Source organism: Rana temporaria, chromosome 6 (genome assembly GCF_905171775.1).
Source record: "Rana temporaria chromosome 6, aRanTem1.1, whole genome shotgun sequence".
NCBI lineage: Eukaryota > Metazoa > Chordata > Amphibia > Anura > Ranidae > Rana > Rana temporaria.
This window is the reverse complement of record NC_053494.1, coordinates 100,060,877-100,132,965: the sequence shown is the minus strand read 5'-3', so window position 1 is coordinate 100,132,965 and position 72,089 is coordinate 100,060,877. Positions and strand designations below refer to the sequence as shown.

General features: G+C 42.4%; 1 protein-coding gene across 2 annotated transcripts; it reads left to right on the top strand.

The window, feature by feature from the left end:
* Positions 1 to 13,650: 13,650 nt before the first annotated feature.
* CAVIN2 (caveolae associated protein 2) lies at positions 13,651 to 60,467 on the top strand. Of its 2 annotated transcripts, XM_040357080.1 has the most exons (3): positions 13,651 to 14,325; positions 15,102 to 15,116; positions 59,389 to 60,467. In XM_040357080.1, exons 1-3 carry the CDS (start codon positions 13,843 to 13,845, stop codon positions 60,169 to 60,171), a joined length of 1,281 nt encoding a protein of 426 aa, XP_040213014.1. In that variant the 5' UTR covers positions 13,651 to 13,842; the 3' UTR covers positions 60,172 to 60,467. The 2 variants fall into 2 exon arrangements, with proteins under 2 accessions (XP_040213014.1, XP_040213013.1); XM_040357079.1 differs by lacking the exon at positions 15,102 to 15,116 and having other exon boundaries at positions 13,652 to 14,340.
* The last annotated feature ends 11,622 nt before the right edge of the window (positions 60,468 to 72,089 follow it).

The following is a 72,089-nucleotide window of genomic DNA, read 5'->3' as shown; positions in this document are numbered from 1 at the left end:
TGATATAGGGGGATGCCGGGAATCACGATAGACGCAATTTTTTTGTTCCACCAGCGATGTGTGGGGAAGAGTTGCAATGCCTATACAGAGATGGAATGGCCCAGAGGGGACAAACTAGAGAACCTCTAATAATTTTCTTTAAAGAGGAGTTCCACTTATTCTTGTGTTTATTAATGTCAGCAGCTACATAGCAGATGCACGTGCGGCTGTACTTCAGGGGTCTGGGAGCCGTTCTGGATCTTGTGCCCACAAACGGGCGGTCGCAGGCATGAGAGCCAGAACAGGGACTGGGTAAAGAAGGAGAGCGGGATTGTGTGTTCCTACTAGCTATGAACAACGATCTGTTCTACTGTAGTCAGTTCCTTCCCCGTACAGTTAGAACACACACTGAGGGAGCACAGTTAACCCCTTGAGTTAACCCCTTTCCTGCCTGTGACATTTACACAGTATTCAGGGAATTTTTAGAGCACTGATCGCTGTATAATTGTCAATGGTCCAAAAATGTGTCAAAGTGTTTGATCTGTCCACCATAATGTCGCAGTCCCGATAAAAATCGCTGATCACTGCCATTACTAGTAAAAAAAATAATAATAATAAAAATGCCATAAATCTTGCCAGCGCAGCTGAACTGACACAGAAACCAGCAATTAACATAATGGGCCGGATTCAAGAAGCAATTGCGCCTGTGTAACCATAGGTTACACAGCGCAATTGCTTACTTGCCCCGGCGTAACGAGTGCTTCTGATTCAGGAACCTCGTTACGCCGACTGCAGCCTAAGATTTGCGCGGCATAAGGCTCTTATGCCCGCATATCTTAGGCTGCATTCTTGCGGTGGACGCTAGGTGGCGTTCACGTCGTGCTCAGTGTATAGTATGCAAATTGCATACTAACACCGATTCACAATGTTGCGCAAGCCCTGCGTACGCAATTTACGTCGTTTACGTACGGCGGTTTTCGCGCAAGGCTGCCTCTGCTATTAGCAGGGGCAGCCCATGTTACGTATACCCGTCATTCCCGCGTCGCGAAATTCGGATTTTACGTACTTTGCGTAAGTGAATCGTGAATGGCGCTGGACGCCATTCACGTTCACTCTGAAGCAAATGACGTCCTTGCGACGTCATTTGCCGCAATGCACGTCGGGAAAGTTTCCCGATGGAGCATGCGCGCTACGATCGGCGCGGGAACGCGCCTAATTTAAATAATTCCCGCCCCCTACGGGATCATTTAAATTGCGTGCTCTAGCGCCGGGCATTTTGCCGGCGTGCCTGCACAATTCACGGAGCTTCTGCTCCGTGAATCAAGGGCAGCAGAGCAAATTTGCGGGGGCGCAGGGCAAAAACGTTGCCCTGCGCCTCTGTAAATAATGGGCAATTCTACCTGAATCCGGCCCAATCATTCTGAGCTAACTATAGCTCAGATAACACTAAATTTAAATATAGCGCCTACTCAATAGGAGCAGGGCGCTACATAAGTGTGGGCACCCGGCTGTGACAGCTTGCGGCTTCACAGCTGGGTGCGCACTGCGCATGCGTGAGTCGAGCATCGCCTCCCCATTGATTGGGCAATCTTCTGGGACCTGTGACGTGTCCCAAAAGATTGCAAGAAGGGAGGGGGAGAGGTGAACTTCCTGTCAAAACTAGGCACCTGGTTCCATTCCCCCCCCCCCCCCCTCAAATAAATGGTGCCAAATGTGCCATATTTTGGGGGGAGCTCCACTTTAACTTGATGGCCTGATTCCTATAGTGGATACCATAGAATTGCACATTAACTTGTAAGTACCCCCTTTTCTACTCTTTAATACATAAATAATAAGTCCCTGAATAATTATCTTTAAGAGTTAAAGTGGAGTTCCACCCATAAATATAACATTACATCAAAATGTCATTAGTCCTTTACGAATTTTTTTTTTTTTTTTTTTTAGATGCCTTCAAAGTGTTGTTGCTAGGCAGAATAGTTATTCTTCCCACTTCCTGCACCTAGGTGCTTAATGCTTCCTAACCTACACTGCACAGACTCCTGGGAATGTAGTGGGTGTAACTTTCCAGGAGTCTGTGCACTCCCCAGTCTCAAAGAATCATGTGACTTGGACAGCACAGGTGCTGAAACCTGATCTGACACTGCTTGTGCAGCACTGAGCATGTGCGAGATCTGCAAAGCTGAAATCCAGGAAGTCATACAGTCTGGCTTCATGATGCCCACACTTAAGATGGCCCCAGTCAATTTCTATTTTATAAAGTGTCTAAATGCTGTAACAACCTAACAAAACGGACCTTCGTTTACAGACTAACTTTACTAGAATACATTAAGCTTGTGTATTACAGGTATTTATATATAAAAAGTGAAATTGTGGCCGGAACTCCGCTTTAAATATCGTTTAAAATGCTATGGTGTCAGATTTATGGACATGATCCAGCAGTCCTTGTGCATCACTCTAACTAAAGATAACACATGACTACTGTATAACATATGTCCATTCAGTATATCGTTGCCCCTACTACCCCATTACCATAACCTGAGTAATTTAGACCATACCAAGGGTGTGGAGTAAACATGGCCGTAGCAGCCTCCTTTATTAAAATATATTTTCTTTAACGATAAAACTCAAAAACAGTTATCAAAACCATAAGTCAAAAGGTGTCAATCATTTTGCAGGGAAAACCTTTATTACAAACTTCCATTAAATTCTTACACTGCGGTCCTCCCCATCCGCTGTTAGGCCTCAAGCCGACATGCTGGCTCAGAAACAATCCTGACCACAGTGCCCCATTCCCAATGCTTCCAGCTAAGCCTCCGCTTGCTGAAAGCCAAAACATCAGGACCTATACCACCGACAAGTCCTGACCCATCTTTCACCAGGTACTTCCTTCTCCTGCAACGACCAGACACCCGCCACTGCCACGACATTGGCAATCGTCATAATCTGCACATTAAGGGGAACAAAAAGGAAAAACACACACAGCCAAAAACACAAATCCCTATAAGCCCTATATTAGGGGAGGGTGGGTGGGAACTTTCCCTGTGGATGTGTTACAGTGATGGGAGGGATTAGCTCATTTAACTGCCCTGTCCTCCCCTCCCACCACACTCCTGCCAATCCACATCCCTCTTACTTCCATTCCCCTGTTTACCTAGTCATGCCAGCCCTCCGCCTATGGCATTTCTTCTCTTAGCTCCGGGCTTTTCTTGACTACTGTATAAGATATGTCCCTTCAGTATATCCTTGCCCCTACTACCACATTACCATAACCTGAGTAATTTAGACCATACCAAGGGTGTGGAGTAAACATGGCCGTAGCAGCCTTCTTTATTAAAATATATTTTCTTTAACAATAAAACTCAAAAACAGTTGTTTTGTTTCATGATAAAAAACATTGTTTTATTTCATCACAAAAAACGACCATGTGTATGCGGCATAAGAGCTCTCTGGATACCATCCTGAATTCCTAAAGCCCACATATCACTTCCGATCTCATTTAAATGTACCCTGTCTCCCAGGACCTGACAAGACGCCATGATGTACGAGCCACCATATCTGACCAGACTATCACCATGTCCGGGAATGCCAATGCGAAGGCGAAGGATATCAAAGTTAATATCCTTCGTTAAATCCAACATAGACCTAAGGCCCAAATCATTCCCGCCCACGTGCAGAATAAGAACGTCAGGCGGGCGGTCCAGGCGCCATTTAAACCATTTAAACAGAAACGCCAGCCCAGCCACTTACTTACTCAATGCGGAGATAGACACCCCTTCCTCCATGCACCTCGAGATAAAGTATAACACCAGCAGCCTTACCTCCGGACCCGTGATATCCACCCCTAACTCGTGACGTAAATCAGCCCATTCCTGCCGAATTCTGCTGTAAGCGGCCCACGTCGTCTCACTCACCGACCTCCAAATCCATCCGTGAGCTACTCCAAGGCAATCTTCCACAGCCAACTGGAAACGAGATAAAGCGTCAGCGATGACGTTCTCTACCCAAGGAAGATGCACTGCGTATATAAAAATGTTCAACTGCATGCAACGCAATACTAACCGCTGCAGCATGCGCACCACCGGAGGCGAAGACGCAGAGGCCTTGTTAATAACCTGCACCACCCCCAGGTTGTCACCGTGAAAGCAAACCTTCCGATCCCGAAGGGCCTCGCCCCACAGCTCTACAGCCAGCACCACTGGAAATAACTCCAGCAGCACCAGGTTCTTTGTGAACCCTGCCGCCACCCAACATTGCGGCCAAGGACCGGCACTCCATTTGCCTTGGAAAAAAGCTCCAAAACCAGTGGAACCCGCCGCGTCTGTGAACAATTCCATATCAAAGTTACTGACAGGCCCAGACATCCACAGAGCCCTACCATTAAAGGATTCCAAGAATGTGTGCCACACCTGCAGATCCGTCCTGTGCTCCTTTACCAATCGAACAAAGTGGTGTGGCGACCTAACCCCCGCCGTGCTTGCCGACAGCCGTCGGCAAAACGATCTACCCATCGGGACAATCCGACAAGCAAAATTGAGCTTGCCCAACAATGATTGCAATGCTCGCAACTGAACTTTGTGCAACACCAACATACCCCTTATTTCCTCCATTAATGCATCCACCTTGCCCTCGGGCAATCGACACTCCATGGCAAGTCTATCGTGATCCCTAAAAACGTAATGACTGTCCTAGGCCCTTCCGTCTTGTCCGCTGCCAATGGGACACCAAAACGTTCCGCCACGTGTTCTAACGTACCCAATAGGATAGCACAGGTCCTGGAATCAGCCGGGCCCATGCAGAGGAAATCATCCAAATAATGGATGACCGAATTCACCCCTGCCACGTCCCTGACCACCCATTCCAAAAATTAGCTGAACTTTTCAAACAGCGCACACGACACAGAGCACCCCATTGGCAGGCACCGATCAACAAAAATGTCCTCATCCCACGTACACCACAACAGCCGAAAGCTGTCAGGATGAACCGGCAGGAGTCGGAATGCCGCTTCCACATCCGATTTTGCCATCAGTGCCCCACGACCGTAAAAACGAACCCAGGACACTGCGGCATCGAAAGATGTGTAACTCGCTGCCCACGTGTCCGGGTCTATGGCATCGTTCACCAAACCCCCTTTAGGGAAAGAAAGATGGTGAATCAATCTAAATTTTTTGGCTCCTTTTTTGGCACCACCCCAAAGGGGACACCACCAAATCAGGCAACGGAGCCTCTGAAAAGGGGCCTGCCATGCGACCCAAAGCCACTTCCTTCAGTAGTTTCTCCAAAACCACCTCAGGGTGGCGCAATGCAGACCGTAAATTGCGAGGAACCGGCGGTACTACCTGCAACGAGCAAGGAATCCTAAAACCTTCCGCAAAACCGTCCTCCAATAAAAGAGCAGCCTGCCTATCCGGATACTTACTTAGAAATGGACGCATCCTTCCCACCATCACTGGAGTCCTCCCTTTTGTTACCAGACTCACCTGAACGACCTTTCCCTTGTTTGAAACATCTGGACGAGGTGTGGGATCCCCCGCAGCCTGAACACTCGTGTTTAAATCGGCACGTGGCCCCAAACTTGCAGCTCCCGGCGTTGTATTGCCAACAAACCCCCTTTGTCTTACCGGCGGGCTGTCCGGAGGAAGACGATCCACCGCCCCCCCCCCCCTGAAAAAACTGGTTCGGGGCCCTAGAAGAAGTCATTAGTCGCACCCACAAATTTATGTCCTTGTGGTCCCATCTCAAATCCGGTCGCACCGCCATACGCTGTCTAAACTGCTCGTCATACCTAAGCCAAGCAGTACCACCGTAAACCCTGTAGGCCCCCCAATGGAATCCTGATAGCCAAAGAGAGCCACACCGCATTCCGGCTTCTTAGTGCTAATCACACTTGCTAGAATACCAAAAGCCTGCAGCCAATTTGTGAATGTACGCGGGATCAGCCGATACCTACGCTTTTCTTCATCATCTTTTTTGGAGTCATCCGGCTTGACCCTGTACAAATTGAACTTTTCCAGCGGCAGTAGCGAAAAAAATTCGACATACTCATTCTTACCGATTTTTTCGCGGACCTCCGCCTTTAGGTGCATCCCTAGCGGACCCTCAAAGCAGATATATACTTCGCACTTCGCTGCATCTGCCAACCTCACTAAATCTTGGGCTGGGGATTCCTTCCGGTGTCCTCCGCCGCGACGGCATTCCTCCGCTTCGCGGGAGGACCCGAAGGGGCCCGAGAAGCGGGATTCCCTGAGTGACGTCTGGCTCTGGGGGAGAGGTCAGGGGAGAAGCGCTCAGGCGGCTTAGACTGCCTAGCTCGTGCTGACTCCCTCCCCCTTGTCTGTGAACCCTCCGCTGGCTTTTCCATGATCGGCCCCAAGTGTTCTTGAACCCAATCAGGCCCCCTAGCAGAGGCCTCAGCCCGCAATTCAGCTAAAAGCTGCTCAACCCGGGACATGCTGCTGCTGCTCCTGGAACTTTCCCTGGGGATGTGTTACAGTGATGGGAGGGGTTAGCTCATTTAACTGCCCTGTCCTCCCCTCCCACCACACTCCTGCAAATCCACATCCCTCTTACTTCCAGTCCCCTGTTTACCTAGTCATGCCAGCCCTCCGCCTATGGCATTTCTTCTCTTAGCTCCGGGCTTTTCTCTATGTAAGTGGTATTGAATGTATTAAATAGGCTCAATAGAGGTAAGCATGATGTATTGATTTGAAAACAAAGTTGTTCTATGTTACAGAGTGGTAAAAATCCCTGAAGAAGAAATTATTTGTTTTTTTATTTTGAATGGGCGGAAAGAAGGTTAGTGCCATTATCGTACACCACCATTCATGGCTCAAGTAGCTGTGGCGTGAACCAGAGCTGAAATAATCTCTGCTCTAGTGTGGCTCTTGTCCCCACACATTCCAGATGAAGCACTGCATGGCATCTTTTAGCCTGACTCATTAAATAGCCCTTTGAATGTTTAGTGGGTACTGGTGGTTCATAGGACAATTCAGCAGAGAAAGGCATGGAGGATGACAAGGAGGAGGGGGTGGAGCTGACAGATCTTGCATTATGACCATCAGCTGTATGGAGACTGAGCCCTGTCTTGCATCCTTCCTATTTGCAAGCAGAGTTACCCAGTGTGCTGTGAATGAAATTGTTACGTACCTTAGGTGTGAGCCTGACGCGCAGAGGGAGACCTCCCGTACGACCCCGACTCGGAGGCCACTGGAGTGGAGACAGTGGTGGTAAGACCACGGTAAGGTAAGGGTGCCTGTTAAGTCCTCACTGCTTGGAGTAGTGAAGCCAAGAGGAAGCTGGAACCGTTGGAACAGGGAGCAGGGGATGCAGGTCAGCAGGTGCAGTTTTGCAGAGCAGCAGATGCAGGTCAGCAGAGCAGCGGATGCAGGTCAGCAGATGCAGGTTTGCAGAGCAGCGGATGCAGGTCAGCAGAGTAGCAGATGCAGATCAGCAGATGCAGGTTTGCAGAGCAGCGGATGCCGGTCAGCAGAGACGCGGATGCAGGTCAGCAGATGCAGGTTTTCAGAGCAGCAGATGCAGGTCAGCAGATGCAGGTTATCAGAGCAGCAGAGTCAGACAAGCCAGGTCATACACATCAGGGTAAACAGTATAAACGACAGGCAGAGAATAGTCAGAGTCCAGGCTGGGTCTTGGCAACAGGCAATCAGGCAGGAAGCTGAGCAGGGTCAAACAAGCCAAAGTCAGGACTGGAGACAGAAGCAAGGTCAGGAAGCCGGGTCATACACAGGAACAGGATACATGCACAGAATCAGGAACACAGGGAACAGAAGCAGATCAAGCTGCAAGGTGCAACATCCCTAGAGCGCCTTTTATAGGCCGCTGGGCGCCAAAACGTGCGAGCATGCGCAAAGTCCGTGATTCGCGGCATGCGCATAGGCGCACACCTTCTGAAGCGGGCAGTTTGTCCCTGACAGAAATATATCGTCCCTGACCATGCTTACTGGACCATGTGCCAGCAGTAATGTGGACCTTGCTGCTGACTGCCTTTCCCAATGATGCCAAAACATTGCCTGATGGTACAGAGCTGGAATGGCCTTATGTGAAAAGAAATATCAACTGGGAGACTGCCATTGTGATACAGCACATTCTGCAAATTCACGGAAGGGGGCATAATCTAATAGATGGAAAGGCAGGAGTTGTAATGCTAGCGTTTTGGACAAGCCAAAATTTACATGCTGGGCATGTGGGTGGCAGGTAGTGTATTTTTTGTCGCTGCAGCAGCTTTGCCAGAGAAATATGCCTGCTATACTCTACAACTGGTGGTGTTCTGCTGGGAGATGTGTTGAAAAGACCTGTTACACCCTTTACTATGCCATCATCCCTTTCAGTGGAGGCTACTGAGAGGTCATGAGATATAGCGGGGGTAGACATGAAAGGTGAGGAGTGAGGAGGAGAAGAATTGTGTCCCTTATGTTTGGCTTTCAGGTGCTCGTGCCAACAGGCTGAGTGTTGGGAGATAAAAAATGCCTGGTCAAGCATGTGGTACCCCAATGGCTGGTGTTTTTGCCATGCTTGATCTGCTTGCGGCAGAGATTGCAAATTGCAACAGTGCGATTAGTGCTAAAAAAGGGCCCACTATACTAACACTACACTCACACTACATTATACTGATACACTATACTCACATTATACTCACACTACACTCAGAGTCACAATAAGTGAACACTCTAGCTCGCTAGTAGCAGAGGCATTGCTAGGCGGGTGCGGGAGGTGTGGGCCGCACCCGGGTGACACCCGCAGGTAGCAGCACGCACCTCTAACAGCGCCCGCTGCCCCTGATTAGCTGTGCCTCGGCTTGCACCGTGGTGTACCTCAGCTGCACAGACCGAAGCCGCCTCCTCCTCTGTTTACATCCACAGAGGAGGAGGAGCCTGCACTTGAGGGACAGACATACAGTGTCTATACTGCTGGGGGGGTCTGTACTACTGAGGGGGGAGGGTTCTGTACTGAGGGGGGGTCTGTAATGCTGGAGGGTCTGCACTAGGGGGGTGTCTGTACTGAGGGGGGTCTGTAATGCTGGGGGGTCTGCACTAGGGGGGTGTCTGTACTGAGGGGGGTCTGCACTGAGGGGAGGTGTCTGTACTGAGAGGGGTTTGCACTGAGGGGAGGTGTCTGCACTGAGGGGGGTCTGCACTGAGGGGGGTGTCTGTACTGCTGGGGGGTGTTCACTGAGGTGGGGGTGTCTGCACTTGGATGGGAGTGTCTGCACTGAGGTGGGGGTGTCTGTACTGAGGGGGGTCTGCACTGCTGGGGGGTGTCTGTACTGACGACGGGCCTGCACTGGGGTATCTGTACTGAGGGGGGTCTGCACTGAGGAGAGGTGTCTGTACTGAGGGGGGTCTGCACTGAGGGGGGGTGTCTGTACTGCTGGGGGGTCTGCACTGAGGTGGGGGTGTCTGTACTGATAGGGGGGTCCACTAGTTGTTTTCGCACCGGGTGACACCAACCCTAGTGACGCCACTGGCTAGTAGCAAACTCCAACTCCACTCTAACAACACACTGCAAAAGCTTCCTGTGGGGTGGGACTATGAGCACTGAGCCATGATTGGACAAAGTCATCATCACTTTGTCCAATCAGGGCTCTGACAGTGCTCTGTGCCGTATTTGGCAAAGCCTTGCACCTAACCAGCAGTTGCTTCATCCAATCAGGGCCCTGGAATGCACTGTGAAGCGTGAAGTCACGCTGAGCGCCCCGCAAATTCAGGTGTTCGCTAAACGGGCAAATAGGCAGTGTTCGGGCTGAACTTTTGCTTGTCATCCACCATTTGTCCAACTCTAATTACCTGTGTAAAACCTATAATACATTGCAATGACAATTTGTGATATGTGATGCCAGATTGCATTTAGGCTGAGAACTCATGAAGGCACAAAAGCTTTCATATAAATATATAGGTTGTACTTTATTACACACAAAGAATTTTAATTCACCCAATGCATGCACTCAATGCCTTTGAAAACCCAGGTATTATCTTGTAAAAGTATTGGTAACATCACAATTTTTGCTGCACCTAGCCTATGGAAAGAGCCCAGCAAACCCACCCACTCTAGGTTGCCTGCAGAGAAATACAGGAGGGGTGGATACAAGACCAGTCATCCTGCACAAGGAGAGAGGGCAGCAGTGACTAGTCAGTGTTACAGGAAGCTCCTCTACAGAAGCAAAGTCTCACACTACATTGCTGCATAAACCTGGAGAAAATACACAAAGACCACCAATATTCAAGAAGGAACACATATTTTTCTTGTAATTAGACAGTATTTTTTTTTCCGGAGATCTACTTTAAAAGTAGGACTGAGACAGGGTGCCGTAGTGTGTTCAGGAGGATATGGGTGTGAGAGAGAGGGGGATGGGGGACAGAGAGAGAGAGAGAGCAGGGAGAGATGGGGTGAGAGAGATGGGGTAAGAGCAAGAGTGGGGTGAGTAAGAGAGAGGGGGTGAGAGGGGAGGGGGTGAGTGCAGCAGCAGTGGTAATGAGCAGCTTCCTGTGTTATGAAAACTGTGCCTTCCCGGAAAACCTGCCCTCTTCCTAACACATGCTTCGCCCCGCAACCCATGACTTGTCCCACTCCCCATGTACACAGATTACACTGTAAGCTGAAGTACGGGACTTCCATTGTCAGGGTGACTCTGCTGCTGCAGTGTGTCAGGGAAAAGCCATGTCTGGATCACAGGGTCTGTGACAGGGACAGGTGGGGATGTACAGCTGCTTCAGTACAGTCTGCGCCCCTCCAAATGTTGAGCCCGGCTACCCGCCCTAGCCCTTTTCCTTTTGAAAAAAACCCTGCCATTTTCCTGTCAGAAAAACTGATCGTGTGTAAGAGGCATAAGACAGCAGAGAGAGCCAGTGTCAATCACAGCCAGTGAGCCAATGAGAAGAGGGGGGGAGAGGCGGCTCAGTGTGTAAATGGACATGCAGATCTGTGGCTTGGGAGTGAGCCTGCTTGGGTGCCCCCATAGCAAGCTGCTTGCTCTGGGGGAACTCGTCAGGAAGGAGGGGCCAGGAGCATTGGCGGGGGACCAGAGAAGAGGAGGATCAGGGCAGCTCTGTGTAAAACTCACTGCACAGAGCAGGTAAGTATAACACGTTTTTTTTTTTTAATTGCCTTTAATATCATTTTAAAGTGGGCGTTCATGCCAGCAAATTTTTGCCCATGCACACAGATGCTCTGGGTTGCCTTGTTCATGATACCAGAAACTAGCAACATTCGTGCCCGTACACGAGAATCCCCAGTGCCTTCACAGCATAGCCCCCAACTGTCCCTGATTTCGAGGGACTGTTCCTGATTTGGAGCAATGTCCCTCTGTCCCTCTTTCCTCCTCATTTGTCCCTCATTTTGGTCTGATTTATATAGTTGTATATAAAATGCACTTTTTATCTATCAAAAAGTGTTTTCCAGCACTAAACCTTTCATCTGATTTCTAAATTGCTGCATTTGTAAATTCCAAAAGCCAATATAAAGGAATAGTAGTGGTTAAAAAAAAAAGCACTTGTGGGTTTAACCAATCTTGTTTTTTTGTACATTTCTCCTTTAAGGGGGCGTGGCGAGGGGTGTGTCCTATGCCCACATACTTTGATAGGTGTCCCTAATTCCCATCTCTGCCAGGTCTCAAATACAGACATCAGAGATCTGCACACGCACTTATTTTAAAAGATAGTGACAAAGTGGGGATAGTATAGTCACAGGGTGAATCTCTGCTTTAACCTCCCTGGCGGTATGATTCTGTCTGGAATTACGTACCAAAAGCGGTACAATTATTTGCAAGGAAATTTGGCTTTTTATACTGTAGGCCTGTAATTCTTAGGAATAACTCATTTAAATCTGACCAAACAAGAATCTAATAGGCATCCCGGGTATGACATTTTTTTAAAAACAAAATTATAAATTATAATATAATAAATAATAATAAATAATTATAACAAATAATAATATAATTCTAATAAAAACTATTCAATAATGTAATCAAATCAAAATCACTGAAATTTTCTCAGTTGCAAAATTGTCGCTGTCATTTTTTTTTTAATTTCCCCACAAATCGCTATCGCACAATTCTGCAAGTGATTATAATTTATTATCGCTGTTTTCTAGCTGCTCTAAAACCATTTTTGACATAAAGGGACACTTTTGGTTGCTATGGACAATCTACAGTTTGCAGGGAGAAAGAACCGTTTTTATTATATAAAAGTACATGTAGGGCACTGGGCAGACCACTAGGGACAAGGGGGGGGGGGGGGGGGTGTATTTTTTACATACAGTACTGTAATCTATAAGATTACAGTATACTGTATGTAATGTGTTTGTTTACCTTTTTGAATTTGTCGCCGTTCTTCGCTCCCGTGCGTCGTAACGTCGCAGGGAACGGAGATCGGCGGCACAGGAGGACGCTGTGTGAATCGAGTGAGGTCCTGCTCGCTCACACAGCGCGGTGGCATCGCTGGATCCAGGACAAGGTAAGCCAGCGCACGCTGCAGGCTCTGCATATCTACCCCGAGCGTGACTCGGGGTTACCGATTTCAGCATAAAAAACCCACCCCGAGTCACGCTCGGGAATACCGCCAGGCAGGTTAAAGGGGTTGTAAAGGATTTTTTTTTTTTCATAATAAGCATCCTTTACCTACAGACATTCCTTTTTTCACTTCCTCATTGTTCGTTTTTGCTCAGAAGTTGCCCTATTTCTTCTCTGTTCTGTTCACTTCCTGCTTGTCTGATTTTACTGACCACCGTGATGGGAGGCTTTACTGCGGTGGTGAGTAACGTGCTCACCCCTTCCTGGGAACTACATCTGTGCGGAAGGACGCTCTCTACGTGTTAGAGACTACAAGGAGGTGTGAATTACTGGGCGTGCCGCAATGCATACTGGGAAATGTAGTTCTTACATGAACGAGCGCCGCAAACCAGGAAGTGAATGAGAGAACAGAAACTAGAATGCCGGAGGTGATATAGATGGAGGAATTTAATAGGTATTTACTTGTTTTTTAAAAGAATCATTACACTATTCTGTCTGTCTACCTTGCAGACATTAATTTTAGGCAAAAAAATGTTTTCCTTTACAACTCCTTTAAGTGGACAGAGCCCTCCCTATGATTACTACCATGGGTCGTTTCTCATCTTTATTTGGAAACGTGGAGAAATTGCTGAAAGGCAAGAAATGAGATGCATAGTAATGCAAATAAAAAATAAAAAGTCAGCCCGGAGTTTAGCTTTAAGGAAACATAGTAGTAGTCTAATGCTTGAGAAAACGAAAACAACAAAGAAAAAGAAACTTTAAAGTGTAACAGTACTCTCCAGTGAAAGAGCTGTGGGAAAGTGAGCCTTCTAACCCGCACTTGTAGTGTGAAAAGAAATGGAGATGTGAAAACATATCATAATGAGTTATTATTCCCCTGGCAAATGCAAACAATGCTTCTCTCTGAAAATAACTTCATCCAGGAAAAAAACATGCTTAGTGTTCCAGTGGATCACAGCAGCCAGCCAAAAGTTTTCCCCTGCAGCTAAGGGAAGAGGAGCTGGCAGCTGCCCAGGAGAGGGAGTTTTCTGCCTGCATGAAGTCATTACTGATATTCCACAAGTTAAAGAAAAAATGTAAACCCTGACTTGTGGCTGAGATGGAGGGTATGCGTGCGACACACCCCTGAATCTGAGAGTTAGCCTTTTGTAGTTTGGATAATTCATCTATCACCTCCCCCTGGGTGGAGCAGAGGCTTACAAGAGAAGCTGGAATGTAGTTGTTAGGAGTGTTTTGCTGCAGCCTGGTACATCGCCTACTATTCTGTACAAGCAGACGGTCTGCGGCTTGCCTTCTAATACAACTCAGAAAAGTTAGGCATCTGACTAAATCACAGCAGAATCATGGAAGAGAATTCAATTCAATTAGAGCATGCCATAAGCGAAGAGTTTCACAAGGCTGGTGAGCATGAAAGTCAGGAGCTGGTGGTGCCCAGCCACAGCCCTGCAGAATCACCAAGCTCCAGCCCCACACCTCAACAACATGGAGTGGATTCCATCAAAGACACCAACCAGGTCAACGCCATCACGGTTCTCACCCTGCTAGATAAACTGGTCAACATGCTGGACTCAGTACAAGAGAACCAGCAAAAAATGGAAAAGAGGCAAATCGACATAGAAAACTCCATCAAGGGGATTCAGAATGACGTCACAAAGTTGTCCAAGAGTCACACTTCTACGAGCAACACTGTCAGCAAACTTCTGGAAAAGTCTCGCAAAGTCAGCGCTAACATGAGGGAAGTAAAGGATCGCATGGACAAGCAGACAACGCAAGTGAAGAAACTCGAAAACAACCAAAGCCAACTACTCAGAAGGAATAACTTCAAAGTCCTGATTTTTCAGGTAGGTGACACTTTGACTTCAAAGTACTGATTTTCCAGGTAGGTGACACTTTGACTTCAAAGTGCTGATTTTCCAAGTAGGTGACACTTTGACTTCAAAGTCCTGATTTTCCAGGTAGGTGACACTTTGACTTCAAAGTCCTGATTTTCCAGGTAGGTGACACTTTGACTTCAAAGTCCTGATTTTCCAGGTAGGTGACACTCATGTGGGAATTTACTAAAACTGGAGCACACTGAATCTGGTGCATCTCTGCAAAGTAACCAATCAGCTTTAAACTTCAGCTTGTCCAAATAAGCTTCAACAATAAATCCTAGAAGCTGATTGGTTTCTACACAGATCTACACCAGATTCTGTGTGCTTCAGTTTTGGTAAATCTCCCCTTTACACTTTAAAGTCCCAATTTTTAAGGTAGGTGACACTTGGACTTCAAAATCCCCTTTCACATGGGGAAGAATCCACCTGCTCAGCGGAGAATGGCGGATGGCTGGTCCGGGTCCACTACGCTTATGCAGAGCGGACACAGACACAACCCGACCTGATCTGCTAGACGGATGAGGAACAGATTCATCTGTTTTTAGCAGATCGGATCGGATGTGAGCAGGTGTAAATGGACAGGTCTGTTTCAATCCGCTGCTCCATAAAGGATAATGGAGGTTCCGATTGGGTGTGTCTGAAAAAATGGCCGGCAGACCCGATTGGTCCACCCATGTGAAAGGGGCCAACGTCCTGATTTTCCAGGTTGGAGACCTTTGGACTTCAAAGTCCTGATTTTCCAGGTTGGAGACCTTTGGACTTAAGTCCTGATTTTCCAGGTTGGAGACCTTTGGACTTCATAGTCCTGATTTTCCAAGTAGGTTACACTTGGAGGTGATTGGTGATGTTCAGAGAGCTGGGCAGACGTCGCCATGTATGTGTTCATTTTTCCAGCTCCACCCTGGCTATGATTTATACAAGCTGGTACCCTGACAAAGCCTCTCCTGTTTTACTCTTCTGCAGCTGGTTGTTTCATATTATGTAGGGATATCTACATTCTTCATCTGAGACTAGTTGTATCCTGTAGTAGTGTCATCTAATCACATGACCTGTGCACTTACATCCTTATATCTTTATAAAACCTTCTTCTGGCAGTTCTGAGTATCACCTTGCTGCTTGGACTGACTGCAAAACATATCAGGAGAGAACGCTGGAACGTATAAGTACAGTCTAGAGGAAAGAAGGGGAAGGGAGGGGGCATGATTGAAACTTTTATAATTATTAAGTATATTATTAAATTACATTTTTGAACTATGAAGCTAAGATAAAGAACACATGGGCATGACCTCAAACTAGCAGGAGGAAAAAAAAAAACACAAACGAACATTAGATTGTATTTTTTTTTACCAAAATAGTAGTTAATACTTAGAATAGACTTTCAGCAGAGTTAGAGATTCAGTCAACAAGTCAGGCAAAAAGGTTAAAAAGAAAAAAAGGAGGTAGACTTGATGGACTACTTGGTCTTTTTCTGCTGTCACTATTTCTATGATTGCCAGCAGGCTAGCAGAGACTGAACTGTACATTAATAAGCTATATAATAACCTGGTTTATGATCAGAGAGCCGTGCATATGCGTGCTCACAGGGTGTGCCAGGCATAGGCGTGCGCACAGGGTGTGCCCAGGCACACCCTAATCACCCTGTGCAGTACAGATTTCCTCTACTGCCCTCGCTCCCATCTTTCCCCCCCGCAGTGCTGCCAGCTTCCCTCCTCTCCTATCGGCTGTTGCTGCTGGAATGTTTTAGAAGTGGGAAAGGGGCCAGTAAATATGTAATTTACTGGCCCCTTCCCTTTCTGAATGAGCACCATGAGCGATCGGTAGGGTGTGTTTGGGCTTTGGGGTGCACACCCTAATGCAATAGGCTGCGCACACCTATGGTGCCAGGTGTGCTTGGGCACACCCTAATCACCCTGTGTGGTGCAGATTTCCCCTGTTTAATCACCAAAACCCCCTAACAGGGCTCCTAAAAAAAATTGTAATAAATAAAATAAAAATAAAAGCTACCAACACTGTCCACTGCCCTACTGAAACCATCAGTATACTGTATGTACACACACATGTGTGTTTGAGCTTTGGGGTGCACACCCTAATGCAATAGGCTGTGCACACCTATGGAGCCATGGGTAACTTCTCCTAAATATACAAAATAATATAATATATCTATATATGGTAGAGATTTTCCTTTTGCGCTACAAACCTGATAAAAGATTATCATAGTACAGCAAAGTAAGTTATTATCTACTATGACACGTTCTACTAGGCTGCATAGTTCAAAATAATATTAAGACTTTTTTTGTAGGGTTGAAACCATACATGGCTGAAGGGGTGTGGTCTTTTGGCAAAAACTGTATTTCCCAAATGCCAGGGAAGGAATGACCTGCAGAATATCCACAAGGAAACTTGTACTGAGAGAAACATAAGGACTATCATTGCTTACCGTGTAAAATTGCCTGGCTACCACTGCTTTCATATCTTTCTGTGTTAAGCCCCATACACACGATCGGACCTTTGTGCCAACCAAAATCACATCGGAATTTTAGACGGAATTCCACCGGAGTAAAAGAGAACATGTTCTCTATCTAAACTCTGATTGAATTAATCGGAATTTCCGATGGAATTACTCCGATGGGGCATACACACGGTCGGAATTACTCCGCTGGGGCATACACACGGTCGGAATTTCCGATGGAAAAAATCCGTCTCACTTTTTCCATCGGAAATTCCGATCGTGTGTACGAGGCTTTAGTGGTCTGGAACAAGCATGCAGCAAGGAAAGTCAGTGATGTCAGAATTCCTGATCTTGTGCTTATCCCAGGTCAATGACTCAAAGTATTGACAATTATTGGGTTACAATGACAACCAGTCAGCCAGTATTTTCGGAAGGAGCGTCAGCAATGGCTTCCTACAAATCTCATTTCCCATAAATGGTTATTAAAGTCGATAGCGGAACTAATAAAAATGCAATCTAAGCATGATTTCCTAGACTTTGGTAAACTGTAATAAGCTGATGCTGATTTTTCAATAACAGTGTGTACTATCTTTATATTAGCTGCAGTATGAAGTAACACAATGAAGGGTACCTACAGTATACACACAGTTATCACGTATTTCATTGGGAACCCGGTCTATTGAAAGGTGCACTTATTTAATGTACCATATGTTAGTATGGGCTATTAACTAAACTATTCTGATATTAGGTGAAAAATTAGGCTGATTAGAGTTTCTACAAATATGCATATAATAATCATTAAACTTAAGGAGTTATGCTCATCATAGATAAGACAATTTGGTGGCCTATAGTCATATTCCATGATGTGACCAAATAATCACAAATAGAGTAGAAGTGGATCAAAAAGTCACGGTGCCACCTAAAAAGGTATTTTTGTTCATTTTCTGCCTTTCGCTATCTTGAAAGTAACGTTAGTGATTGAAATCTGATTGTAGCAACAAAATGTTCATGCATTTGGCCAATATTAAAGGATATGTTCACCTTTTGAACATGTTAAAGGGGTTGTAATCCCTTTTTTTTTATATATATAAAAATAACAAACGTGCCTATACTTGCTCTGATCTTCCTTTTCTGGGGTTCCCCACTGGCGCTCTAGGCCCCTCCTCTTCATCGGGTGCCTCCCACAAAAAGCCGCTTTTGCCCATTGTCCTGCGTCCATTGACACAGGCAGAGGGTGTCGGCCCCCGCCCCCCACTCCCGTGTCACTGGATTTGATCAACAGCAGCAGGAGCCAATGGCGGCTGGAGCTGCTGCATTCGTGCACAACGCTGGTTCAAATTGGGCTGAGGTAAGAAAAAGGGAAGGGGGTCTTGGAGGGGGGGGGGGGCGATGGGCTGCAGCACATAAGTTTTATTTACCTTAATGCATGGAATGCATTAAGGTGAAAAACCTTGAGGCTTTACAACCCCTTTAAGCCTGTATTTAGGGTGCAACATGTTCAGCTATGGCAACAAGTAAGAAAATCCTACATAACACTGCCGATCTTAAAGGAGGTATAATATATAATTAAGAGAAAAACATGCATGTAGGGACATCCGAGGGAGAAGGACTGTGGGCAGGAGGGATGAGTCAGATCTAAGGATAAATGTATTCAGTTCACTAATTCTAAATGTATGTGTTGTGAGTATGTGTGGGTTGCAGTGCCTTACTGTTCATTCTGAATGTATACACACAGGGCTTTTTTTCAGGGGGAACTTGGGGGAACTCAGTTCCACCACCTTTGGCTCAGACCCTTTGGTGCCTGCTCACCACAATCACTTGTAAACACAGAAGTCTGGTTTCTGTGTTTAGTGACAGCTCTGCACTCTGTGTGTAACCCCCTAAACTCTGCACTCTGTATGTAATGCAATCCTGGTATTTAATGCCCCTTTAAGACCCTTCTACTGTTTATGAAATCTGAACGGGGTCGTGGTTGAGTTCCTGCACCTATTTTCTGAGAAAAAAAGCTTTGTATACACATATAAAAAAAGCACTTGCATGATTGCATAATACAACACACAAATGTGAATGTGCTGCGAATTGTAGTGCTCTACATTGTCAAAAGTAATGCAGGTGCATTTTTTTCTTGTGTTTGGCACATTGACAGTCCATTCAAATTGAATAGGCTGCTTAACACAAAACACCTTAAAGTGGAGTTCCACCCGAAAACGGAACTTCCACTTTTTGGACCCCCCCCCCCATTCGGTTTCACATTTGGCACCTTTCAGGGGGAGGAGGGAGCAGATACCTGTGTAATACATTTAATTGCTCCCACTTCCAGGCATAGATCACTGCAGTGATCGAGGTGACCCACACCACTACTGGCGCCTATTCTGTCCTCCCCCGCTGTCTTCTGGGAGACACACAGGTCCTAGAAGACAGCAGGGACCAGTGAGGACATGCAGCGCGACTCACATATGTGCAGTAGGGAATCAGAAAGTGAAGCCACAAGGCTTCCGTAATCCCTGACCGAGGATGGCGGCCGCAGCAGACGAGAGCCGAGTGACAGATCGACTTCGACTGCTGACATCGCAGGCGCCCTGGACAGGTAAGTGTCTATATATTAAAAGTCAGCAGCTGCAGTATTTGTAGCTGCTGGCTTTTATTATTTATTTTTTTAGGTGGACCTCCGCTTTAACCTACAAACATGCGCATACAGAATATCTTTTAAATTAAGTTGCCCTTCTCTTTTCATTTCTTCTTTAAGGCCCTTTCACCCGGGACATGATGATCCGCCCCGTGAACCTCCGCTTGCCTAGCAGGGATCGCTCCGTTAATCCCCACTGAACCGGCGGATGACAGGGTGGTCCCCGCACATCCTCCATGGGGGGATCCGATGAACACGGACCGTCTGTCCGTGTTCACCCGATCCGATGATGGATGGAAAAATCGGGTTTTTCTCCGTCTGCAGAATCGGAGGATTGCGGACCCGGATGAGATTGGGTGTTAGCGGATGTTCATCCGCTGACACCTGCTATCTCATAGGGATCAATGTATGTCCCTTTTTCATCTGTAAACGGATGGATGAAAAAGCGGACATACAGTCCACATGTGTGAAAGGGGCCTTAGTCTTTTTGTGAATAGGTGCAGCTTATTAGTCCTTGAATTTGGTGGCTGTATTTGTTTTCTTTTTATCAGGCTAAACACATTTCCAGCATAATAAGTAAAAATACCAGCTGATCTTGCCAGAATTCCAGTGTTCTTGTTCCTTCCTGTGCACTGAAAAGATATTTTAAACAAAGTTATCAGCTTAGCCAGCTCTCATCTGTGAATCACATCCTCCCTATGTAATGGAGACGAGGAGAGGTGGAGGTTTGGTGGTCCAAACCTGAAGAGCAGCCTATGGAGACAGCGCTATTCCTTTATAGACGCAGTACAGAACATGTGTTACTGACAGGATCAGACGTGATAATAAAGGAGGGGAAAAAAACTGAAGCATAGTAATTAATACATCATATTGAGCTGAAATATAATAAATTTATGTTTAGATATGCTTTAACCACTTCCCTATAGCAGATCTAATTCTACAGGGCGGCAGTTCTGTGGAGAATCATACATACTGTATATATGTGATTCTGCACTTTCGCCTAGGGGTTGTGATTACTCACAGCAGAAGCCGATCTGCAGGTGCCAGGAAATGGATGTCTGCCAGGACCCGCCGATCGTCAGGCAGAGACAAAGAAAGGAGCTCTGCCTATGTAAACAAGGCAGAGCTCCGTTAAGACAGGGGGAAAGTGATGGATTTTGTGTTCCTTTAAAGCAGGGAATAAAAACCATCCCTTCCCTTAGTAAAAGCACCACACAGTTTACACAAAAACACTGGTTAAGCACACAGTTAATCCTTTGATTGCCCTAGATGTTTAACCTCTTCCAGTGTCATTAGTACAGTGACAGTGCATATGTTTAGCACTGATCACGTTATTCTCACAAAGTGTCAAAAGCGTCATTGTCTGATTGTCCACCTCAATATCTCAGCCTCACTACAAGTCACTTATTGTCACCATTACTAGTATAAAAAATAAATACAAATTCCAGAATATGTACCAAGGTTTGTAGACGTATAACTTTTGCTCAAACAAATCAATATACGCTCAATGGGATTTTTTACCAAAAATATGTAGCAGAATACTTATTGGCCTACAATTATGAAGAAATTTGATTTTTAAATTTTGATTTATAAGATATGTTTTATAGCAGAAAGTAAAAAAAATATATATATATATATATATTTTTTAAATTGTCGGTCATTATTTGTTTATAGTGCAAAAAAAAAAAATACAAAAGCAGACGCGATCAAATACCACCAAAGGAAAGCTCTATTTGTGGAAAAAAATTACACACATTTTATTTGGGTAAAGCGTCGCAGGACCGCGCAATTGTCAGTTAAATAAATGCCGTTTCACAAAAAAATTGCCTAGTGATGAAGGGGGGTAAATCTTCCGGAGGTCAAGGACATAAAGTAAAGGGAAATTTCCAACATGGACAAAGACAGTAATACAAATCTTACTGGGGTTCTTTCCATTCTTACCTAATATCTTTAAAAAATAAATAAAAAATACTGCTTTCTGAGTCTGTTGCAGATTGCCCATCACTTCCTGTACATCAGTACCTATCCCTGTAAGAATTTAAAGTGGAAGTCCACGCAAAATCTAAAATCCCTGCATCTATGGACACCAGGGATCTAACACTAACCTCTCTATCCCTGTAAAGAAAAGATGAGTATACATACCTTTTTGGCAGCCGATCTGACCCACTCCGACCCGATCTCCAGCGGTGGACGACAACGGCTGTGAAATGTCAGGCAAGTGACATCATCCATAGAATTGCTATGGGGCTTCCGTTGTCCTCTGTCTCCTCTAGACCCGCCTACACAGAGAAGTCGTGGCTGACAGCTCAGCATGGGATCTGGTCAGAGCAATTTGGAATTGAGATCGGCTTCCAAAAAGCTATGTATAATAATTTTTTCTTTACAGGGATACAGAGGTTAGTGTTAGATCCCTGGTGTCTATAGATGCAGGGATTTTAGTTTTTGAATGGACTTCCACTTTAAGAAAAGAGCGGGTCCCAAAGTAGATTACAGGGTCACTAAAGGAAAACATTTTTTTTGCTGAAATGACTGTTTACAAGGTATAGAGACATAAAAGTTAACTGATTCCTTTTAAAAATGATTAAAAATAGATTAAAGTCAATCATATAATGTGCCTCTAGTTTCACTTTCGATTTTAAACTGGTTTCATGTTTCTGTGAAGTAAAGAGACCCACAGAACAAAAACAAACAAATCCAGGGCAGTGTTTTGTTTTTAAAATGAATCTGATTGGTTCTGTTAAGTTTTAGACACACAGTAATGACAGCTTAGACCATCGTGAAAAGCTCCCAGTACTGTGGTTATAAGGAGCCAGACAAGCAGGAAGTGTGGAGATCACAGCAGAATTACAGCAACTTCAAAGCAAAAACAAACATTGAGGACATAAAACCAGTACTGCAGTAAGGTAAAGGAAGCTATTTAGCTAAAAAAAAAAATTCCTTTAGTGATCCTTTAAGACCACTTTCACACTGAGGCGCTTTTCAGGCACTTTCACGCAAAAAAAAGCGCCTGAAAAGCTTATGAAAACTTTTTTCCATTAAAATCAATGAATGCTTTCACACTGGGGCAATGCGATGACAGAGCACCCTCTCCATTGAAATTAATTGAAAGCTCTTCAAAAGCGCTCAGTTTTTCTGGCAGTTTTTAAAGTGCATCAGTGTGAAAGAGGCCTAAAGTGGTTCCAAAGGCTTAAGGTTGTTTACCTTAATGTATTCTCCACATTAAGGTAAAAAACCTTCTGTGATCAGTACCTACCTAGCCCTTCCCCTAAGACCCCTTTTACACTGGGGCTTTTTTCAGCTCTTTGGCATAAAAACAAGCGCCTGTAAAGTGCCTGAAAGAAGCCTCATCTGCAATCCCAAAGTGAAGTGGCCAGAGTGCTTTCAGAGCCCTTTCACACTGCCAGCGCCCAGAAAAACGCTGGTGAAAGCACTCTGGCTTTCACATTGGGATTGCAGATGCAGCTTTTTTCAGGCGCTTTACAGGCGTTTTTTTTTTGCGCTAAAGCGCCTGAAAAACGCCCCGGTGTTAAAGGGGTCTTATATTGACCTGAGCCCAATCTCGATCCAACGCTGTGCCATTGGCTTCTGCTGCTGTCTATCAAATACTGTGACAAAGGAGCAGGGGGAGTAGGGCCAACTGTACAAAAAGTAGAAGGGGAGTAGGGCCAAGTCGGGTCTATAGACACAGGCAGCGCAGCTTGGGATTTTACATGGTGTATCTGCCAGTAATACACGTCTAGTCCTAGGATGAGAAATCTCACCCACCCCACTGTATGAGGACAACACAAACAGGACTACTAGAAACTCCCCACCTCATTACTCTTGTCTATAATATAGATATATAGATCACCGTCATCCTGTTATCCTCAATAACAATATAACTGATAACAGTCAAGCACAAGCAGAGCACAGGAAGTCATCAGCTGACAAGATTTCTGTTAAGATCACATATTATTTGCACTTATCAACAAAACACTTTCAATTGAATATACCAGACTAAAAGTGAGCAAATGAGGGAAGTTGATGGCAGTACTATTTCTGTGCTTTAAAAAAGCACACTTTGACACGATTGCAGCGTGATTCTGCCCCATGTTTGCGCAGCAATTTAGAAGGAATGATGAAGGCATTTTGCAGCAATTGCCACTCAATTTGGCGATCTTGGCGATCCTAACTCAATTCCAAATTGCCAAGTGTGAATGGAGCCTTACTTCCTCCTGCTACACTTGTGGTTCTGACACAGATAGTTTTTATCAAGAGGCTCCCAGCACTGAAAGTAAATGAAAACACTGCTGCGTCATCAAGGGGGAAAAATTAAAGATGTCTCATACCAAAGCACTCTCTAATGCCTTGTACACACGATCGGTTCATCAGATAAAAACGAACCGATGGATTTTTTCATCAGATATCCGATGAAGCTGACTTTCATCAGTCTTGCCTACACACCATCGGTTAAAAATCCGATCGTGTCCAACGCGGTGACGTAAAACACAACGACGTGCTGAGAAAAATGAAGTTCAATGCTTCGGAGCATGCGTTGACTTGATTCTGAGTATGCGTGGATTTTTGACCGATGGATTTCCCCACAGACGATCGTTTTTTTCTATCGTTTTTTTAACCATACGAAAATTTTAAAACAGGTTCTATTTTTTTTCACCGATAGAAAAAAAACTGATGGGGCCCACACACGATCGGTTCGTCTGATGAAAACGGTCCATCGGTCCGTTTTCATCAGACGAACCGATCGTGTGTACCCAACACCCACGTTTGCATGAGTAAAGTGATATTTCTCCAACAGGACACAGATAGCAAAAATCTAAAAAAGAAATGTAACTATTTTCTACTGTATCCAAAATTGAAAAGATATATATCTTCATATGACGCCTAAAAAGTTCCCTTCACTGGAACTAAGAAGCCAAGCCCAACCCCTGAAAAACAACCGCACACCATAATCTCCCCTCCACCAAATAATTTGGACCAGTGCACAAAGCAAGGTCCATAAAGACATGAACTGGCCTGCACAGACTCCTGACCTCAACCCGATAGAACACCTTTGGGATGAATTAGAGTGGAGACTGTGAGCCAACATCGTCCAACATCAGTCTCTGACCTCACAAATGCGCTTCTGGAACAATGGTCAAACATTCCCATAGACACACTCTGAAACCTTGTGGACAGTAGGGATGAGCCGAACACCCCCCGTTCAGTTCGCACCAGAACCTTCGAACGGACCGAACGTTCGCGCAAACTTTTAGAACCCCATTGAAGTCTATGGGACTCGAACGTTCAAATTCAAAAGTGCTTGTTTTAAAGGCTAACATGCAAGTTATTGTCGTAAAACAGGTTTGAGAACCCGGTCTTGCCCCAGGGAACATGTATCAATGGAAAGAAAAGTTTTGAAAACTGTCATTTTTTCTGGAGCAGTGATTTTAATGATGCTTAAAGTGAAAAAAAAATGAAAAATGCCTTTAAATATTGTACCTGCTGGGTGTTACTATAAGAAAAAAGTAATTTAAGACTGCTTGCGGCTTTAATGTAATGTTTGGTCCCTGCAATATGGATGAAAATCATTGAGAAAAATAGCATGGGTTTCCGAACCGCCCCCCTCCCCCCAGGTCATTACAAGCCCTTTTGGCCCTATATACTTTTAACAGCAGTATACAGGTGGTACAAACAAGACAGGGACTGTAGGTTTGTTGTTAAGTAGAATCTGTTTGTAATTTTGAACTGGTACTTTTTTAAAGTGTAGCTCCAGCCATAAAATCAATTTTTTAAGCTTTTTGGAAAACCTAGAGAAGGGTTATCACCCCTGTAACATTTGTTTTGCTGTCTGTGTGCATCTGTTCAGAAGATTGCACCTCACTTTCTGTCCGAATGACAAATGATTTTTTGAAAATTTGGGTTTGTTGGTGCCCCTCGGCCTCCTGACTGTTTTAAAGGTTCAACTTCACATCTATGCGATGCATCAGAGTATGTGCCTTGCTGCAGAACAGCCTATTAATTTGAGAATGAACTGCCTGTCCTGCCACTCCTCAATAGCACCAAAGTGCATGGGCCTTTTTTTTATTTTATTTTTTATAATGCCGCTGCATCAAAATGCATGGTGCTTTTGTTAGCATGCATTTTTATTTTTGTGATTTTTTTTATTTACACACATTTATATATATATATATATATATATATATATATATATATATATATATATATATATATATATATATATATATATATATATATATATATATATATATATATATATATATATATATTGTAAATAAAAAAAATCACAAAAATGCACTTTGGTGCTATTGAGGGGTGGCAGGCAGTTCATTCTCAAATTAATAGGCTGTTCTGCAGCAAGGTACATACTCTGTGTATGTAAATAAAATAAAAAAAAAATCACAAAAATGCATGCTAACAAAAGCACCATGCATTTTTTTGAGATTCGTGAGAGAATCGTGATCTTCATTCTAAGCAAAAGGGTGGGCCAACTCAATATGGAACCCTATGGACTAAGACTGGGATGACATTAAAGTTCATGTGTGTGTAAAGGCAAGGGTCCCGATACATTTGACAATATAATGTGCGTGTATATACTGTATATTCACGTATGTGTTTGCGCTTTGGGGGTGCACACCCTAATGCAATAGGCTGCGCACGCCTATGTATGTATATAAACACACTTGAGTACTTTGTATGTGTTATTGTAAGTCAGCTATATTAATTGAGTTCAGTGTTAAACAAAATAGAAATTTAAAATTTTTAAATAAAACTTGCACTAAACACAGTGAAAATACTATTACAATTAATTGGTCATGAAATATTTTCCATAAAGTTCTGACTTTTAGGTTTCACTAAATATTAATATTATCTGCTAAAGATTATAGAGGGAAATGCAGTCTAAAAGTGGAAACATTAATCAGCCTTTTATCGTACGTATGTCCATTTTTGGTCTGTAAATCCTAGTTTAACTTTTGCCATGAGAATTTCCCAGTTTAGAGAGAGCTACAGAAAAGGAAAGGGAGTGAGTGAATGTGCAACTATGTACCGTATTTATCGGCGTATAACACGCACAGGCGTATAACACGCACCCTAACTTTAAGAGGGAAGTTTCAGGGAAAAAACGTTTCAAAGCCCCCTGCGTATAACACGCAGGCACAGTTTACCCTCTATTTTCAGGGTAAAAAAGTGAGTGTTATACGCCAATAAATACAGTAAGTGAATGTACAGTTTTGTGTGTGCCGATAATATGCTGCATTTGCCAAATGTTGGTCATGCAATGAATGAAGCAGATTATTAGTTTCATTAGGGACCAAATGGTGTGTACACAACCATGTGCCACTGAATGTTTACTGCAGCATGTATGGACTTGCTCTTGATGGCGTTCTCACTTCCTGTTCCTCCTCAGTAAGCTTGCCCCCATCATCCGAGCCGTTCTGGCTGGGTGTTAGTCAGCATGCTCGCCCTCTCCCTTGGAACTACATCCCTGCAGGGAGACACTGCGGTTCACAGCGTCTCCCTCAGGGATGTAGTCTCAAGGGAGGGGGGCGAGCACGCTGACTAACCCCCAGCCAGAACGGCTCGGATGATAGGGGCAAGCTTACTGAGGAGGAACAGGAAGTGAGAAATTCAGACAAAGAAAAAAAAATTAGAAGGGAAATGGAAGGAAAAGGTAAGTGAACCAACAATGCTCTAGCTTTAAGGAACATATTTAGAAAATAAAAAACGAACCTTTACAACCCCTTTAATTGTACTTACTGCTGTGGGCTCATTACTTAAAGCGGGAGTTCACCCATAAAAAATGTTTTACCCGTAGATTGGTGCTCATTTTGTCTAGGGGAATCGGCTAGTTGTTTTAAAATCCGAGCAGTACTTACCGTTGTAGAGAGCGATCTTCTCCGCCGCTTCCGGGTATGGGTCTTCGGGAGTGGGCGTTCCTTCTTGATTGACAGTCTTCCGACAGGCTTCCGACGGTCGCATCCATCGCGTCACGAGTAGCTGAAAGAAGCCGAACGTCGGTGCGGCTCTATACGGCGCCTGCACACCGACGTTCGGCTATTTTCGGAAAATCGTGACGCGATGGATGCGGCTGTCGGAAGACTGTCAATCAAAATAGGAACGCCCAGTCCCGCAGCCCATACCCGGAAGCGGCGGAGAAGATCGCTCTCTACAACGGTAAGTACAGCTTCGATTTTAAAACAACTAGCCGATTCCCCTAGACAAAATGAGCATGAATCTAAGGGTAAAAATGGTATTTCCGGGTGAACCTCAACTTTAATGATGAGAATACACAATGATCTATGGAGATTCATGAGGAATACATCTACTTTAAGGAACTTTATCAGCATATTGAATATTGCAATGGGGTCCTCCCATATGTCTAGGGGGCCCTTGTTATGTATAAGGATACAGAAACAGGCTTTGTTACTTACCCTATCCCTTAGCTCCAGTGCTTTCCTCTTCTCCCCAATCCCTCAATGTCAACACGTACAATGCAGGGGTAGTAACCCTCTATTGCACCTGGTGGTTGAGAGCATGTGACCGAGACCAGGAAGACTTTAGAGAGGAGGCTGCAGGGGGGCCAGCCACAAAACTCGAGAGACCAAGCTTTACTGCATAGTACAGTAAGCCTTTACTCTTTTTTCTTGTACCCCTACACAGAAAGGGCATTGAACCCTTTCAACATGGGGAGCATCACTGCAAGCGTAGGTTTTTCTCTAATTCCTGTAGCTGGGTTTTAATACACGTGTTGCCTTCGGGTAATGCTTTTATTTCAGAACTGCAGGATTAAATATGCCAAGAAAAATGTAAGGAATCCAACACTTCCATGTCAGATTCTGTGCCTTTCTGGCTGCTCACTGCTGCTCCCCTCACCCCTTCTCTGCTGCTCTATCAGTAGTCTCTGACCGTGGCTCCTGAAGTGCAGCTTCTCGTCACATGTTATAGCTATGACACAGTGCTTGTTAGAGCGCTTGTGCAGGGGCAACATCACCAGTAAGTAGCGATGAGCCGAACACCCCCCAGGGCACGAACATGAAAAATCGAAAGTGCTCATTTTATAGGCTTATATGCAAGTTATTGCCATACAAAAGTGTATGGGGACCTGGGTACTGCCCAGGGGTCATGTATCAATGCAAAAAAATTTTTTTTTTCAGGAACAGTGATTTTAATAATGCTTAAAGTGAAACAAAAATTAACTATTCCTTTAAATATTGTGCCTGGGGGTCCCCTTAGTCTGCCTGTAAAGTAGCGCATCTTTCCGATGTTTATTACAGTAGCACAGCAAAATTAAATTTCTAAAGGAAAAAATGGCCAACAAAATGGCCGCCTGGGCGCCGCCTGGGCGCCACCGGCGCGATATCTTTCCCCTTGTGTTCAGTGGAGAGGGGAAAGGGCACAATCCAAGCAGCCAATGTATCATCTTCGCTCATCACAATTCTAAAGCCGGGTTAGCTGTTGATCGACCCCTCCCCTCTCCACTGAACACACAGCTCGTGGAGTTTGTTTTGCTCTGCCCTTGTCCCTCTCGGCCAGCGATGTAACCATTATGTACAGGGGGATAGTAACTTGTACAGCGGGAGTTACTATGTACAGGGGGGTAACTAAATACAGGGGGTAACTAAGTACAGGGGGGTAACTATGTATGTACAGGGGGCAACTATGTACAGGGGGGTAACTATGTACAGGGGGGTTAATATGTATGTACGGGGGGGTAACTATGTACAGGGGGGTTACTATGTACAGGGTGGTTATTATGTACAGGGGGTAACTATGTACAGGAGGGTAACTATAAACAGGGGGGGTACTATGTACAGGGGGTAACTAGGGGGAGGGGGGTATCTATGTACAGGGGGGTAACTATGGCTCTGCTTGGGAAACTATGTACAGGGGAATAACTAGGGGAGGGGGTATCTATGTACAGGGGGGTAACTATGCCTCTGCTTGGGACACTGATGTAAGGACGGACTCTGCTGGTGACACCTAATGTAACGAGGGACTCTGCTGGGGGCACCTAATGTAAGGACGGCCTCTAGAGGTGACACCTGATGTAAGGACGGACTCTGCTGGGGGCACCTGATGTAAGGACGGACTCTGCTTTGGGGAACCTGATGTATGGATGGACTCTGCTGGGGGCACCTGATGGCATCTGGTGGCAGGCAACGTGGCAGGTGACACGCTCAGGGGTCCCACTGATTCAGCATTATGGTGAGCTGAATGATTTCATTCTATATTATAATGTAATAATAGAAATAATGCGCTTCAATCATCTTGACACCATAACAACCATGGTGCCATGATGATTGAAGCGCCAACACCAGGTGTTTGGAGTATCTTTATCTGCTGATTGTTAAACTATGGTATACACATATTTCTATTGTGGTGTAGGATCTGGGCCTGCTGTCCGTCCATCCCTCTTTCCTTCTCTCCCTCTCCATCCCTCATTCATCTGAGACTTTAGCCACACCCAATTTGAGCCACGCCCATTTAAGCCACACCCACTTTTTCACATAAACCATGTACATTTTTATTTTTTCCTATGTCACGCCTACAAACGCATGCCCGCCCCTAATTATAATAAGACTCCGTCTACAGCCAAAAAAGTGTCCCTATAATTTTTTTCTATATGTTTGCAACTATGACAGTGTACCATTGTTTCTAATAACAACTCTGCTAATGAACATTTTTGGTCTGGCTGTTGGTTGTGTAAATGTCATTTGTGGCAAGTATTTTTTTGAGCTGTTTCTCCATGAACTAGGAAATACTTGGACTCCTGTCACATTTCTGTATGTGGTGTAAACCCCGCTCTAAATATTTTACATTCCTTTTGTGCACATAGGCCCAACCCAGGATAAGACTGAGCTGCATTGTTCTGCTCCTAGTTTTCATACATCTTTTGAATACCAGCATACTTTTTATAGTTTTAAACTTGCACACTGCTTATTTGATTTTTCAGTACTCTTATTTTAGACTTTGATCTTAGTTCATTGTCTTATTCTTATACAGTACATTGCTTCGCAGCTGCATTCACCACTGTGCAGTATATGTCATTGTTGCCCAGGGCTATGCATTATTTTCTAAGCTGGCAGGCTTTGAAGTGCTGGATCTGTTGTTGGAGTAGATGAGTGATGTGAATCACTGGGACTGCATCATGTGGTTCTGCATTGTGCTTCGTGCTTGTGGTGAGTATTAAATGGACTGCAATGACCACATAGTGGGTGACAGTTATTACCACTGCATGATCACGGTGGATGCTTTGGGTGCCAAGCAAATACTACAGCTGTGATTTAGCTGCAGTGTATGAAACCAAACTCCAAGCAGATATAAAAGAGTCTTTTACAGCCCTTGTACAGCACAGCTAAGACTGGAGGGTGAGAGGGCAGCCAGTAGTGTGTTATCCTTCCTACAGCACTGCTCTCTGCACAAGTTATGCTGTCACAGCTCCTTTTAAATGATAATATTTGGGTTTGTAAAGGCACTTGATGCACATAAAGTGGATTTATATCCTATGTGTTTATTGTAGAATATTTTTAAATGAAAGTATTGTTGCATTAGTGCTGTTTTAATATTGCAATTTGCATGCTATACAGTGCATAGTTGCCAACAGTCCCGATTTTCCCGGGACAATCCCGATTTTGGGACCCTCGTCCCGATTGGCAGCTGTCCCGATTCGGGATTTTGCCTTTTTTGTCCAGAAAAATCGGGAATGTTTGGCTCTGTAGAAGCTCGCTCCAACAAAATGGCCACCTGGGCGCTGCCGCCACGATATCTTTCCCCTTGTGTTCAGTGGAGAGGGGAGAGGATTTGATCCGTGCAGCCAATAAATCAGCTTCTCTCATCACAATTCTGAAGCCGGGGTTAACATCACCTCTCCTAAAGCGTTGCAAAGAAGCTGCTGGCAGGACTTTTCTTGACATCCTGCCAGCGCAGATCCCCAGTGTGAAAGCACTGGGATTGCAGCTGAGGCTTTTTTCAGGTGCATTATAGGCGCTATTTTTAGTGCTAAAGCGCCTGAAAAACGCCTCCAGTGTGAAAGGGGTCTTAGTAAGACCTCATTTCAAATACTGTGTCCAGTTCTGGAGACCTCACTTACAAAAAGATATTGATGAGATAGAACGAGTCCAGAGACGGGTAACTAAAATGGTGAGCGGTTTGGGGGATAAAACATATCAAGAGCGACTTCGGGAACCTAATATGTACAGTCTGGAGGAAAGAAGGGAAAGGGGAGACATTATTGAAACCTTTAAATACATTAAGGAAGGTGAATAAGGTTCATGAAGGCATTTTTTTCAATATGAAACCAAAATCAAGAACACGATGACATGACCTCAAACTAACTGGAGGAAAACGAATCTTAGAAAGTATTACTTTACTGAAAGGGTAGTTGATGCTTGAAATAAACTTCCTGCAGAGGTAGTGAGCCAGTCAACAGTAAATGGCTTAAAACATGCTTGGGACAAACATAGATCTATAGTCCGACAACAAAGTTAACGAAAAAAAAAAAAAAATGGAAAGACTTGATGGATTACTTGGTCTTTTCCTGCCACCACTTTTTCTGTTTCTATGCTTGTTTGAAGAAGTCCATGAAAAATGTATATAAAACGTGTAAATTAATGGGGGCGCTAATAGATTAATTAGTGAATATATAATCAATAATTAGTGAAAAAGACACACCAGCCATGAAGAAGTCCATCTCCAAAACACAATATCGCAACATGTGAGTTCAGATTTGGCTAAGTGCAGCCAGGGCCGGATTTGCTCTCCCTGCCGCCCCAAGGCCAGGTTCCATAATGCACCCCCTCCCTGCCAACCGAACCCCCCCCCCCCCAAATCAACGGAGAATGTGCGGCACGGTTAGTTCAAATATATTTTGTTTGTTTTTTTACTTTTTTATTCCTTTTTTTGTAGCTTGTCACTTACTTTTTAAAATTTTTGTATCATTTTCTTCTTATTTTTCTTTACTTTTTTATTTTATTAATTTAATTATTATTTCTTATTATTTATTTATTTATTATCAAATTTGTTTTCACTTAACTTTTTTTTGCTATCACACAGGAGAAAACAATTGCCTGTGTGTTAGCAATTGGAGGTGACATGTTCTCTTTATTGACCCTGTCACCTCCAAAACAGGAGTCCTAGCACTGTGCTAGAACTCCTGTCACAGCTGAGATGGGAAGAGCACAGCTCTCCCCTCTCACTGTGTACATCGGCAGCAAGGACAGGAGACAGACTCGGAGGACGGACTCCTGAAGACAGAGCCAGCAGAGAGAGGTATGTGGGGTGGGGGGGGAGGGGAGGATGGACGGGAGCACATATTTTACAAGTGTTAACGAGCGAGCGGATTCCCCCATAACTTACCACCCTTAAATGTATGTTCCGGGCGTCAGGGGGACTCCATGCTACTGCCGCCCCTTGGAGCCCTGCCGCCCCAAGGCCTGGCCTCAGTGGCCTTTTTGGAAATCCGGGCCTGAGTGCAGCTGTGCCATAAAAAAAAATGTTGTGCAACATTGTATGGAGGACATAGCACCTAGCTTTGCATTTCCAGATCTAGAAATTTCAGATACTGATGGCACAGGTTTTCAAGTGACCCTACAAAACAACAAAAAGAGACCTAGTGCATTATCATAACAAAAACATTATTAAGAAAGTAAAACAACAAATGGGTACCCACAAAAAACATGTATGACACAAGCATGTGTAGAGACACAGAGGAGACTGCCAATACAACATACTCAGCTGATGCCATTGGAAGACCTCAGAGCTCTAAGGAAGAGGGCCTGAACATCGAAACGCATTAGCCATCTATCGCCGTTTAGAGGTCTTCCATGCCAATATCTAAGTATGGTGTATTGGAAGCAGCCTCGTCTGTGAGTACTTGTTGTTTTACTTTCTTAATAAAGATTTAGTTATGATAATACACTAGGTCGGTGCACCCTCTTTTTTGTTGTTTTGTAGTTTCTGTAAGGAATACCGGCAGTTCTAAAAGGGTAGCAAGACATGTGTGCTATGTGCAAGATCAAGCTGAGAGGAGAGTCCGTTTTACCCCTAAGCACGACACCTGAGCACAGGAGGTTATGTTTCAAGTTAAGCTATTTAGCTATTTAGCATGTCTAGCTACTTTAATGAGTTCCCTGTAATCATATAACATATTCTGAGATTTTTCAAGGACACCTTAAGCCAAGCTGTACAGCAAGTTAGCTTCCTTAAAAGAGTTGTAAAGTAAAAAAAAAAATTCACCTTAATGCAATCTATGTATTAAAGGGTCACTAAAGGAATTTTTTTTTTTTTTTTGCTGAAATGACTGTTTACAGGGTATAGAGACATAAAAGTTAACTGATTCCTTTTAAAAATGATTAAAAATAGATTAAATTCTATCATATAATGTGCCTCTAGTTTCACTTTCGGTTTTAAACTGGTTTCATGTTTATGTGAAGTAAAGAGACCCACAGAACAAAAACAAACAAATCCAGGGCAGTGTTTTGTTTTTAAAATTAATCTGATTGGTTCTGAGGAGTTTTAGACACACAGCTTAGACCACAGTGAGAAGCTCCCATGAGTTTTTTCATAAGGAGCCAGACAAGCAGGAAGTGTGGAGATCACAGCAGAATTACAGCAACTTCAAAGCAAAAATGAACAATGAGGACATTAAACCAGTACTGCAGTAAGGTAAAGGAAGCCATTTAGCTAAAACATTTTTTTCCTTTAGTGATCCTTTAAGGTGAAAAAACATCTGATGCTCCCCCCCCCCCGAGCCCCCGTTATACTTACCTGACCCCTCGAAAGTCCCGCGCGTGGTCCCAAGATCCTCTTCGCCGCTCAGCCTGGCCGCTGATTGTCTAGAGCGGATGGATTAAGAGCAGCGCAGCCATTGGCTGGCGCTGCTGTAAATCACATCCAGTGACGCGGCGCGCCAAGGGGTGGGGCTGAGTGATACAGTGAGCGGCTATGGCCGCTCGCTGTATCACGGGGGCGCGCCCGCAATTACTCACCACCATGCAAGCTTTCTCGCATTACTGTGGTCAGTACTTGCAGGGAGGACAAGAGACAGCCGCCGAGGGACCATGGAAGACATTGATCGGGGCCACTCTGTGCAAAACGAACTGCACAGTGGAGGTATAACATGTTAGGTATTTTAAAAGAAAAAAAAAAATTCCTTTACTAACCCTTTAATAAATCCTATTGGTGCCTGATGTGAGTACACGAAGGTCATACTGTATTGACCATACTGTTCCATCTCTACATGTTTCCACTAGAAAACTGGCAAACAGATGAGTGTTTGTACATTTTCCACAGTGTAATTTTTTCCTTATTCTGTCCCAGACTTTCAGAATATAAACTTGGAGAATCAGAATCGGAGAATGGCACTGAGCCCAGAATCCTTAGCACTGGCAGTGCTTCTCTAAAAGAAAATGTTCCTGGCCCTTTGGAGTTTTAAAAAAAAAATCTTAACTGGGTGTGTGTGTTGTGAGTTGCAAGGGCTGGATTTGTGTCTACAATAACTTAAAAAAAAAAAAAAACAGGAATTCTGCAACGTTTATTATGCAGCTTTACTTAGATAACTTAAGTGGAACATTATGGAAATGATAAAAATGGTTGAACAGGCAGGATTTTTAAAACAGAAGAGGCATGATTGTCTCTTCTACATTAAACTTACCAACCTGCCTGTCCGCCCTTGTACAGTGAGCTGCACACATATGACTCACTGCAGAGATTCTTGAATGCCGAAGCCAACTGAACTCCCGTCCATGCGTAGGAGTGACGTAATATCAGCTCAGCCAATGAAAGCGTCCGGTGCAAGATACCCAAAAGCCGGGCACTCAAAGATGTCAGCAGCCAGTGGGTAGTCTAGACAGTCTGTTAAATATAAAACATTGCATATTAATAATTTGTATTTTTATTTTAAGCCAGCAGGTGGAGCTTTAATCTAATTTTCACATGTTTTCCTTATTATCCTCCAGCTTATCCTTAGTGTTGTAGTAAGTCTGCTGTTTACACAGCTCACTAGCTAAAGCTGATATGTAAACACAATTGAATGAGCTAAATGGCAAGCTCAATCCCACAATTTAATCTGACAGAGTAGTCAGTCACTGCTGTGGCATCCCTTTAGCTAACCTTTGTGTAATAGGAACCCTTTGCCATGTATTAAATGTTTATTTTTATATGTTTGTGTGTTTTGTAAGGGGGACATGTTTATCTTGTATTGGCAGTGGTAAGTGATAAGTGATAAAACGGGAACACCCATGAACAGTTCATGCAGGTTTGCCCTGCACTTTTATTCCATACACCAGTAAAAAGCATACACGTTTGACAATGCATGCATGCTTTGAACAGCACATCTCTAACCTAAAACAAAACATCTGCTTGTTGAAACTGCTAACTAAACTGAAGTCTTTGGCTAACAGGGTGCTCTTCTAGCTAATGGGTTCACCAAACAACTGTGGTACCTCTTTAGCTTTCTGTCACAAGTCAGCCTTTCCACCCAGCAACAAGTGTGCAGAAGCTATATTCAGGGTTTTTAGAATTTGAGGGGGACCCCATGTAGCTTTTTTCCTTTCCTTTTTTTCTGTAGGAGTCGCCTGAGGTTAGACCTAGGGTACACATAATATGCCTTTATCAAAGAAAAGGGTGTGGAATACATTTTTAAGGGGATTTTGTTTGGGGATTCACCATGAAAGCCTATATCAGACTCTTAATTAATATAGTATAGTATAATTTTTTTAATGTTGGCTCTTTTGTTCACATTCTGCTGTCAGCAGGAAATCCTCTGCTCACAATAGGAATGAGTCATGGTTGTTAGGATGCTGACGGGTGCCGGTGTTCTGCCAAGATGTGTCCCCCTGGCGCATAATGCCCACCCTGGACTGCGCAGACGCATCGCTCTAGCTCTGAAAATTACCGAACATGAAGAGCTGTGCATGAGCTGTAGACTGTGCCTGCGCAATGAACATGGCATTGTGACAGTTGTTGCCGCACACTCACGATGCTCGCTCCACTCTGCAAGGGGGGGCATGGCGTGTGTATTACTATTATATCGTCTGCAAGGGGGGGCGGGTGTATGAAAATAATGGCGAGTTTTGCACTGTTGATGGGGGAGTTTGTGGCATCCGCCCCTTACACGATATAATTGTAATACACCCGCCCCCTTGCAGAGTGCAGCAAGCATCGTGAGCGTGTGGCACAATATTGTGCACATGCGCCGTGTCCAGGCGATTTAGAGCTGTGTTGATCTTGGGCAATTTTCAGAGGTCCGCTGCGCCTGCGCAGGACAGAGCAGGAGGTTCGATGCGCCTGCGCAGGACAGAGCAGGAAAAATCCGCCGGGGAAAATTCTTGGCAGGACACCGGCTCCTTAACAACGGCTCTATTACCATGAAAAATGAATACATTCCTTAAATAACATGTGCTAGGCCACTACTTAACAAATGTAGCTTATTTTCGTGATTTAAGTTTGTCAGTTTATGCATTATTTTCTGTGCATCCGTTATTTTTGTGTCAAATGCTACATAACGGATAGTGAACTAAATATTTGGATCAAATGAGTCACATGTTCCAAATATCACATGCAATATCCATTACTGAATTGAGCCCAAAGTATGATTGATCATTGAGGAGTCGTCATATTTTTTCCATGCTGATGGGTTTATGTTTGGAGAAAGCAAAACTATGTCTTTAATCAAAAGTAAACAAGTATTGAATACGGTTGCTTAAAGGGGTTGTAAAGGTTTGTTTTTTATTTTCTAAATAGGTTCTTTTAAGCTAGTGCATTGTTGGTTCACTTACCTTTTCCTTCGATTTCCCTTCTAAATGTTTTTTTCTTTGTCTGAATTTCTCACTTTCTGTTCCTCCTCGGTAATCTTGCCCCCATCATCATCGTTCACAGCGTCTACCTGCAGGGATGTAGTCCCAAGGATGGGGGAGAGCACACTGGCTAACTCCCAGCCGAAACGGCTCAGATGATGGGGCAAGCTTACTTACATTTGTGAGGTCTGACACTGATATTACTTTATATATATATATATATATATATATATATATATAGTCAGGTTTATAAATATTGGGACATCGACACAATTATAATCTTTTTGGCTCTATACACCACCACAATGAATTTGAAATGAAATGAACAAGATGTGCTTTAACTGCAGACTTCCAGCTTTAATTTGAGGGCATTTACATCCAAATCAGGTGAACAGGGTATATGAATTACAACAGTTTGTATATGTGCCTCCCACTTTTTAAGGGACCAAAAGTAATGGGACAATTGGCTGCCCAGCTGTTCCATGGCCAGGTGTGTGTTATTCCCTCATTATCCCATTTACAAGGAGCAGATAAAAGGTACAGAGTTAATTTCAAGTGTGCTATTTGCATTTGGAATCTGTTGCTGTCCACTCTCAATATGAGATCCAAAGAGCTGTCACTATCAGAGAAGCAAGCCATCATTAGGCTGAAAAAACAAAAAACAAACCCATCATAGAGATAGCAAAAACATTAGATGTGGCCAAATCAACTGTTTGGAACATCCTTAAAAAGAAAGAATGCACCGGTGAGCTCAGCAAAACCAAAAGACCCGGAATACCACAGAAAACAACTGTGGTGGGTGACCGAAGAATTCTTTCCCTGGTGAAGAAAACACCCTTCACAACAGTTGGCCAGATCAAGAACACTCTCCAGGAGGTAGGTGTATGTGTGTCAAAGTCAACAATCAAGAGAAGACTTCACCAGAGTGAATACAAAGGGTTCACCACAAGATGTAAACCATTGGTGAGCCTCAAAAACAGGAAGGCCAGATTAGAGTTTGCCAAATAACATCTAAAAAAGCCTTTACAGTCCTGGAACAACATCCTATGGACAGATGAGACCAAGATCAACTTGTACCAGAGTGATAGGAAGAGAAGAGTATGGAGAAGGAAAGGAACTGCTCATGATCCAAAGCATACCACCTCATGAGTGAAGCATGGTGGTGGTAGTGTCATGGCGTGGGCATGTATGGCTGCCAATGGAACTGGTTCTCTTGTATTTATTGATGATGTGACTGCTGACAAAAGCAGCAGGATGAATTCTGAAGTGTTTCGGGCAATATTATCTGCTCATATTCAGCCAAATGCTTCAGAACTCATTGGACGGCGCTTCACAGTGCAGATGGACAATGACCCGAAGCAAACTGCGAAAGCAACCAAAGAGTTTTTTAAGGGAAAGAAGTGGAATGTTATGCAATGGCCAATTCAATCACCTGACCTGAATTCGATTGAGCATGCATTTCACTTGCTGAAGGGAAAATGCCCCAAGAACAAGCAGGAACTGAAGACAGTTGCAGTAGAGGCCTGGCAGAGCATCACCAGGGATGAAACCCAATGTCTGGTGATGTCTAGGTGTTCCAGACTTCAGGCTGTAATTGACTGCAAAGGATTTGTAACCAAGTATTAAAAAGTGAAAGTTTGATTTATGATTGTTAACCTGTCCCATTACTTTTGGTCCCTTAAAAAGTGGGAGGCACATATACAAACTGTTGTAATTCCTACACCGTTCACCTGATTTGGATGTAAATACCCTCAAATTAAAGCTGAAAGTCTGCAGTTAAAGCATGTCTTGTTTGTTTAATTTCAAATCCATTGTGGTGGTGTATGGAGCCAAACAGATTAGAATTGTGTCGATGTCCCAATATTTATGGACCTGACTGTAATATATATATAGAGAGAGAGAGAGAGAGAGAGAGAGAGAGAGAGAGAGAGAGAGAGAGAGAGAGATAGATAGATAGATAGATAGATAGATAGATAGATAGATAGATAGATAGATAGATAGACCATTTTTTTGTAAATAAGTGATTACATGACCTCTGTTCCCTACATAAGAGGCATAGAGAGGGTGGACACTCCTTGTGACCATGGGGTGGCATGGCAGCAGTAGCTTGAATGGAACACATGCACTGTCACACTGTAATGAGCTGGACAGGCTGTGTGTCAACAGGGGCCAGAGAAACAGCAGTACACTGATCTTCCCAGTGAACAGCAGAAGTCTGACCACTGGAGTACAGGCAGGCTGTTCTCCTAAGTAGAGTGTGAAGAAGCAAGCTGACCATTCGGGATGAATGTACTTCTATGCCTTGGCTTGGTCAATTTGTAATGGAAAAGCAAAGGGACTGGCAGGATCACCAGGCATTATACTCAATAAAACCAAGGCAAAGAGAACAGAGACATTTCTAATATGAGTACATGGTAATACAGACATATAAGAAATATGAAATGGTGGGGTAGCATCCAGTTGTGACCAACCATCCAGTTTGTATTGCTGCTGGTCCATGGAGGGCAGCCTAGTGCCCACAGTTTAGCACAACAGAAAAGGGGTGATCCTGTAGACATGCGGCACATGGTGCCCTGGTGTACAGCAGCCACACATTCTTCCCCGCCAACATGCAGCTGCTGTGCAAAGGGACATTGGGAACAGATTGCCTTTTGATGGCGAATTAGTTATCGTTTGGAGTAGGTTAAAGGGTTTAAGTAAATGAGTCTTCCTCATATGACCATGGTAAGTTCTGTTTCAAGTGAACCTGCACTACTGTTTGTACTTTTAAAGGTAAATGTCATGCCTAGAAAAAAAAACATCATGAGGTACCTTCAGCATATTGCATATTGTTAGAAAGAAATGTCACTTTTGTACGTCTCAAGGCTTAAGACCCATACACACGATACGAAAATCGGAAGTAAAATTTTGTCCGATGAACGATCTGCCAATTTTCGTATAGTGCTTTCGACAGCCGATTCTGGTTTTGCATGAGACAAAAGCTGGACACGAAGACTATAAAAATGCTCACGTGCAAAGAAAACATACAAAACTAGTCACATGATCGTGATCGTGTGTACGAGGCTTTAGTCTTTACTTAGTTAGACCCCTTTCACACTGAAGCATTTTTACAGCATTTTAGCATTAAAAATAGCGCTCTTAAAACACTCATAAAACGCTCTCCATGCATCTCAATGGACCCTTTCACACGAAGTCCTGCAAGCAGCAGCTTTGGAGCAGCTTTTGGGCGCTGAAAAAAAAGCTCCAAAAACGCCCCTCTCCATTGAAATGAATTGCAAGCTCTGTAAAAATGCCTTACCCTTTCATACTGAGGCGTTGAACTGGCGGGGCGTTGAGAAAAGTCCTGCAAGCAGCAGCTTTGGAGCAGCTTTTGGGCGCTGAAAAAAACGCTCCAAAAATGCCCCTCTCCATTGAAATGAATTGAAAAGCGCTGTAAAAACGCCTTACCCTTTCACACCAAGGCACTGCAAAAACACCCTAAAACGTTAGGGTCTTAGTGGTGCTTTACCAGCACACTGGGATTGCATAACGCTGTAATAACGCTTGGAAAACGCTTGAATAAAGCTCGAAAAACGCCCCAGTGTGAAAGGGGCCTTAGTGAAGCCTGTTTCTTTCTGACTTCATAAGTAAGTCTATCAATTGCCATGGTATTGCACAGTGAGAGCGCCCATACTAGCAACTGTATCTGGTATGAAGAACAAGTGCTTAAACCTGCACTAGGGCACAATGTAGCTTAGTCAGAAAACTTTGCAAATTAGGAAAAGAGCAAATTATGGAAAAATGTACTGGTGTTTTTAATAAATATTTTTTACTATGTTAGAGTAATACAAAATAAAATGAATTATGATGCACTTGTCTTGCTGTAAAGTTGGTCATAGACTCTAAATTTGAGATAAATGTTTAGATGCAAACATAGCTGTCTGTATCTCTAGAGAAAAGAGACAGGGGAACGTCAGAACACCCTTGCTGCCAGCCTAAACCCAGGGGCGTCATATTCCAGGAAGGAGAAGGAGAGGTTGGGTTAGACACTTTCCAATATAAGTAGTCTGGCTAGTAGTAAGCTTAGTAATGCCATTGAAAGCCATTACGTGTACACAAGCCACTGGGCCAGCGACTTGTACAGTGATGTTGAAAAGGTAAAGCAGCATCACAAATTTGAATGAAGTCATTTAGCTATTGCTAAAGTCAGTAACCCCGCCAAGAGTACATTTATCTGTTAACCCAAATTTGTAATGTGCTTCATCTAAAGTCCCAAAGTTCCCCAAATTTAGATTTTTAGTTTACTACACTTACATAATTATAGTAGAGGTGTGCGAAATGTGATACTGAGCTTGGATCTCTTCCATGAAAAGGGCTTACAGTTTTATCTAAACAATCTCAGCTTCACCTTAGGGAAAATCTGAAAGTATAAACTAAAAATAAATCATTTCACTTATGTCAAACTAAATAACACTTTCTAAAGCTCGCAACTTTTCAACATTACAAACTAGAAGTTGAATGTCTGGCCTTTTCTCTTCTTGTTCATGTAATGTGGCACGTAAATGTAAAGTTTTTCCGTTATGTTCAAGCAAACACTGGTTTGGCATTTGTTATGGTTTATATTTTTCTATTTGAAATATGTTACGTAAATTGAGCAGTAAAGAATTCGAATATTACAGACATTATTTTCAGCAGCTGAGACATGTTAGTTGTGGGTCAAAGTGACTGATAATCCTGAACAGCTTCCAGCTGATAATGATCATATGCTGACACCCTGTTTTCACTGCCTTTCAAAGGCATTTCACTGCTGCTAATAGCCATGTCCATTATGTTTCAATCCACCAAAATAAATGGTTTCAATTTTAGAACCTGACATTCTTATGTCTCTAATGTAATAACAAATAGGGAAAAATGAACAGCTAGCACACATGCGCAAAGATGCTTACAGCCTTTAGATGACCTATATATTTAACAGTTTGTGGTATTTAGGCTGTAAAAGTCAATTCCCAAAGATTGTAAACAATATAGGTGTGGCAGCGCTGTATATGAAAAATTATTGGCGTGATGAAATAATAATGGAAAAATATATATATTAATCCCGCCATAGCCGCAGGGCTCATTCCTCCAGAGGCAGCCACGTGAGAAGGTGGCGAAACTAGTCAAGGTGAAGCCTGGGGGTGGATTCCATACTGAGTGAGACTGTCATGTCTTTGTTATGCTTTTAAATCCTTATTAAATGTGAGTTTAATGCTAGCTGGGGTAGAGTGGTTTCATTTTTAATCCCTCGAATGCTTCACTATAGGAGGCATTTTCTTTCATTTCTTACATGTGTTGCTGCACTTACTGGTAGTCATTGTGGATCATAAAGTCTGGAGTTTTATTGTGAAAGGAGTACCTACCTGCTGTTGATTTCCTTTTCTCTGACGATTCCTTGGAGGGAATGTATGCACAAAGTGCAAGTCATGTTTGACCCCCTGCATCGCCAGAATGGCACGGCTGGGCACAATCACGTACCTGTACGTGTCTCTTTAAGCCCAGCCGTGAGGTCGCAAGCTCCGTGACCGCACCCGCGGGACCCGCCGACCCGATCGCCACCGGTGTCCCGCGATCGGTCACCGGAGCTGAAGAACGGGGAGAGGTGTGTGTAAACACACCTTCCCAGTTCATCATTGTGGCAGTGTTAGTGATAGTCTGTTCCCTGATATAGGGAAAGACGATCACTGGCGTGACATGTCCAGCCCCGCCCCCCTACAGTTAGAAACACATATGAGGTCACACTTAACCCCTACAGTGCCCCCTAGTGGTTAACTCCTAAACTGCAATTGTCATTTTCACAGAAAACAGTGCATTTTTATAGCACATTTTGCTGTGAAAATGACAATGGTCCCAAAAATGTGTCAAAATTGTCTGATGTGTCCGCCATAATATCGCAGTCACAAAAAAAATCGCTGATCGCCGCCATTAGTAGTAAAAAAAAAATATTAATAAAAATGCAATAAAACTATCCCCTATTTTGTAAACGCTATACATTTTGCGCAAACCAATTGATAAACGCTTATTGCGATTTTTTTTTACCAAAAATAGGTAGAAAAATACGTATCGGCCTAAACTAAGGAAATTTTTTTTTTATATATATATTTTGGGGGATATTTATTATAGCAAAAAGTAAAAAATATAGATTTTTTTTTTCAAAATTGTCGCTCTATTTTTGTTTATAGCGCAAAAAAAAAAAATCACAGAGGTGATCAAATACCACCAAAAGAAAGCTCTATTTGTGGAAATAAAGGACACCAATTTTGTTTGAAAGCCACGACCGCGCAATTGTCAGTTAAAGCGACGCAGTGCCGAATCACAAAAAGGGGCAAGGTCCTTAACCTGCATAATGGTCTGGGTCTTAAGTGGTTAAAGGTTGTGAGCGAGCAATTTATGTGGTGGTGGGATCACTTTTTCCTCAGAAGTTATTTGAAGGCTCATCACACAAGCCTTTCTTTGCACAACATGAAGCATTTTTGTTTTATGTTTTTGGACTTTTTCTGATATTTTTCCATTATTTTTTCACCACGTCAATTATTTTTCATATACAGCGCTGCCACACCTATATTGTTTACTATTGATTTCTGTGGGAGCACATTAGTGGCAGCTGCAGTATTTTTCAAAGAAGTTTGTATTTTCACATGTTTTAGTTCAATGAAGTTTATCAGCATTATATGTTAGTATTGCAATCCTTATAACCTTAACTGTAATAGCGCACAACTACCACAATTTATATCTGCAAATTCCCAAAGATTACCACCCAGGTTTTCTTTATTTTAGGCTGGGTTCACACTATTGCAAACTGGATGCGGGTTTCCCTGCATCCAATACGCATGCCAGGAGCCTGTTACCGCCTCTCAATGGAGTCAGCTCATACAGCTCTAGGATGGCTGCAGAGTGAACTGTACAGGAGTCCTGTGTGTCTTCTGGTCCGTTTCAGGTCCAAATTCTGTCAAAAATTCAGACCGGAATCGGACCTGAAACGGTGAACATGGACACACCAGAGCCCTGCTGTGAGCCGCTCTGCACAGAGATGTGAATCCAGCCAAAATGTAAACTTCAGGCTGGAGTTGACTATGCATTTTATTGGGGTGTCTATTGAGGAGAACAGGAAAAGATTGCAATGAGCTGGTGATAAAATAATGTTTCACGAGAAGAATATATATATATGGGGAAAATAAGCCTTTTAACAGTAAAATGTCCATTTAATGAAAAAAAAGTCAGTACCTAAAAATTTATGATCACTATAGACTACAGACATAATAAACAGAAATGTAATAGTAACAAACAGATCCTAACATAAAAAGGATTTTCTTCAGTAAATCAAATATATAGCGCTGACTAACAAAACAGGACTCACCAGCCCAGGAGGGGGGCACAAGCTATACAAGAATCCGAAGATCACAGATAGCTCTCACTACACGGTCCAGGAGCTGCTTGCCATTCACAATGTTGATCCTGGTTACTCTCATGTTCTCCCCTTCAGATTGTATGGTCAGATTGTAATATTTATGGTGAGCTTTAGTGAGTAAAGTCTGTTGCTTTTAATTAATGATTTCCAATAGCTTTCCTAAATTTTGTATTGACTAAAGCTGCATATACATTAATAAAACTAACATGGTTCCCCCCATCCACACATTTGAGGTGGATGGGGGAGACTTCCACATAGTGACAGCACAGAGACTTCCCCACCATCAAAATACACAGATCAGTGCTGCTATCTATAGCCTGCAGTGCTACTCAAGTGGCTCAAATCTCACAGGGTGGTTGAGCAGAAGCTGATCAGTAGAATGATGTCTGTTCAACCACAGTGATCATACATGGATTGAGAGTCCCTGCTGAACCAGCCAAGTTTCGATCCATATGTATGGCCAGCTAGGAGATCCTGTCTGCCAGAAATATGAGAAAGATATCCATGGCTAAAATTTCAAATCTAGGCATGCTGACATTGTCAATATGTTATGTTGTCTTTGTAAAAACCGAGAAAAGTGCAGAAAAAGATTATCCAGCCAGCATCAGTCCTGTGAGCAAAAATACCTTGTGGATAGTAAATGGAGAATAGTGAAGTCCACAACTCCTTGAATGCCTACAGCTCAAACCACAGTGGTGTACAGAAGTTTATCTCATGGCATGCACAACATGGGGTGATCTTTGAAAAGTAGGGCTAAGCAAAAGAAGAGCAACATAAACATGGACTTGCCGAAAATGGACAATCAAGGGATGCCTGGACCAATGAGGTATAAATGATCCTGCAACATGCAGATAATTGGGTCCTAATTCGATGTGCACAGCTTGGGTCCATCTTGTCTTGGATCAAAGGTTTGGGTCTGTTAACACACATTAGGCTGCTTAACAGCAACTGAAAACAATTTTAATGCCACAGCATACATGAGAAGAATGTTGCTGATTGGTATGTTAATAATAACCACCACCAACAGGCAGATAAAATTGTTTTAGCAGCCAGATCAAGCAGTGGTAATGCCAGAAGAGGCTAAAACCTCATATAAGCTCTTTGTAATATAAAGTCCTTTTTTAATACAAAGAAGGATGACTGATATCAACACTCCCCACTGCTATTCAAGGCTTATTGATACCTAACTGCTAGAGCTCAGGAATCCAGAATCATAATATCGTTTTGTTGCACAGTTTTCCTGTTTCAAAACCATTTTCTGTCCATTTTACTGGTCATTAACTCCTGAACACAAGCCAGCCAAGCATCAGGAAGTAATCTCATTAAGCATTACTACCTCAGGATAAAGTGACGATGAGAATAGTGCTTAATTCATTTTTTATAATTATTATCTAATAGCTCACAGGATGAAAAGAAGTTATTCGTGATTGGATTTAAAAAAAAACATTCATTTTTAAAGATATAATTGGTATTTCTCGCTGTGATAATTGTCTGCAAATGGCTGAGCATTCCTTGGCAAACCCTTCCTGGTGTAGCAAACAATGCTGTGAATTGACAGCCTTTGAGACAGGAGAATAACACATTATGTGATGGGTTAAATTTCTTTGCTTAATTAACCTGAACATAGATTAGAAAACACAGTAACTCCCCTTGCACAATCTTTTCTTAAACTGTTCTGAAATCAGAAAAAAAAAAAGTATTTATATACTAAAATCCAGTATGGGGATTGATCAAAGCTAGAGCAGATAGAATCTTGGGCAGCTTTGCATGGCAACTTAACAGCTTATAACTTAAAGTGATATTAAAGGTTCCCGTTTTTTTAAATAACAAACATGTCATACATACCTCCACTGTGCAGTTCATTTTGCACAGAGTGGCCCTGATCCACCTGTTCTGTGGTCCCACGGCGGCTCTCTTGGCTCTTCCCTGCATTAGATAACCCCCCTCTGGGAAGCTCTCTCCCGAGGGGGTTACCTTGCAGGCGCGTTCCTGTGTCATACATTCACGTTCATAGATGCCGAGTGTATGACTAGGTCCCTTCCCCCGGCGCCCGTGTCATTGGCGTCATTTGATTGACAGCAGCGGGAGCCAATGGCTGTGCTGCTATGAATCTATCCAATAAATAGGATGCATTAAGGTAAAAAAACACGTAGGTTTACAACCCCTTTAAGGTTAGCATTGAAAATGAATGTTAGAAGCTGATTGGTTGCCATTCATATATGTTTCAGATACTGGTTTCTCCAATTTTGGCTTCTCCAATTCCTCTCCAAATGTCTGATCATAATTGGGACAATGGCAGCCTGCATACCAATGCTGCCATGGGCACACTGGCACATGAGGTACTTTCAACTAGGCTTCCTATCTCAGTGGAGGAGACGGTTGATGTCCCAGATGATATATCTCACGAACCGTATGTGGAGAGGTCTTCTATGGTGGTCCAAGGAAGATGTGCTGTTAAAGCCACGCCAGCTGGGATACACCTCCTGGACCATAGTTACAACAGACGCCAGTATGCACGGCTGGGGGACGCATTGCGGTCAGACATCAGTGCAAGCAAAATGGTCTTTCCCCACAATCGGGATAGTCTCAAACATCCTCGAGATCCGGGCGGCATTCCTGGCACTGACAGCCTTGTCCTCCCAGCTCAGGGGCAAGTTTGTTCTTCTATGAATGAACAATCGTGCAGCCGTGTCTTACATCCAATGCCAGGGTGGGACACACAGCCAGACTTTACTAATGGAGGTGGAGCCCATCATGCTGTGGTCATAAAATAATTTTCTAGACTTAAAGGTGGTTTATCTCCGGGGTTGCTTGAACCAGGAGGCCGATTGCCTGTAACGGGAATTCCTGGATGCCAACAAGTGGACTCTCCACCCCTCGGTCTTCAGCTAGATGGTGGATCGGTGGGGTTTACCAGAAATAGACCTTTTTGCCTCAGCAACCAACTCCAAACTTCCCAGGTTCCTTTCCTGCCTGCCTCACCCCTGGGCGGAGGCGGTGGATGCCTTCCTGAGCCCGTGGAATTGCACCTGGGCTTATGCCTTCCCGTCTTGCCCCCTTATCTGACAAGACTGTTATCAGAACCAATTTCTGTGATGGCGGTTCTCCCCTACTGGCCAAGACATCCATGGTTTCCTCTGGCGATACATCTATGCACCCAGCACCCAGTGAGGATACCAGTAATACTACGCCTGCTCTCCCAGGGAGACTTCTCACACCCAAACCCCTCCAGACTCGATCTTCGGGTCTGAATACTGAAAGGAAAAGGTTCAAGACGCTAGGCTGTTCGTCCAAGGTAATATCGACCCTCAGGAAGTCCAGGAAACCATAGACCAACAGCATGTATTCCAGAGTCTGGGACAAATTTAAAGCCTTTTCTGTCGGACTAGGAGCAGATCCGTCAGTCCCTCCCACCTCATTATTGCTGAGATATTTGCAGAAAAGACTGCACCGATGTCTACAATGGCGCAGGGGCACTGAGCGTGCCGTTAGTGAGGGCGATTGTGCCTTCACTGACGGCTCCCGCCGTCATTGCGGCTCTGGCCAATCACAGCACCGGAGCTGCGATACCCAGAGGTAACTCGGGTATCAATGGTGGCGGAAGAGGTGAGGAATGAGAGTGGCTTCGGGGGCTTCGATCTCAGATTAATCTCAGATTAATCTATTTTTTATATTATACTAAAAACATTACTTCAATGCCCTTGCCCCTGCTCCAGTTCATAATCCCCTGCTTATGTGAGAATATTAATCTAATCTAATTACCCAGACATTTGGGAATATGAATTGAGAATTCAAAACTGATTCCTTTCTGATCTATTATACACATATTGCTTTATGATAGGTGCTGCTGTGTCGGTTTTTCTGCCTTGGTCAAATCCTTCTATCGGCTTGGAGGCCTGTTCAGAATCCTTTTCCCCATTTTTGTGAGCGCCTGTAAGTCGCTTTTTGAGACACCACGCCTCGCAGCTCTCTCCGGTGGTCTGCCCCCAGGTGGGAGACCTTCCTGGGATCTATCTTGGATTACTTCGTTTTTAAGCAAACTCTGGTTTAAATACAATTGTGTTCACATACAGCAAGTAGGTAACTATATAATGTTATATTGAAGTGTAAAAACTTGTTTTGCAATACAATGTAGAAACCATATATGTTGACTCACTTATTTTCGTTACAGTAGCACCATATAATGCCTCTGAAGAAGACCCCCTCAATGGGGTTGAAACGTGTCAGGACTTTGTTTGGCATATTTGTACACCATTTATGTTTACATATGTCATTTTCTTGGTGCTTGTCTTTCTGTATGTCTATATTGTACATGAATTACCAGAGCTTATATTTTTACTATATATTTTTATCATTAAACATTTTACTACATACGGTATTTGACTCAAAGCCTAAAAACCCCATTGGGGGATCCTTCCAATTTTTTTAACCCTGAAGATGGCTTTCCTGATAGCAATAACGTCAGGTCGAAGAGTCTCGGAACTACAAGCTTTGGGGGCAGAGGAGGACAACATCGTCTTCTACCCAGACAGGGTGGAATTACGCACAATATGTGGTTTTGTCCCTAAAGTATCTACCCCTGCTTCTTTGGCCGAACCTTGGGCTTTACCCATGTTCCCGGAACCAACTTCAGACTCTCTACATGAATTAGATGTTGCCTTTGTCCTCAGATGCTACCTGAACCTCACATCTCCCTTTAGGAGATCTACTGTACAAATGAGATCCTCCTTCCTTGGTCAGAGTGCACTCGACCAGAGCAGTTGCATCCTCATGGGCCGCAAGGACGAACGTCTCGTGGACACAATCTGCAAAGCCGCACCATGGTCCTCGCAGCACACATTCATGAGGCACTATAGAGTGGACCCAGGGGCTCTGACGTCAGTAGATTTTGGCAAGAAGACGATTGAGTCAGCCTTCCATCTTAACTAAATAAATGTTTCTTTCTATGCATCACCCACCCATTTCAGCTAGTTATTTTATGACTAGTATGCTGCCATTGATGCACCAGGAAAACTGAAAATTGTTTCTTACTTACCTTAATTTTCCTTTCCTGGAGCATATCCATGGCAGCATACACACCCTCTCTTGGTATTCTATATTATGGAGAATTGTGGGGGAGTCATTAACTCTTACTTTTAAAATATTTACTGTCCTGGGGGCGGAGCTTATCACTAGTATGCTGCCATGGATATGCACCAGGAAAGGAAAATTACGGTAACTATGAAACCATTTTCCGTTGCCAAATTGCCTTTAGTAAACCCGTGGTGTTGCTTAAAGAGATTTTATGTTGTGTTTAGTGTTATTTGTAGATATAAAAAAGATCAGAAATAAATAATCTCTTGAAGAAATGTGTGGTAACTTTTATGTGTGTAATTATACATGTTCATGTGTGTAGTGCTCAGCTTTCTGTTGTGCGGTGCTGCACTGCAAATTGGCTGTGCTTTACTGCTCCTTCACAGAAAGCTCATTTGTAGGACAACTTGAAAACAATGCACTCTGTGTGTGTGTAGGTTGAAATCTCATAATTTAACAGCTGTTAAAGTGTACAGTATGTCTGAAAAAAACAGCACTATGCAGTACCTTTCTGCCGGAAATCCAGGAAACACTCCCTCTTTTGCTCCAAAATCAAAAGCAGTGCCTGCTAAACCACACAACTTCACCTACCCCCCCCCCCCCCCCACTGCTTTATGTTCTTCTCCATGTTCATAGATTTATTTCTTTCCCAGCAAAACAATAGTGTCAGGACTTTTGCTGTAATTGGTGTAGTCAACCTCATGAAGATTTGGCTGATCTGTTTTGGCGTTGTCCCAAACTCAGACATTACTGGTCTGAAGTTATTCATGTTTGTAGTAGGACTTTCATTCAGTGTAGCTCATTTGACATGTATTTTGGGACATTTTGAGTCCTCTTTATTAGATGAGTATAAAGTTCTAGTTGCCTCCAGGGCACTTTTCATTGCTCACAGGATGTTTGTGCTTAAATGGGTTCCAACCTCTTCCTTTACAGTAGTAGTAGAATGGCTACAGGAATTGAGTAGATGTATTCTATATGAGAGGCAAACGTGTTTCACGTGTTTTTAAAGTGTTACCAAACCCAGGATCCTGCATTCTCTATATCTGGTCTCCCACAGTACACAGAACAAGCAATTATTTTAGTAAATATAAACTGCTAAATACCTTTTCTCATCAGCAGTTAGAGCAGTCTTGTGACTTCTATCAGTGTCCAGTCAAGCACTGGTTAAAGCTTGTAGGAGGAGTTTTCTGACTGTTCTATGAGACTGCAAGACCCCTGACTCTGTCTGGACAGTGCTGATTGGCCCTGTGCTGATCACATGCACTCTCCCAAGCAAAAAAAGCGATACACACCAAACTGAGCATGACTCCATAGACTCTGTTATATCAGGAAATTATCAGGGGACAGTGAAAGGAGGATCAGAGAAGCCAGGATCAAACAGCCTTTTTACACAATGCAGGGGGATTAACCCCTTAGGTTCCACAGTAAGTATAACAAGCTTTACTGCATATACAGACTGATTTTAGTGTTATGGCTTTAGTAACACTTTAACCACTTCATCCCCAGAAGAATATACCCCCTTCCTGACCAGAGCACTTTTTGTGATACGGCACTGCACCGCTTTAACTGACAATTGCGCAGTCGTGTGATGTTGCACCAAATCAAAATTGACGTCCTTTTTTTCCCACAAATAGAGCTTTCTTTTGGGGGTATTTGATCACCTCTGCAGTTTTTATTTTTTGCGCTATAGACAAAAAAAGAGCATTTAAAAAAAAAAGCAATATATTTTACCTTTTGCTATAATAAATATCCCCAAAAAATAAATATAAAAACATTATTTGTTTCCTCAGTTTAGGCCAATATGTATTCTTCTACATATTTTTGGTAAAAAAAATAATAACAAAATACGCAATAAGCGTATGTTGATTGGTTTGCACAAAAGTTATAGCGTCTACAAAATAGGGGATAGATTTATGGCATTTTTATTATAGTTTTTTATTTACTAGTAATGGCGGCAATCTGCGATTTTTATTGGGACTGCGATATTATGGCGGACAGATCGGACACTTTTGACACTATTTTGGGACCACTGTCATTTATACAGTGATCAGTGCCATAAAAATGCACTGATTACTGTGCAAATGACACTGGCAGGAAAGGGATTAACCAATTGACCACTGGGCACTTAAACCCCCTTCCTAACCAGATACATTTTCAGCTTTCGGTGCTCTCACAATTTGAATGACAATTACTCAGTCATACAACATTGTACCCATATGAAATTTTTGTCCTTTTTTTCACACAAATAGAGCTTTCGTTTGGTGGTATTTGATCACCTCTGGGTTTTTTATTTTTTACGCTATAAAAGAAAAAAGACAAAAGAAAATTCTGTAAAAATAAATAAATTTTTCTCGTTTCTGTCATATTAGCAGGTTATTTCTCACACACAGCATATGCATACCGCAAATTACACCCCAAAACACATTCTGCTATTCCTCCCGAGTATGGCGATACCACATGTGTGAGACTTTTACACAGCGTGGCCACATAGAGAGGCCCAACATGCAGGGAGCACCATCAGGCGTTCTGGAGCACCCAGGCCAATTCTGACATTTCTCTCCTACATGTAAAAATCATCATTTATTTGCTAGAAAATTACATAGAACCCAAAAACATTATATATGCGTTTTTAGCAAAGACCCTAGAGAATACAATGGTGGCCATTACAACCTTTTTACAACTGTGCTTAAAAAAAAAAAAACAGTAAAGTTAGCCCAATGTTTTTGCATAATATGAAAGATGAAGTTACGCTGAGTAAATAGATACATAACATGTCACCCTTCAAAATTGCATACGCTCGTGGAATGGCGCCAAACTCCGCTACTTAAAAATCCCCATAGGCGACGCTTTAATTATTTTTATTGGTTACATGTTTTTAGTTATGGAGGAGGTCTAGGGCCAAAATTATTGCTCTCGCTCTAACGTTCGCAGCGATACCTCACATGTGTAGCTTGAACACCGTTTTCATATGTCGGCGGGAATTATGTATGCGTTTGCTTCTGCATGCGAGCACACGGGGACAGGGGCGATTTAAAAAAATATATATAATAATTTATTGTTCATTTTACTTTATTTATTTTAGTTTGATACTTTTTTCCTCAAAAATATTTGTTTTTATCACTTTTATTCGTATTATAAGGAATGTAAACATCCCTTGTAATAGGAAAATAGCATGACAGGTCCTCTTTACAGTGAGATGTGTGGTCAATAAGACCCCACATCTCACCTCTAGGCTGGGAAGACTGAAACATTTTTTATACTGGCTTTGATCGTAGCGGTGAGTCTGTAAAAGTACCGGAGGGTGGCAGGGGGGGGACGTATTGCAGCGTATTGGAGTATTGCAGGGTATTGGAGTATTGCAAGGTATTGGAGTATTGCAGAGTATTGGAGTATTGCAGGGTATTGGCATATTGCGGAGTATTGGAGTATTGCGGAGTATTGCAGAGTATTGGAGTATTGCGGAGTATTGCAGGGTATTGCGGAGTATTGGGGTATTGCAGAGTATTGGGGTGTTGCAGAGTATTGGGGTGTTGCAGAGTATTGGGGTATTGCAGAGTATTGGGGTGTTGCAGAGTATTGGGGTGTTGCAGAGTATTGGGGTGTTGCAGAGTATTGTTGCAGGGTCTTGCGCAGGGTATTGTTGCAGAGTATTGCGCAGGGTATTGCGCAGGGTATTGTTACAGAGTATTGCACAGGGTATTATTGCAGAGTATTGCGCATGGTATTGCAGAGTATTGCACAGGGATGGCTGAGCACGGAGGGATGATGGCTGGATCTTGTGACTGCAATTGTCACATATCCAGCCCACAGCACTGCTGCTGCCTCCGCTCTCTCCCCTCTCCTCTCACACTGTACCGATCGGTACAGAGAGGGGAGGGAGGAACCGGCATCATCACATGATGCCAGTTTGTTTACAAGTGATCGCTCCGTCATTTGACGGAGCAATCACGTGGTAAACGGCCACTCTCAGCGGAAATTTACCACGATCCGTAATGCGCCGGGTCTTCTAGACCCAGCGCTCACAGATGGTTCCGGGAGCGCGCCCCAGGGGGTGCACGGGAGCAGGATTCTGGGAGGACGTCCTCCCAGAGTAACTCGACCGCGCTGTAGACGTCTTTTGTCTATAGCGCGGTCGGCAAGAGGGTAAACACTGGGGGCGATCAAGGGGTTAAGTGTGCGGGAGTGATTCTAACTGTGTGGGGGATGGGCTACCACTGACATGACAACGATCACTGCTCCCGATGAAAGGGAGCAGTAGATCCCTGTCATGTCACTAGGCAGAACAGGGAAATGCCTTATTTATATAGGCATCTCCCCATTCTGCCTCTCCGTGTCATGATTGCGGGCCGCTGGCAAAAATTCTCGGGGGCCGTGGGCATGAGGCTGTGGGCACGCTCACGGCAATTTAAAGGGGACGTACCTGTCATTGTGCCGACGTATATCGGCGTGCAGCGGTCGGCAAGTGGTTACGTTTAAATTTGATCATAAATGAAAATACTGGTTGGAGTCTACATATTTTGATAACCTGTAATCATTATGTATTATTTGTATTTTGTGATTACTTTTTGTTTGGGCAGGGGGGGTTGTTGTTGTTTTTTTTTGGGGGGGGGGGACTGGTTGATAGGATATGCTTATGTCTATATATTAAAGGTTTCTTGAACAAATAATTTCTAATTAAATAAAAAAACAATACTGCTGCCCTGACTACCAAGAGCCTGTTCTTGGGAGATGAAGTTGTGGGCTACAGCACTCCTTCCAACCAGCGGCTGCCACACAAGAATTTTACAAGCCTGATGATGACATTACAGGGAGTATTACAAGCTGTTTCTGGTTGCAAGAAAATACGTTAAAACAAATCATGCAGGTGAAGGAGGTTTGGGGGTAAATTTTGGTCATGCCTATACAAATCCTTTTAGCAGTTAGAGCCATTATATTATCAAATCTACTCCGCTTCAGGTGTCTAAATTATTTTAAATACTAATACAAAATAAAGAAAGACATTAACATTGCAAAATGTTTTCATGAAAAATACACCATATATTCCCTATATAGAATATAATAGCTCTTTTTCATAATTTTATGTAGAAAAGTAGCAGAACAGAGATGATAGATTATGAATTTGACTAGCATTGAACTCATCTTCTGCCTCCAGCCATAGCTGTTATGAGGTTATGGCAGAACAACCATAATGTGACTACATGGGTTATTTTGATTTATTCATGCAGTTCTTTTCATGTGAGTTTTTTAAATTTGCTTTAATGATGGAAAAGCAAGCTAAGGGTTGTTTCAGTTTAGGCATCTAAGTAAACCTGTGCCTTGCCTTTGCAGGGTAAAACAACAGGTGCATATTATTGCCCACTATGTTATATATATATTGTAGCAGGATGACCCCATGCTACTGTTTGCACCAGGTTTTCTGGGTAGAAAGCACACTCATGGCTCAGGTGTGTGCTGCATTCATAGGTGAGCCAGAGTTTGGGCTCAGAGCCCCACCCTTCCAAAGGGGTCAGAGTCTGTAAGAGAGACAAAGGTGCTGTTGTGTACCATGGTGTTCAGGTTGGGACAGAGTGAGGCCCGAGCCTGAGAGAAAGTCCACGAGGGACGAGACAGCTAGGAAACTGTACAGAGAGTCTATAAGAGATGAAGAGCTAGGAAGCTGTAAGGAAAACGCAGAGCCGAAGTGCATCATAAACACTGGGATGTATTTCAAGGTCAGGAGGACCACAAAGGTACTAAAACCCTGAAGAGGTACCTGGAGCAGTAAAGCTGCCACAAGAGAGCCAGGAGGCAGAATTTTATGTTATTGCAGTGATTGGGAGAACCCCATGCGTGGGAAGACATACCTGTATGAATTTTTTGATGATCATTTAAATAAAAGTGGGCAGGAAATCCCTGAAAACTATATCTGGTGTGGCATAAACTAACTGTTTTGGCACTACCATTGAGCTAAGAAAGCCAGGTGTGTCACAATATATTACTTACCTTTCATTCACTTGCCCACCACTGCAAATAGAAAAACTTGTTACCTCTTGGTCAAAATTTCTCCTGACAGTAAAACATAGGGGCGGGTTACCCACAGTGTCATCTTAAGAGCATTATAGGCCCCCGGGCAATACAGTGCACTGGGGCCCTGTCTACACAATTACGCACGAGAATTACTGACAAAAATCATAAAATTTACTGGCAGAACCACATTTACTGCCACTGCAAAAAAAGTACCTAAAATTACAGTTTTCAGTGCCCAACAATGCAAATGTCAGTATTTAAACTATAAACATATAGCTAGTGCTATTAGAAATGTGTTTAAGTTAAACAAAAGTAAAACAAAAAAAATGTCTTCATTGACATGAAGGTCAGGTTTCTATAACCCAGCCAGCACAGAGTTTCCTCTTACATCAGAGTCTGCAGGATTCCCCCTTACAGTGCAAGGGAACTCTTATGTAAAGGGGAACGCTGCAGATCATGATCTAAGGAGGGAAGTCTGATGTGGAGGGGGGCTCTGGTGACCAGAAACCACCTTATATCAGAGTCCACTGCTTTCTCTTTCCCACTTACATCAGGGCCCGCAGACTGAGTTCCCCCTTGCATTGTAAGGGGGAATCCTGCAGACTCTGATGTGGGGGGTACTCTGGTGACCAGAGACCACCTTCCTTAGATTAAATACACGAAGGTAAGGGGGGTCACTAATATAGGAGGGGGAACCTTTATATCAGTGCCCCCTTACATTTTTGCATTCACTCCCCCCTTACATCAGCAACCCCCCGCACTCGTGGAGGACCGGATCTTCTCTGTGATTTCCGCGAACTGGGCATGGGCAGTTCTAACCCGTCACTCTCCATAATTTTTTACTGGGGTTGCTGGGCAGCCGGTGGGGCCCCCCAGGCAAGCGGGGCCCCCGGGCAACTGCCCAGCGTGCCCAATGGAAAAGATGGCCCTGGTTACCCAGTGACATCACAGGGTGACCCAGCTCCATAATGACACTCACCCAATGGGAGATAGACATGGGGGCAGGGTCATCTGGTTACATCACCAAGTAACTCTGCCCTTATGTTTACCTGTCATTCGGCTGTGTTGTGTTCAGCAGGTGACGTTTTTTTTCTCGTTGGGGTCAGCCTTTTTATGCTTTTATGAAGAAAGGACAAAAGCAGTTTTTTTTATTAAAGAGGAACTGCAGTCTGTTCACATAATTGCAGCCCTTCGGCTCTCATTGGCACTCTTATGACTTACCCCCCTCCCTTTCAGGTGAACTCCCAAGAGATAGAGAGAGAGAGCTGTGCATTATGTCATAAGCCTAGGCTTTTTACCAGACAAGAAACAGGAAGTGGGCTGTATAAGGTATTTACTGGGAAAAAAGTTTTACTATCCAAAGTTAAAACAACAAGGACAGAAGATTTAATAGGTGGAAAGTTGAAAAAATGACGGAAGGTCCCCATTAAGATTTTTGTTGGGTGAATTAGTAGGGGTACAATGTACCCATACTCATTCCCTACTTATTCACAAAGGGGCTTTCATATTCCGATAAATCACTCCCGGCACCCCCACAACCAGCAGGCCAGGGTTGTGGGTAAGAGGCCCTTGTCCCCATCAACATGGGGACAAGGTGCTTTGGCCCCAAAGAACCCCCTGCCCCATGTAGAGGAAGCTTGTCTCCCCCTTTCTTGCTAGGCTGCATGCTCAGATAAGGGTCTGGTATGGATTTTGGGGGGGACCCCACACCATTTATTTTATTCATTTTGGTGTGGTGTTCCCCTTAAAATCTATACCAGACCCGAAGCGGCTGGTATTGATTGGGGGGGCCCACGCTGTTTTTTTTCAGAATTTTTATTTGCTGGCTATTCTGTTTACATTCAGCTGTCAGCGGGGAAGCCCACTAACAGCTGATGAGTCACAGTCAATGGTGGGGACCGGAAAGCTCTTAACCACCCAGGTGATATGATTTTTTCAGATTTTTGCCTCTCAAATCGGTACATTGTTTTGCATTGAAATTTGGTGTTTTATATTGTAGGCCTGTAATTCTTAGTAATAACACACTTAAATCTGTCCAAACAAGAGTCCAGTAGACATCCCTCGTATGATAAAGTTTGGCACACAAAATCATAAATTATAATATAATAAATAACTATAAATAATTATAAAAAATAATAATATAATAATAATAAAATGAATTTCCCCAATGTTCACTATCGCTCAATTCTGCAAATGTTCTAATTTACTATCGCTGTTTTCTAGCTGTTATAAAACCACTTTTGATGTAAAGGGACACTTTTTTTGGTTGCCATGGACAATCTCAAGTTTACAGGCAGAAAGAACAGTATATATCATAGCTTCGAAGTGACAGGAAATATAGACCTAAATAAAACTTGCAAAAAGAAAAATTTTGAAGCTGTCATTGTTGATTTCTAATTAAAATATATGTTGCCTCAACTGCATGCTGATCCAATGGCTTTAGTAATTACTAAGACAATGCAGTTGATCTACTAGGGAAAATAGATTGTACCCTTTGCAAGAGAAAAATAATGGCCAATCATGTGAAAGGAAATTTATAAAAATGGATGTCACAGTGTACAGTATAAGATTTCCTATCATCTGTGCCCAGTCTTGCCACACAGAGTTAATCCAGCTCTGAGCAATCCTCTTTTATTGTTCAGTGAAATAAAACGGACTTACAGAAAAAAACCTTAGTCCGTTCCGCCCCCTTGCTGTGAGTGACAGGTTATTTACATATCTTATGCACTAGCCTTGAGACTGGCATTTTTTTTTTTAATTCCCACCCACACTCCTTTTTTGAAGTCATGTGGTTACTTTTCTGGATTTTGACTGGATGTTAGTGATCATAGCAGAATTCAGTGTAAGGAATACGCAGGAAAAAATGCATGTTGACAAGGGGAGTGTGGAGGAGGGCGGGGAGTCTACTGACATCACGACTCCACCCACCGAGCTCCAGACAACAGATCCACCCACTGAATCTGCAGTTTTTCAGTTCTTATAACAGACAGAGGGGAGACATTTGACAGGTAAGGATACATGCAGGAGGCATCTATATCCTTATAGATCAGCACTATGGCAGTAGTTAATAAAGGATGATACTATTTGATTATCCAGATCTGCATGCCTATTCTAGGCCAGTGCATTAAATTTTGCAGAGACAGCCATGCAACTAGCATTTTCAGAAGGTGATTAGCAATGCTAGCCTACATATGTATATATAAAGTCCAAAAGAGAGAGCGACACTCATGGGTTTTGAGAATTGAACGCACAATGAAGATTTTATTTTGATGTTTCAACAAGGCACACGCTTGTCTTCCTTAGGACCTTGCTCAGGGTGAGCTTGTGCCTTGTCAAAACATCAAAATAAAATCTTCACTGTGCATCTATGTCTTATATCTTACTACGGATTTCCCTTAACACATACTGTACAAATATATATGCCAATTGACAAGTGAATGGTAATTTATGAATGTATGCATTGTGAAAGACATTCTTACCTGTAAAGCTCATTACTAAATTATTAAGAAGTCTCATTTGATTATGTGGTGATATTAGTAAAAATCACTTTTTCAAATGTTAAGTTTTGAAGTATATACTTTGTCATTTGTGTTCCCACGTGTGAATTATCTAAAACTTTACTAATGTAATGCCTTTTTGTGTTCAGGAAGAAAATGAAATACCTGCAAGCGTATTTGTAAAAGAACCAACACCAGTTCCCAGCATTACAGAAGGCACTGAAGAACCCACTGACCCAAACAAGGTACAGGAAGAGACCATGCAAACAATTGACCTATCTTCAGATGATGAAATTAATCACGATGAGGATGGCCATGATGACAGCATAGATGAAAAGTTCGAGCCCAGTAGAGCTGAGAAAATGAAGAGATCTAGTCTAAAGAAAGTAGATAGCCTGAAAAAAGCTTTTTCTCGTCAAAATATAGAAAAAAAAATGAACAAGATTAGCACTAAAATTGTGTCTCCAGAAAGAAGAGAAAAAATTAAAAAGTCCTTTACACCATCCCATAATAAAACTTCAAAAGGTTCATCATTAAAAGCTCCAATAGCCTTTACTGTGAAGAAATCTAATGATGATGAAGAGACACATACAGAGACTGAGGAAAACAAGGAAGCTGTGGAAGAAAACAAAGAGAATGAGCAGAATGGCAGTCCAGAACATGAAAACACTTCTCCAACAGAGGATGTAAAGATGCATGAAGAAGTAAAGGTGACTAAAGATGCCACAGATAAAGAAGACAAAACCGAAGTAGGACTAGTGGTGAGGAAAAGTACAGAGTTGGCTATTGTTGAAGATGAAGAAGAGAGTGAAATAGACCTTGAAAGTGAGAATCCGTTTAGCCCTGAATATAAGCCAAACCCTGAGGAACTAGAAGAATCCTATGAAGCACCTACTCAGTCAACTGCTCGCCAAATAGACCAAAGTGCATAAGTTGATTTTGATTTATAAGCTTCTGATTGTAAGTCATTGGTTTATATGGAAATGAAAGCTGTTAAGAGAGTTCAGGTGGTAATATGTTTTGATAAAGAAAAATCTTGTTTTAGATGAGAGCAATATATATTGATGAGGACGCTGCTTATACATTTATCTCTTAGAAAGTCTTGCAAGTAGCTACCAATTTTTAATCTTTTGTTCATTTTAATCCTAACATATTTACCTTGAGTCTATATCACGTTAAACAGTGACGGCAATATTATCCTTTTACAATAATGTTTTATAGTTTGAAAAAACTTGTGGTAATTAATCATTATTGGGCCTTTAAGAAGTGCACCACACACATTGACATTGTGAGATCACAGAATGCACCGCTCCAAGGTATCAACTGGGGATCGGTCAGAGAATAAAGTGAGTATAGTGAGTCACTTATGGGAACTTTGTCCTGAGCCTTCATTTTCTCTCAACCAGCAGCCAGCTACAACAAATCAGTTGGACATCTCCAGTTTTTTTTTTTTGCCGAGGAAACCGGTCGTGTGTACATTTTTCGACGAGGAAACTGTCGAGGAACTCGACGAGCCAAAAATAGAGCATGTTCTCTTTTTCCTCGATGGGAATGGAGAAAATTGGCTTGTCGAGTTCCTCGATAGCCTAACAAGGAACTTGACGAGCAAAACGATCTGTTTCGCCCGTCGCGTTCCTCGGACGTGTGTACAAGGCTTTAGACTTGGCATTTCAAAAGGTTTTGCCAGGATTAGGGATGTAGCTCTAAATGACACATTACTCTCACTTCTCTCCCAAGTTTCATCAGTCCCCAGTTGATAGCATTTAATTGACCAAAATAGTATGCAAGGTGCTCTGTGTGATAGAGAACTGTTAAACACAGCTGCCTCTAGGGCAAGTTATAATGCATTTGGTATAAGCACCTAAAGAGAATATAACATGAAAAAAACACCCGTCTCTGAAGTATCTGATACTATCTGCTATTCCATGACTTACAGATTGATTGTTTGTCTCGGGGCAGTGAAACTGAGCCTGTTTAGATTTAATGTGAGTGAAGTCACTACCTGAGAACTTCTATGTAGCCTAGAAATCATTCATCAGATGCTTCAGAGAGAGGGGCTTCTTCTAATGACAGATTATTATAAAAGAAATTTCAAAAAGTTTGAAAATCTGTGTATTAACACACCTCAATTTTACATAAAGTTGGCCTGCCTGTCATTTTAAACATTTAAAGGTACACACCACTGAAATGGAAATGGGATTACATAGAGAACACAACTTACCTGTTTAGAACTTTTGTGTTTAATTCAGACATTGCAATAGTCCATGAGTCCTGAAGAAGTATTCCCAATCACTCTTACTGCAAGCTCCTTGCTATCTCTTCTTTACAAAAAGGAAGACATCACAGAGCTAAGACTTTAGGAAGTATACTTTGAATGACCCCATGAGGTGCTCTCTATAATCTGTCTGCAGTGGTTAACACAACTTTCAAAAAAAGGAGAAATTAGACCCCTTTCACACTGAGGGCGTAATGCAGGTGCTATAACGTTAAAAATAGCGCCTGCAATCCGCCCTCAAAACCGCCCGCTAGCTGCCGAAATGCGCCGCAAATCCGCCCATAGCATCAGCAGTAAAAATAGCAGAATTTTACAGCTGATGCTATGAGCGGCTCAGTGTGAAAGGGGTCTTAATGACAGTTTAGCACAGGTAGACTTCATAGGGCAGAAGCCTGGGAAGTCAGTGCCTACTTACTAACAAAGCGGTTGATTTACTAAAACTGTAGAGTGCATATTCTTGTGTAGTTCTGCAAAGAAACCAATCAGCTTCCAGTATTTTTTTCTTATCAAAGCTTAATTGAACAAGTTAGAAGCTGATTGGCTGTCATGTACAACTGCACCAGATTTTGCCTTCTCCAGTTTTAGTAAACCAACCTCAAAGTGTACTTAATAAAGAAGGAAATATACCTTATAAAATCAATGACAGACAGCTTGTAGTTCCTACTTTTGAGCGGGACTTTCATTGTCCAAGGTTTAAAAATGCCTGACAGGCTCTCTTTAAATGAAGTCACACAGGGTTTCACCAGGTGTGTTGCTTTAAGTAACATTCTGTTTTATAAAAAGGGGTCTAAATTAACAAAAGGACATAATTTTCCTTTACACTTATTAACCAGTGATCTAGCCACAGTTTTATAAAGATTTTAATAGTGTTAACTACATTAGCAAACAGTAATCAACAGCTGTATGTTTGTATATGTGTGTGTTTGAAATGTGTATATAGAATGCTTTCTTTAGCGGAATTTACTGTAATTATTGGTTGGTGTTTTTTTAAAGGTGGTAGAAAGTAGTATTGGTGCTTGGAGGAATATGGTTCTCACATATTTGAGACATTCTGTAGTTTCCCTAAGAATTTCACACAATAGGCTGAGGCCCCGTACACACGACCAGTTTCCTCGGCAGAATTCAGCTTCCGACCGAGTTTCTGGCTGAATTCTGCCGAGGAAACTGGTCGTGTGTACACTTTCAGCCGAGGAAGCCGACGAGGAGCTCGACGAGGAAATAGAGAACATGTTCTCTATTTCCTCGTTGTTCTATGGGAGCTCTCGTCCCGCCGAGCTCCTCGGCGGCTTCAGTGCTGAACTGGCCGAGGAACTCGATGTGTTTGGCACGTCGAGTTCCTCGGCCGTGTGTACGAGGCTTCACACATTTTTAAGGCACGCCAGGGACTAAGTAATATCCAGAGTCATTATCACCTTAGGTAGGCTAAGGGAGTAGAGAGGGTCTATAAAGCTAGAACCTCCTGTTTGAAATACTCACCCAAATACTAATGTATATAGTAAATAGAATATAACTTCTGCAGCTCTCAAGAAATATATAAAATAGCCACTCTGAAATTGACCCTTATTTGTTATTAACTATATGCGTGTGATGTAAAACTGCCAATTTACTCTGAATATTAGCAGTTTGGACATTATGCGCACAATAGGGAAATATTTAATGAAAGAGACACTATTAACCCTCACAACACTAAATATAAAATGTATATCTGCTTGCTCATGTCTATGTACATTTTTTGAATTAATGTTATTAATCCACACATCACAAAATATAAACATGTATATTTGGCTTGCCTATGTCTTTGTGTATTTTTATATAGTTTATGCTTATGAATGGCCTAGACTTGATAACTGCCTAGGACTACTCTGCTGCTTTTTCAGTCATTTTGTACAATTCTTTCCTCTAAGCTATGTATAAAAATGACTAGAGTAGGACCACTTCATACCAATGTGTTGTTTACATAGGTAAAATAGCAAGTGAGACTATTTGAATTACTGAAGGAAAACCAGCTGGTATTCTGATAAACAGGTACACTTTACAAACTCACCACATTTTTGCCTCTCTTACTGCTGCACATATACACACAGGGCAGCAGATGTACAAATACAGTCCTACAGTCTGCACGTCCTGAGGCAGCTGGAGCAAAAGACAAGTCGCATATACCTGCAAGCTCAGCTTGATTTAACTTGCAGATAAACTCTACTGAGAAAGGATGGGAGGCATTGCAGAGAACGGAAGAAAGGCAACATATCAGTGGGAAAGGTTGATCAGGTTTCTAGCTTGATCAATTGACCATTGTCCCTAAAAGTAAGCAGCTGCCTGGAAGGACTATTTTAGACATCAGATTTTAGACCAATTTGTTCAAAAAAAGCCAGATCATATGGCAGTTAGTACCTCACAGACCTGACAGTTAAAGCTGAACTCTAGCTTTCTAGAAAATACAACGTAATGCAGTTAATCTAGTGCATTTTGTTAAATGTTGTCATTATCACTTTATTTTTAGTGACTTAAATAATTGTTCAAAAGTTTTCTTCTGCTAGGTCGCCCGACTGCAGAGTGATAATATAGGCACAGGTCTGCCAGGAAACTGTGCTCCACCCACTAATCAACAGCACTACTTACTCTGTAAATGTAATAAGAGATTGGGATGTGCTGGAGCCTGCACTGTTTTATCTGCACCAACTGCCGCAGACATTTCCTTGCTTCCCAGCACAGGCTGTCAATAGAGGAAATTGCAAGTGGTTTTGTGTATGAATGCTTGGAAATCACTTCCACAGCATTTCTTATCGCCAGAAATATAAATATAACTTTAAGACCCAATACATTTGAGTTTTCACCGACACACCAGTAAACTTATTTAGAGCTCCTGGATAACCCTGGTAAGTAGCATCTTCTAAAGCTAAAGCCAGTGTTGTAACAGTGTAGCTGGGTGGTCCACCTGGTCAAATATAATAGAACAGGTGGTACTGGTACATAGACACAGCGTAGATTGATGGTGATGTATCGCAGATCTACAGTTAGGAAATACTGGTGAAGTAAATGTACATGTCAGTCAACAAATTTTTACTCTTATGGTGTTGACTGTATTTTGGGTCAAGTAAGTACATTGCATTATTGCAATCCTAAATATACCAGAAGTTAGTTTTCGTGTAATATAAAATTGTATACGTGTAAAAGTGTGCCGTTCTGTTGAATGCAGATACAGTAATGAACAGAAGGTGGCATAGATAGTGTACAATTTACATTTATATAGTTAAACGTTCTAACTGCTGTGATGTATTGAGTAAATGGACACTGTGTATATTATGGTAATTATTTCTTTCACCAGAACACAATGTGCGCATCTGTTTCTTCAGTTTCTTTATTCTGGCTGCACTAAGGTCTGATGGTTTAAGAAAATTTAAATGGCATATTTATAGAATAAGACATTGGATGCAATTACTTTGTGCCATCTCACCTGTCACATGTTTATCATTCCTGACTCTGAATTTGCAGAATAGATAGCGGAGTAGCCAGGTTTTTTTTTATTTTTATCCTAGACACTTTTGTCAGTTTTGTCCTTATTTTCTCATGACCATGATGTCAATGTCACAGATAAATATTATTGTTTAAAAGCACATCCATATGGATAATATTATCACTTACCTGGATCGCACTGTATTTATTCATCATGTGCTATTATGTAATTTACTAATTGCTGTACCCAAGCTGACCAGAGCTAATATTGTTGACAAGAGAAAAACAAAAACTGTAGATACCTGGCATAATTATCATTACTGCATTTAACAGTATGGTGGGGCCTCAGTTCTGGAGGAAATCAGGTATGCCTTAAGAGAGATGCAATTATTAAACTGGTATAACATAGACGTGACGAATTCTGCCAGGTTAGAGGCCAAATATGTATGCACAGTGTATTGATAAAGAAACGGGAAGGTTAAGACTTTATATAAGGCATAGGACAAGGGAGTCGGTTGCCTCCATCCCTAAATTGCGAGACTGATTTGAAAGGAAAAGGAGGTGGGACTTTTTGTGAAGCATGTGATTAAAAAGGTTACAAATATGTCTGGTAAATAAATTGTAATAGTATTAAAAATGCTTTATCATAATACAATATAAATAAAAAAATTATTTTATATTGAATAAAATGTATTCCATACATGTAACACATATAAGTATCATAGCATAATAACATAGTAATAGCAGACAGTTTTTATCCATATAGACACTGTATATATAAAACATTCATAATTGGTACAGCATGGTACAGTAAAAAAATTGATTGTGATAATCCTAAGATATAAACACATTGGTAGCATCAAAATTACTGGACGCATTTTGTGGAACATCTCCACTCATCAAGAGAAGATGCAGAATAGATATCTAAAGATATTAATAGATGGTTGTAATTAATAATGGGTCTCAATATAAGAGAGGGGGTGGAATTTACTTGCCAGACCTTGTAACCTTTCTAACTTCATGCTTCACACAAAGTCCCAACCCTTTTTCCTTTAAAGTATGCACAGTGTATGTTGTGGTAGAAGTTGATAGATCATTCCATGTAGATTGTAGTTAATATCAAAATAGCTGTAATATAAACATGCTGGGGCAGATCCACAAAAGTATTACGTCGACGTATCTCTTGATACGCCGCTTAATTTCAAATTTTGCGCGTCGTATCTTTGTTTTGTATCTTCAAAACAAGATACTGTACGACGGCATCTCGGCTAGATCCGACAGGCGTACGCCTTAGTACGCCGTCGGATCTAAGCTGCAATTCTGCGGCGGCCGCTAGGTGGCGTTTCCGCCGAATTCCGCGTCGAGTATGCAAATTAGCTAGTTACGGCGATCCACGAACTTACGTCTGGCCGGCGCATTTTTTTACGTCGTTTGCGTTCGGCTTTTTCCGGCGTATAGTTAAAGCTACTGTTATGAGGCGTACTCAATGTTAAGTATGGCCGTCCTTCCCGCGTAGAAATTTGAAATGTTTATGTTGTTTGCGTAAGTCGTTCGCGAATAGGAATTTGCATAGAATGACGTCACCGTCGGAAGCATTGGCTTGTTCCGGGTTGATTTCGAGCATGCGCAGTTAAAAAAAAAACATTGTTTACGTCGGGTCGCAACGTATTTACATAAAACACGCCCCCATCACAGCCATTTGAATTCCGCGCCATTACGCCGCCAAAGATACACTACGCCGCTGTAACTTACGGAGCAGATTCTTTGTAGATTAAAAAAAAAAAGTAAGTTACGGCGGCGTAGTGTATCTTAGATACGCTACGCCCGGCGCATAAATGCGCCGCTGTACGAGGATCTGCCCCGCTGTCACCAAGTGAAGCTATGCTGTACCCAATACAATGTATACATAATAAGCGGATAGCACTACATACTTGTTGCACAGTACACACGTAAATAATACATTCAAAATGATTGTTGAAAACACTGATATAATGTTTTGATGAATTCTGTGATTAAAAACACATAGCCTGAAGCAAAACAGTAAAAAAATAAAAAAAATATGTGAACACTGTGAGCCTGATTTACTAAAGCAAATAAACAAAAAGCAGGGGTGTATCACTATAGTGCGCTTCCATTGTGGGCCTGCAGGTAGAATTCGGATGTATACAGTACGTATACGCATACACGATGTATCTAATGCATACGACGCAGTCCGAGTTTACCAATGACAATGAACTCCCATTTTTTTTGTGTTTGTGCCTTTTGTTCAGATATCGTGCAATAAGGGTTGCATGTTTCAAAATTTTACCTAAAAAAAAAAAAACCCATACTAATGTGACCATCTCAATAGGGAATAAAATATGCAAGTGTCAGGCAAAGGCCTTAAAAACCCTTATCCTGTGCTCCCATAAGAAGAAAAGTCAGCTTTTTTGTAAGTTTTTTATATTGTAATTAGAATCTCTTTTCTAAGCATCAGCACATGGAATGTGCTACATCGGTTGGTGCGTGAGTTTTTGTACATACATACTATGACAGGTGCATGGGCAGTACATTACCCCTCTAAGTATGGTTGAGGAATTGCAAATTGTTCCCTGGATAGTGCCCATGCACGTGACCCAGAAGGGATCAGCCAGGTATTGCACATGCATAACTACATTGGTCCAAGCTTGACCAATGTAACTAGGCAAAAAATATCCATACCTGCAATCCAGCTTTAAGAATAACAACGCAAAATACAATACTAGGAAAACTTTAATTCTGGACGTGAAAAAGTCACGACATAAATAACGTGATAATTCAATAGAAACCGTTAAATATATGAAAATTGAAATAAATAATTTTTAGGTGTTAAGCATGTAGCAAGTGAAAGAACAGTCCATAAGAGATGATCCACCCGTGTATAGGTCCACAAAAAGTGACAATCCCTCCACCGCAAGTCTCACTAGGTACTCTCACCTCCAGGAATGGACCCCTGAATTATCAGGAAGTCTTCACAAGGAGACAAAAAAAAACGATCAATTCCTCATAAGAAATCCTCCTTTCAAGGTTGCTTAAAAAACTCCACAGAACCAGCTAGAAAACTTCTCCAGGCTCAGGCAGGCAGAGTGTATAAACATGAAACAGAGGGAATAATCTAAGTGCTCTCTGTATGGTAAAAGAACATAGGTATTTATTTAAAATATAGGTTACTCACAAACAAATCAGCATGAAAGGCATGTAATACACTCGTGGACGATTCAGCAGAGCTGGTGACTTCATGAGCGGCTGCCGAACCCCATACGCGTTACGTTCAATAGAACTTCCTCAGCGGGGTGCCTCGCTGAGGAAGTTCTATTGAATGTAACTCGTTATGGGCAGCCACTCATGACGTCACCCGCTCTGCTTGTTAAGACTTCCTGATAATTCAGGGGTCCATTCCTGGAGGTGAGAGTACCTAGTGAGATTTGTGGTGGAAGGATTGTCACTTTTTGTGGACCTATACACTGGTGGATCATCTCTTATGGACTGTTCTTTCACTTACATGCTTAACACCTAAACATTATTTATTTCAATTTTCATATATGTTATGGTTTCTATTGAATTATCGCATGTTATTTATGTCATGACTTTTTCACGTCCAGATTTAAAGTTTTCCTAGTATTGTATTTTGCGCTGCACTTTTTCTTTTTATACTTTTGTCACTGGCATTTTATGTTATTCTAATAGTGTACAGCTTGCATATAATAATAAGGGTTTTGTTTTTTTTTACAATATTTTTTGCGCTGATTGCACTTTCTGCTTTTTAAGAATAACAACAGCTAGTTGATCCAAAAAAACAAGAAAAAATGCCTTCGTATTTTAGGAAGGCGTGTCATAACTATATTCAGACACTGGACTGTGACATTTCACAGTCAACCACAGCTTATTTTCCTCTATCCACACACATCAATGGCACAATATCAATTGTCTATCTTATGGATGTGATTTAGATGTCTTTGAACAATATACGTGCCAACGCACACGCATATCCTTTAGTAAATCAGGCCCTGCATATTACAATATACCATAGAAAGTAAAAAAAAAACTGTACATCTGCACACCATGGCAAGACAAAACAGATCCTTAGTAAGCATCTTACGATGTCTACACCTATAATAGATGTTTAATCCAAATATGAAATGGTTACATCTTCAGAATCTAATTAACAAGTGTTCATAAGTAAAATAGGTTTGACCTTTGGTGTAGGCAACACTTTGAAAGGGGCATTGGAGTAAGTATAGCGAGGATGGGGGAAGGTCCTTGATGGGTGAGTAAAGATAGCAAGTTAATTTACAGAAGATCTTGCTCTACACCTCCTCAGTAACTGCAATGCACTGTAGCACCCCAAACATCAGTGCCTTGGGGTATATTGTACTGTGGGGACACAGGAGAAATTAAACATATGCTAGCCTTGCTTTGTACTTACAAGGTAGGTAATGGTTATTGGAGGATAAGCTGTGCTCTTAAGAAATAAAATACACACACAGTTAATAAAAATTATATATATATATATATATATATATATATATATATATATATATATATATATATATATATATATATATATATATATATATATATATAAAACTAAAAAGGTGTTACATAATAATATTATGCGCTTGCCAAACTAAATTTATAATATACTAAACCATGTTTACATACAATTTACAGTCAAATTCAGAGATATAATTTTATTTATGTAATTCCCCTCAACTTTACTTTGAACATGTAGTTTTATTATTTTAAATTGCATTTTTTTTTATCATATATAATTATGTAGTAATCAGTCAATGGGCTAAAAAGAAAATATACTTTTTTTAAACAAACATTTTATTGTTTTGTACTATGGCTCGACACATACATATATTTTGCATGTTTGCATTTTTATTGCACATTCACTATTATATATTTGACATATACAGATCAGGTTGGACAAATCTCATGAGCTATACAGTTCTGCCTCTGAAGAAAATAGCATTTTCAGCTCTATTTAAGGATATTATTTAAGGACAAAGGGTGCTGCTTAAGAGCCTAAATTGTTTGCATTTCCATTAACCCATACTCTATAGCACCTCTTTGTCTGCTAGTTGGGCTTAAAGTAGGCCTAAACTAAAAAAGTGAAGCGCTACTATCTTATAAATAACATCTATTGTGCCTAAGCTGTACCCTGAAAGATGTTTTGTTTGGAATTACTTCTAAAAAATAGTAGTGCACTTCCTGGTATGTGAGGGTGCCTAGGCAGTCTTGTACCCATTATAAAGGTACATCTGCAGTGTGAGATCTAAGGATCTGCTGCATCTGACTGAGTCTTATGCCCTGTACACACGATCAGTTCATCCGATGAAAACGGTCTGATGGATTTTTTCATCAGATATCCGATGAAGCTGACTTTCATCAGTCTTGCCTACACACCATCAGTTAAAAAAATGATCGTATCAGAACGCGGTGACGTAAAACACAACGACGTGCTGAGAAAAATTAAGTTCAATGCTTCCAAGCATGCGTCGACTTGATTCTGAGCATGCGTGGATTTTTAACCGATGGACGTGCCCACAGACGATCGTTTTTTTAACCATCAGATAATTTTAAAAACAAGTTCCTAGTTTTTTCACCGATGGATAAAAAACTGATGGGGCCCACACACGATCGGTTAGTCTGATGAAAACGGTCCATCAGACCATGTGTACGCGGCATTAGGAGATCTGAAGCAAGATTTGGTAATGCCACCACTATGATGCCCACTGTTCACCTTGCTGAAGGCTTTGGCATAAAAAAGCAAAACCCTGTCTCTACCAAGATGGACCCCTCTACCAAGATGACTCCACAGAAAGACAGTGCAAAACAAGGTATGGTGACTAGTTATATTTTTTAGGGTACTGCTTCCAGGGTTCGGTTCCTTTTTAATGATCCCCACAAGCAGAAACCAACAACTCTTATTTGCTTTTTTTGAGAGTAGCCTTAAGCAGGCAGGTCTCGGGTGCTGTTTGGACTCTTTTCCACGTAAGACTGGCATCAGTTTTTAGATTACCTAGATGTAAAATACCATAGTAATTTGTCCAACCCTGATACAGATATGTTCATGTTTAGATATATAGTAAAGACTGTAACTTCGAATAACTACTGTAGAACGCTGGGAAGGTTAAAATGTAGAAAAAAATCCATACCAAGCAAAGTTACCTTTATAGAGAATTATGGAAAAATCTTAGGCCTCGTACACATGACCGAGTTTCTCTGCAAAAACCAGCAAGAAACTTGCTGGGAGATATTTTTTTGCCGAGGAAACCGGTCGTGTGTACATTTTCGTTGAGGAAACTGTTGAGAAACTCGACGAGCCAAAAAGAGAACATGTTCTCTATTTCCTTGACGGGAATGGAGAAAATTGGCTTGTCGAGTTCCTCAACAGCCTAACAAAGAACTTGACGAGGAAAATTATGTGTTTCGCCCGTCGAGTTCTTCGTTCGGGTGTACGAGGCTTCATGTTTATATTTAGTTGCACTATGGCGGAATAGACACATGAATATGTGAATATTCACTAATAAAATTAGTATGCATAAAATAATAGACAACACAAAAGCATAAACACTGAACAGTAATATAGTAACGCCTAGTCATTTACTGACAATTCTATGACACATATAGCTTCCAAATTATTTTTATGTTATTATTTTTTATATTATATTCCCTGCTTCTTTTGAATTTTAAAATACATCTTTATTACTTAATGTATTTAATTATCAGAAACGAAATGTCGCTGCATGTGCTTGTCTGATTTTGAATGACCAGATCTTAAGACATTTTAATAACTTTAAGACAGAGGAAAGTTGTACAGATCTACAGGTATGTATTTAGTTGTGGTATAGAAAGGTTGTATAACAAGTAGCAATTTGCCATCCCCAGGTTTGTTTTTTATCAGTTAAAGGAAACCTCTACTGAGAGATTAAAGAGGCAAAATATTAATTGCCTTGCTGACTTTGTTCTCAGTGCAATTTGAGTCACGGACTCAGAACAAGAATGCAGCTAGTGAAAATAAAGGAAACCTTTGGATTGGCTAAACAACTAGAAAAATAAAGCTGGCAATCGATGGATCGAATCTCAGCCAGTTCA

What these genes read in the sequence shown, in the direction of transcription:
- CAVIN2 (XM_040357080.1), top strand. Translation starts at nt 13,843, where the DNA reads ATGGAAGAGAATTCAATTCAATTAGAGCATGCCATAAGCGAAGAGTTT.